The following is a 72,089-nucleotide window of genomic DNA, read 5'->3' as shown; positions in this document are numbered from 1 at the left end:
ACCACGCCGGAGAGCGGATATAATATACATCATGTTAGCGTATAACGTCTTTGATATACAATAATTGAACATATTAAGATACGTAACAATTTATGGATAAACAACTTCTGAACTTATTAATATACGACAGTTCACTGGGGATACTCTCGCTTGTATTGTCCAGTAATTCGGATAGAACGAAAACCGGATTTCCCGTGTACACGTTGCAATTCACGTAAAAGAACCCCTGACAGTTGGAATTCGATAAAGAGTAGGCGAACCACACCACAGTTGGCGATGACTATTTTCATTTATCCCGGTTGGGGCAGAAAAGTAGGACGTTTTAAAGCCAATCTTATTTCAGATCAGTAATTGTTTATGCATAAACATCGTATCTTGTACTTTAACCCCGTCGAATTATAAATGGCAGAACAGTGAGACGTTAAACCCCATTTCATTTGGTTTTGTATCTTGCTATGTACTAAGTTGGAATAGGGAGAGATTTACTTAATGTCGGCCTTGAAAATAGAGATATTTAATGGAGGCCGACCTTGAAGATATGCCTGACCTATCATTTACATTTAGTTTACGTATGCGTTTTTTACCGCGTGGTTGGCTTTTATACTAATACACATTTCACGGGTCACATAACATACGAATTCTTTGGTTTTATCGACCAAGCTAGTTATTGGACATATCGTGTCAAACACATTGCTGAAGAAAACAACACACATACACAAAATGTAGGCTATAAGTTTCTAATATAGCCTCATTTAAAGATATGCGCCACTCTCCGCGAATTATTTAAAATTACAATTAAACAATTAGCCTAGTTCTGAGCAGAACAGAAAGGTGTTAAACCCTATTTCGTCTCATTTCATTTTTGTTAAAATAGGCCAGCATGTTATGTGAAGTTTTCTAAGACGAAGTTAGCAACCGCAATATCCCCATAAGTATAATAGAAATATAAATAGTCTATTCATACATTTATATGATACGTGAAGTTCTCTAAGGCGAAGTTAGCACCCGCAATATCCCCATAAGTATAATAGAAATATATAAATAGTCTATTCATACATTTATATGATACGTGAAGTTCTCTAAGGCGAAGTTAGCACCCGCAATATCCCCATAAGTATAATAGAAATATATAAATAGTCTATTCATACATTTATATGATACGTTTAATCTTCAACACCTAACACTGGGCCACGGTGGGTCAACAGCTATAACCAAACCCTTCCTGGTTTAATCCCGGCGTTGGCCGAGAAAGTACCTCGGAATTTCTGAAGGCGGTTTCCCCTTGTCTGTGTTGCAGTGGCTGGTAAGGAAATACATCTAGTCGTCTGGATGGAACGAAAAGTAGGCTGAAACGTGGCTGCCCTCGCAACATTTCACTGATATAACACAAGGCATGGTATAAGCCCATCTTCATTATCCCGCTTTGTGCAGAACACTAGGACGTTAAACCCCATTTTACGTTATGCACTATTAAAACTAGATTATAGTCTTATCTTGTAGAAAACAACTGTTGACATAGTAAAAGAACATGAATTTAAGCGGTAAAGTTGCTTTAGTTACGGGTGCAGCTCAGGGTCTGGGTAAAGCATTTGCCGAATCTTTGTTGTCAAAGGGCGTAAAGGTATGTGTTGGTGTTCTCATTTTAGTGATAAATTGAATATTTCATTTTTCATTTTCATTAAAAGTTATTGATTCAGTCGCTTATCGCAATGACTAAACATGAAACAAAGCTCTTTCGAGAAAGTTTCTCCAGCTTGAGTAGATAGGTTACAATAATTCTATGGAATACAATTACTTGTTATTACTGAGCGACGTTTCGACATGGAATACAATTACTTGTTATTACTGAGCGACGTTTCGACTAGGCTTCTCTAGTCATTATACTCCAGTTCAATTACTAAATGCCATTGAAACAATTTGTCTGCTTGAGTAGACGTTGAAACCCCATTCCCCTTTATTAGCCTGGCAAGGAAATGCATCTAATCCAGATCCGGTGTAGACCATTCAACATTCCATGACAATTGAATTGGAATCGAAAGTAACGTAGGCCGTAGCACGGCTGTTTCGGCAAGGGTTTCAGAAATGTTGGATGCCAAATCCCCTTTCATTCCTTGTTACGATGGCCATGTCGATATTTTGAACTTACTGGAGGATAATGACGAAGATTGTCTAGTTCCATTGAGATTACCTTTGTTTTTAAAGGTGTGTTTAACTGATGTAAATGCTGAAGTTGGACAAGCAACACTAGAAGGCTTTCAGAAAACATATGGAAAGGACAACGCCATCTTCAGCAGATGTAATGTCGTTAATGAAGCAGATTTTACAGGTAGGCCGAATTACCATTTTATATGAATAAATAAAAAAAACCCTAAATGAATAAATAATTGAATAAATATATAATTAAATGAATAAATGAATAAGTAATTGAATAAAGAAATTAAATATAAATTGCATTGAACAAATCTATTGAATAAAGAAATTGAATAAATCTATTGAATAAATAATTGAATAAATATATTGAACAAATTAAATGAATTCTCTCTCTCTCTCTCTCTCTCTCTCTCTCTCTCTCAAATATTTCTGTATTTTCTGTATGGCGTCTCTTATGGTCTGCATGTTAGATGACTTTAGGATAAGTACGTTAGACGGATACGATAAGTACATTAGACCAGTTTAGACCCTATGATACAGCGCGGCCCCTGATTACGAACATGTGTGTCAGACTAATTTTGTTTTAGTCACATAAGTCGCTACCATCTTCATAATTCCGACTTGTGCAGATAAGTAACATTTTAATCCCCATCTTATTTGTTTTGCTACAAAAACTTCAAGTCCGGCCCTGTATTTTCCATGTTTTGAACCAAGCAAGATTTTTTTCCCTATCAGGTGTTTTTGAAAGTATCAAAAGTAAATATGGTAAAGTTGACATTTTGGTAAATAATGCTGGTATCATTGAAGAGAAGAACTGGAGAAGAACTATAGATGTTAATTTGGTAAGGTGGTTTTATTAGACAACATCGGTAATACTGGACCCTTCTTCTGCATGTTGGAACCACTGTTCACTAAGGAACAAGAGCACAAAGAAAATTAATATTAGCACAGATTTTGATTCTCAGATACCACTATATTACTTAGGAATGAAATGACATGGGGGTTGACGACCTTATGGTCTGCTCCGAATGGGCTAATGAAGACTAGCTTACGCCATACAATGTGCTATGAGGGCATTTTGCGCTGACAGTGGCACTATGACCTACACGGATATCAAATTCCAACTGCTAAGGGATTTTTTTTAAGGCGCATGCTAATGTATACACGGGACTGGGGAAACCACGTCGGAAAATCTCGATGAACATTCTCGGTCAATGCATGGATCGAACACGCGACCTCCAGGCTAGCGAGCCAGCGTGTTACCCACTTAGCCACCATTACTTAGTACCGCGTGACTGTTTTTGTTTGTCAATACATGATCATGAGAGGTAGGATATTCTAAAACAACAGCAAAGTTAAATTTTGCGCACTTGCTCTTGTCATACACTAACTACTAAAATTTAGAGGAAATATGCTGTTCAAGCTAAAAACTATATACTTCTTTAATTCTGGTGTCACACCCGCTTTTGTACCCTTACCCCACCCCACCAACCGGAACACATACACACACCCCTATCCTTCACGCCACAGTAATATTAAACACGTACCTCTTATGCACACCACTTGTCGGTAATTTTAAGCTCTTACATATATATACACAACCTTGTCTTTAACCCTTTATGCAAACCCCAGACTTTAACCCTTACACACGCACCAGTTTTGTTTTTACGTAAACAGTAAACACCTGTTTTAATTGTTATATTCACTCACATATTATGTTTTCTAGGTTGGTATGATGCAAGGGACCTACCTTGGTATAGAGAATATGAGCAAAGAACATGGTGGGGATGGGGGAGTTATTATAAACGTTGCTTCATCAGCAGGTAAGATCAATGGTATATTAGATATAAATAAAATTAAATGGGATTTAACGTCCTAGTTTTCTGCTCCGACTGGGCTAATGAAGACTGGCGTAGACCATACAGTCTGTTGTGAAGGAAAATTTGCCCGGACAGCCCGCTACAGCCTATTCTCGCCAGGGGTTCTTTACGTGCACGCCAATCTGTACACGGTTTTTCGTTCAACCCGCTCAATGAATCTGATTCATACCGGATCACCGTCTACATTAGAGCCTTATCAGTTTCCCCAGTGATATCGTTCCATTTTACTCCACTAATCCTTTGGTCGATTCATGGGGGACACACATAGTCAGGTTATTCGCCCTTAATAATTATCCTATTTTTATTGACCAATCAAAACGTTCGCGAGTGGGCAAAGGGAAGTAACTTGCCCGAAACGATGCCATTGGGGTTACTGAGGTTGACATTAGCTCAATTGATGCAATTAAGTAAAATATTTAACCCCGTTTTATTCCACATCGGTTCACTGCACACGTCTCGGTTCAGATCAATTTGAAGCCTGTGATTATCATAATATTTCCGTTAACGACCAATTAAAATATATAATTAATTGGAGAAATCCGCTAAAAATCGAAGATGGAAATAAGGATACAAATAAATCTACTTTTTGTTGTTTTTTCTTAAAGGTCTACAGCCGGTATTTTTTAGTCCAGCTTATTGTGCTTCTAAATTTGGTATAATTGGTTTTACTAGAAGCTGGGCAGTAAGTAGAACTATATTGAAATATCTTATTGTCTGAAAGGTTGCAGACTGACCATAAAAGAAAGAAGTGAGAGGTTCTGCTGATTGAGTATAGTTATTAACATTTCAAGAGTTCAAATCAGTTCAGGACGAAGCATCTTAAGTATCTCGTACACATCGTACTAATGTATCTTTAAGATCTTGTAAAATTTCTCAATTTTAACATCCATAATTGTTTGTGAATGTTCATATTTTAAATCTAAAAAAATAAACCATCGAAAAATGATATTTGACTTTTATCGATCAGGTGAACTAAAGAGTTAAAAAAAAAACTATCGAAAGGACGCCAGTGTTGAAATATATTCCTAGGACAGACGGTTACTTCCCTTGATTTCCCCTCCGTGATGTCCATAACATGGGACTATTTAAAATACATTAATAAGTCCATTGGGAATTCATCAAACATGTGATAATACAATTAATCCTCCATATACAATCACACACGGTATTGGACAGACATGGTCTCTTACTAGGGGTGGTGTCTTAATGAAATATACCAAATAACACAGAACTGAAATTATATTATAGATTTATTTATTATAACAACAACAAAGCGTATTTATATTCGTTACAGTAATAACACAACATAGGCATAGTCATTATATCAATAACACAGCATATGCACGAAAACAGTAACAAGGCATATTCATTATATTAATAACACAGCATATGCACGAAAACAGTAACAAAGCATATTCATTATAGTAATTACGCAGCATATTAATAATAACAAAGCGTATTCATTATCACCGCTATGTGCATGCATTATAGTAAGAACAAAGCACATACATATTCCTTTAGTAATGACAGCCCATACATATTCATTATAGCAATAACAAAATATAAACATATTCATGATGGTAATAATGAAGTATAATATACGTCATTATTAATAGCTTTAACACGGTATAAGCATATTCGTGATAGTAATTACAATGCATACTATACATAATAACAAAGCATAAGAATATAGCATACTATACATATTTATTATTGCAATAACACAGTATAAGCATATTTATTATAGCTATAACAAAGCGTAAGAATATTCATTCCGCTGGACTATTGTATTTTGACCTCCTGTTAGGATCGGTGGTACACGATTTTTATTAAATATTATACATTTCTACTCTATTGATCAGGATAATCCAAGTAATGCTCACAATGGTTTAAGATTTTGTTGTCTGTGTCCAGCTTTTACGGAGACTAATATGATGAACATTAGTGAGAATTCTACTTTATCAATAGAAGCAACAAAGAAATTTATAGAATATGTTGGTGTAAATAAGTAAGTAAAAAAGATCCAACTCCGATCTGATTAAAATACATATCTATATTTCGTTTCGTTTTGTTTTATATTTTCGATTGCCTCCACTACATGAAGATCTGGCCGGTTGCGTCATGGGTCATACGAGCAATTTTTGACGCTATGACGTCAGACATTTGATTAACCATTCAATGTTGATGTTTCTAGTGGAATATACCCACACCTCGCCGCAACAGACCGTCTCATTGGCTAAACCCTCAAATCAACCAGAATGCGGGTTATATAAAAACTCTTCCATATCCTATAGTGTGGTGTAGACAAGTAAAACGAAATTTTGAACTATAAAAAACGAAACGAGATAGATCTGTATTTTAATCAGATTGATCCAACTCAGACATTTCAATCTGACGGACGACCGATTACCAAGTTTTAGACCCACACACGCTGGTTTATGTTTGCAAACGTCTACTGTCGGTGTGGATTCTTATCTAACAGTACCTTCGTACGTCTATATATAATCCAATACATCTATGTTATGTCCTGTACGTCTGTGTAATCCCGTACGTCTATGTATAATCCAGTACGTCTGTTTTATGTCAAGTACGTCTGTGTAACCCAAAACAACAATGTATAACCTGGTACGTCTGTGTAATCTAGTCTATGTATAACCCAGTACGGCTATAAATAAACCAGCACGTCATGGTAGATTTTAGGACATATGTCTGTATTTTAATTTTTTTAAAAAAATAATCTAGGAAAAAAGTTAATAATGCGAGCTAATTAACCTGCATAGACGCAATCCCTCTCAGTGATTGTAGCGGCCTAACGAATATTCACCTCTGATCATATGCTATGCTATCTTATTTTTCCAGAATTTCAACGGTGGCAGAAGGTTTTATGGATCTCCTAACAGATGAAACAAATAACGGTGCCGTGATGGCTGTTACAGCTCGCGAAGGAATTCAATATAAAATACGAAAATAAATAAATATGTCTTTAATTTTCGAAACATTGACAAGTATAACAGAAATCGTTCAAATAGAAATTAAATAAATTGTTCATTATGTCATTTAATTTTTACCTTTTGGTGTTATAGGGATGAGCATTAATGACGATAACTATTGTTTTCGAAATAAATAACACCGAGTTAAGAATTTCATTTAATAAATTCAATAACCAAAATCTTAGTTTTTCAGTATTTTTGTCTGTACACAGAATAAATATTTACATTGTATAATTATTATTGAGTAATTGTAATAATGTAATAATTATAATGCTTGTAATAGTAAGAACTTATGATAGTAGCCAGTAACAGTAACGTATAATAGTATGTTAAGTGGTATAATGACAATACTAGTTGACGGATATAAAGATGCCTTATGTAAGAGTTAGATAAAGCTGATCCGTCTTGCTGTAATAGATCAAAAATAGATAACGAAAGCTGAATATATTAAAAAATCTCAATTAAATTCCTTTATTTGGGCCGATCTTATGACTGTTTGAAAATGTAGTGTAGATTGTTTATTATCTCGGTTTTATCGTTAAATCTTGAAATCTCCCGATTGTTTTAATCCGTTGAAATATCGATCATTCAATGGTCTAGCGAGTTGATTATAGGCTTGACATGTGCACAGATGTCTAAATAATACTTTATAAAACATTCGAAGCCATAATAAATACCTGCAAAGGGTAACTTTAGCTCCTACCTAATTCGTCTTTACGAATAGTTAGTTACTAAATGTTAGAAACGAACATTGACTTATTTGTTTTGTATGTTTTTGTTAAACATCAGAGCTGCGTCGAAAAGATAAGTCAAATCAAGTAAAAGAAGAAAACCGCATTCACAGCAGAATATAATTATTCCAATATACCCTATAGATGTTGCTGAAGGTCTTGGATCTGGTGCAGAGGTTTTCTTTCTAATGGTTGCGGAGAGCAACGCCTTTTCAACAGTCAAATTTTTCACCCTCTGGGCCATCTCCTCCTTAATGTCCTCAATTCTTACTATCCTAACTTGGCCTGTGACATCTTTGCAAATAAATTGGTTTTCCTCAAGTTGTAATTCAATGAAACCATGCGCGAGTCGTTTCCAAGTTGTGTTTTTGGTTATTTCAGAGTCCTTTGGTTGTGTCACGGAGTAGCTATTGTTATTGTCGATAACAAACGCTTGTGTGTTGCTAGGTGACGTCACACTGTCGCTAGCAGACGCGCGTATGTTGCTAGATGATGTCATACTGTCGATAACTGATACGTGTGTGTTGCTATGTGGTGACATACTACCGCTTAAAGATACCGGAATGTTAGTAAGCGATGATAATGTTTCAGTAACAGACACTTGTATACTGCTAGACTGTCCCGTGCTATCGCCAAAGGATGTCCGTGTCTCGCTTAGTGTGGCCAGTATATTGCTAGGTGATGTCATACCGCCAATAAAAAATGCTGTTGATGTCACACTGTCGCTAGCTGACGCGTATGTGTTGCTAGGTGATGTCATACTGTCGCTAACTGGCGCGTGTGTGTTTCTAGGTGAGGTCATACTGCCACTAACTGACATGTCCGTGTTGCTATCTGGTGACATACTACCACTTAAAGATACCGGAATGTTAGTAAGCGATGTTAATATTTCGGTCACAGACACTCGTATGTTGTTAGACTGTGTCATGCTATCGCCAAGGGATACCGGTGTGTCGCTAAGTGTGGTCGGTATGTTGCTAGGTGATGTCATACTGACAATGAAAGATGCCCGTATGTCGCTAAAAGACGTCGATATATTGCTAGTTGTTGTCATACTGCCACTGTAAAATGCCTGTATGTCGCTAAAAGATGTCGGTTTGTCGCTAACAGATGTCGCTATGTTACTAGGTGACCCAATGATGTCAACAAAAGATGTCGAAGTCTCGCTTAAAAATGCATGAGTGTTGATAGGTGCTGTCATACTTTCACTAATAGTCGATTGGTTGTTGCTAGGTGATGGCATAATGTTGGTAAAAGGTGTCGGTGTATTACCAGTTGATAATATATTAATATTTGAAGTTGACGATAGGCCTATATGATAACTGACCGTAGTAGTAGCTTGAGACGTTATCTGTGTTTCAGACCTTAGAGACGTTGACGATAGGCCTATATGATAACCGATTGTAGTAGTACCTTGTGACGATCCTTGTGTTTCAGACCTTAGAGGCGTTGACGATAGGCCTTTATGATAACCGACTGTAGTAGTAGCTTGTGACGTTATCTGTGTTTCAGACTTTAGAGACGTTGACGATAGGCCTATATGATAACCGATCGTAGTAGTAGCATTAAAAGTTTTCTGTGTTTCAGGACTTGGGGACGTTGACGATATACCTTTATGATAACCGACAGTAGTAGTGGCTTTAGAAGTTCTCTGTGTTCCAGACCTTAGAGACGTTGACGATAGGCCTATATGATAACCGACTGTAGTAGTATCTTGTGACGTTCCCTGTGTTTCAAGACTTGCAAACGTTGACGAAGGGCTTATGTGACCAGTAGTAGAAGGGGTAGATGGCGTTGTCGTTGTTTCAAGACCTGTAGAAATTAAAACGATCTCTAATTAATGTGACAATTTAGAATATCATTTAAAAACACAGGCTATTACTTTTCATGTTTATTTATTTTTTCATATTTCATTGCATTAACGATGGTTTATTGTGGGTTCTTTTTATTATGATGTGTTTGTCGAGTGTGTGCCAAACAGACTGAGGCAGACGGACATACCCCATTTTCCTAAGAGGGAAACGTTGCGAAGTTTCTGACAGCTCTTTGTGGATTTCCGATTGCTAAGGGTTCTTTTACAGTTTTTGTTCCACCTGAACGTCTTCAATACAGACAAAGGTACAACTCTCCACGGCCTACTCATATTTCGAATTCGATCTGTCGAGGTTTTTTCTCAAATCCGAATTACTAGTCGCTGGGCCTGCGCCACTGACAAGGGGCAACCCCGCCGGAACATTCCAATCAACTTTTTCGGGCCACATCAGAATCGAACCGGAGACAGTAAAATCAAGGCAAGTGTTCCCATCTTACCTGGATATGGTATATCATCCCATGTTGCTTGTATGTCTAATATGGCTGGATGAACAAAAGCAGCTGAAGATAGAGTACAAGTTTAAATATTAAAGTTTAAAGATTTTCTTTTAAGCCTATAACATTTCTTTGATTTGATCTATGCCACATTACCTTACATTGTTCATTTTTAAAGGAGATGCCCCGCCTACTTCTTTGTTCTATTAAAAGGTAGTAAATGACGTTAGCCACTTTAAATCAGACAATTTTAGTCGTTATTTTCTACTCTTACCAATTGATAATTTTCAGTTATGGTTTGCGCGGAATGCCGAGACATTGGTATGAATCAACCTTTGCTTGTATTAGACCAAACGCAAATCACAGCTATATTGATCCAAATCAAAATACCGACTGTGTTGATCCAAATTCAAATTACGATTGTATTGATCCAAATCAAAATACCAACTGTATTTTTGATCTAAATGCAAATATCGTATTCAGTATTTACAAAAAAGATTGGATGTTTCGGTACTCAACGCTGGACAAAACAGAATTACTTTGGTTGATTAAGCTATGGTTATTAGACATGTCTGGTAAGGAAACGACATTACTTTTGTCGATTGAGCTATACCCCCCCCCCCCCCACAAAAAAACCTAACATTTTTTTTAAAAAATACGTCACTTACATTTTACACCCATTAAAGTAGTGGAATAAACTTTAATGTCCGATTTATAACATGGTGACGTCAATTGTAGACAGCCCAGTCGGATAACATCTTTAAAATCGATTGTTAGTATTCCTCCAGTTGGTGGTTCAACTTGAATATCCTTTAAATTATAATAACAAAATTCATTCTAATAATTAATAATACATTTCATGTATTAATAATCACTGGATTAAATTACACAGACCCATTTCATAGAAGATGCTGGGAGGGGGGTAACTTGTCCGAAAGTGCAAGAACGTCCCAAGAACAACGAGTTTGCCCATAAAGTTCGTGCTCAGTTTCCAAATTGGGATACCACCAGAAAACGACTGCGTCCATTAGCTAGTGACACCCCAGGGAACCATAAAGCAATAACGCTTACTAGCGAATATAGTCCATAATGAAGAGCGAGAATTATTCTTGGCCACGGTTAGCTCGTTCTTTATGGCCTTGACTAACTTAGGAGGTTCTCGATTCGATCTATCCCGGTGTTGGTCGGCGAAAGGTCCTCGGGATTTGCTAGTCTGATTTTCCCTTTTCAGTGATGCAAAACGCCGAAAAAATCCCGCGTATACCTTGGGTAACACTACGACAGTAAACAATAGAAATCTTCCACATGGCACCCTAAATTACGTATGTGTGCCTTCATTGGCCGGGTTGTCCAGAAAATTACGAAGCAAACTTTATAGGCTTGTAGATTAAATGCATAAAAGTATATGTTTCCAACCTAAAATTCCTTCTAGATAAGCATTTCCTTTTACTTGTGACTCTTTGCTTTTTATTTTTGATTTTCTACTTTGTAGAAAACAACAATACCCCGAAATTTCCGAAATAATGTTCCTGTCAGGTTTCACACAGTTGTCCACACAATTTTAAAGTTTCTTTAGCTTAATTTACCGATCTAGTTTTGTTTCGTTCTTTATACTGTAGATATATATAGCTTAGATCTGGGCAATTGGTTTAGAAGGTCATAGCTGGTGACGATATTAGCTTTATTGACTGAATGGCGTACATCTTAGATTTAAATTTTATTTGTACTTGCGCGCTCAACATGTCACCCACAATTCCGTTTAAACTGAAAACAGTTTTTTCAAATCATTACAAATAAAGCAAAATTTAAAGTATTAAATGTAATAAGGAAATAGGACCAGGGCCCTGTTTCACGAAATTTTAACTAAAGATAAAATCCAAATTTTAGTAGATATTTCAATTTTGATTGGCTAAGCACCAAAATCAATCGAATATTATCCAATCAAATTACTAAAATTTGGATTTTATCTTAGTTCAAATTTCGTGAAACAAGCCACTGGATTTTAAATCAAATTGAGGTTTTATTTATCTAGGTAGGAACTGAAGGGGGTTTTTTTTTTTGGGGGGGGGGGGTAGGGTGATGGGGTGGGACGAGTAATATATTTCAATAAAAACAGAAAAGATATGAAAATTACTCACAACTTGATAGGTACTGGAGGGATTGGCGACACCACAGCTGTCAAAAGGGAAATATTGGTAATTCCAGTTGCATGATATGGTCGGCAAGAAACTCGTGTTTAATTTAAGTGATGTCACAAACAGAACCGTGTTGTCATTTGAAGGTTGTATCTTTAATTAAAGTAAATACTTTATTTTACTATTGATTACATAAGATAAGTTAAAATTGTATCGTATCATTACATCTATTATGAACAGTATACAGGGTTTGAACAAATTAGCATTGATAATACAATTATGAAATATACATCTAGGACAGTGGTTCTCAACCTTTTTGGCCAACGCCACACATTGGCGGCACACCTGTCGAAATATATATGAAAAATATTTGAATTTTGCAAAATAAAAACATGGTAAGTCAGACGGCATACAACTGTAGACAGACACATAGAAAGACTCAAACTAAATAAAGAAAAACACAGCTATGAACTTATCAGTAGATACCAGTCGATACTCAGTTGGGATCACGTGGTTTTTCGCATTTTCTTAGTGTGCCGTTCAAAATTTCGCGGCACACTAAGAAAGATCTCGCGGCACATCTGTGAGCCGCGGAACACTGGTTGAGAATCGCTGATCTAGGATGATCATTGAAGCCTTTAAAATGTATTAAAGATATTATCGAAACAACGTAAGCTATATCTTCACCGATAATTAACATCACGTCTATGAAATTTATTATATGGGTCCGTAATAATGCAAAGAGGATGTCTATCACTTTTTGGTTTTGGCGACAATCCGATACTCTTTCACCAATAAACGACAGGCTACAAGCAATAGTATTCGTGGATTGTTTTCAATCTAACGATGCCTTTACTCTCGATCAAAAAAGGCGACTTTTTGGCATTCGGCCGTTTTAGATAATTTGGCTAAAGGCACAGGACACACCACTTCAAATCTTTTTAAAAATGCTGTCGATTTTACGTAAATCAGCCATGTCGTTAGATTGTACAAGTTCAAATTAGATCGTATGTAAGAAATCTGCCCGGGGGTCATGGTGACTAAGTTGGTAAGACACTGGCTCGCTAGCCTGGAGGTCGAGTGTTCGATCCCTGCATTGGCCTAGGAAGTTCATCCAGATTTTCCGGTGTGGTTCCTCCTTGTCAGTGATGCAGGAAGGAGGGCCTGACAAAGACAGCTGTCTAGTCGTTCGAATGGGACGAAAAACCGAAGTCGCTGTACAGATTGGCGTGCACACGATTATCCAGTCCCTATCATTGCTAGTCAAAACGTTGCTTAAAAAATACTGAAGGAGCATGGTCGAAACGTCGCTCGGTATAAAAGAGTAAATAATTACTAAATAATTGCCTTTGGAACAATTGCTACATTAAATGTATATACATACCAATATTTGATCACTGTTAGATGATGCTGTATATCCGGTAACGGGTTCTATCTTATCATTCTTAGCTACTTCTTCCATAACCTCTTTTTACAAAGAAAGAAAACAAATACCACGGTTAGAACATATTAATGTTACCTGCCTGTTGGGAAAGGTAGGGGGCGACAACCAAGGTAGTCCCTTGTATCTAAAGATTGGGTGAAAATACCGCTGTTTAGACAAAATTCTCCAATATACCTTGAATTGTTCAACTAGTCATATAGATATAAATTAGCATGTGTCTGTCTCAATATGTTATGGATACGTTAAACCCCACTCGACTCTATTAAATTTATATTATATCTTTCAGTTAAAACATCAAAGACCCTTAATGCTATAGAAATCCATCTTTCGATCTGATAAATTTTAAAATTTAAACTCATTCTAGCGCTATAGGAGTCACTTACAAACTACAATATATTGGAAGGTGAATCCCTAAACGGAATATCAGTCCAGAATGGTCATATCCAAACTCCATGAGCATAGACACCGTTTCTCAAGTTTGAGTATACGGTCTGATTAGTCTAGTATTTGATCCAGTAAGATATTCGACACGATCGCGTTTAGGAATTTGACAAGATCTCGAGTAAGAATTTTAAAAGATTACATGTAAGAATTTTAAATATCGCGAGTAAGAATTTCAGTATAAACATCGCCAGTGGACTATACCTCTTAATTCATGTGCGAAAACTCACCTTCCATCCTTTTTAGTTCGAAGAGAAACATGCAGTAGCCTAATGACTTATCTTTGCAATCTGAGTATTTATCACACTCGCTTTCTTTGTCTATCATGTTTTCTTTAATGTCATCGGACAAATAACACCGACAAAATTTATAATCGGTATGCCACATTCTTTCATCCATCTGAAGTAAATGATACACTATAACATTCAACAAATAATCTACTGTTGGGTAATTTAAAAAGACATGGGAAATGATACAGTTCCACGTGTATTTATGTTTGTATTCTATTATTCCTTACATCCGCAGTATCCAAAGTGGTCTCATTCCGTTTCACTCCGCTATATCCTGGGTGCATCAATGGGGTATTCACGTATTAAAATTATCTGCCCTTTATCGTAGCTTGATTCTACGAACCAATCAAAAACAGTTTTTAAACTAGTCTTAGTCTCATTGTTTAACGAAATATTTTTATTGGACGATAAAAAATAGCACGAACATCAAGGGCAGATAATGTGAATACGTGTCCCCCATAGATTAACCCAGGGGCTAGTGGAGTAGAACGGAATAAGATTTAGATTAAGAGAAAGCCGTTCTAGCTATATAGTTTAAAAATAGGTAATGAAAAGTGAATATATATTGAACATTTCAGTCAAATTACTTTATTATGAGGGAAATTATCAGTGTTTGAAGTTTTGATAACAATAGCGTAGTCTCGAATTTCATTGCTACCATTGTTATCATAATAAACAATGTTATATTTTTAACAACATTTTTACCAGCCGGTGTAAAATTCCCTCTCCCTTGTCTCGATTATCTATTTTCAAATCAATTTATTAAATTGTAATCGGGTTTGAATCCATTAACAATTGGAGACATCCGATGCTCTAGAGAAGTGGTTCTCAACCTTTTCTTGCCAACAGCACACTTTGAAACACATGAAAAAATAGCGGCACACCTGGCTAAATATATATGAAAAATATTTGAATTTTGCAAAATAAAAACATGGCAAGTAAGACGGCATACAACCGTAAAAAGAGACTAGTCACAGAAACATAGAATGTCTTAAACTAAAAAAAGAAAAACACATCTATGAACTTATCAGCGAATACTCAGTTGGGATCATGAAGTTTTTCGCATTTTCTTAGTTTGCCTTTCAAAATTCCGTGACACACTGGTTGAGAATCGCTCTAGAGAATTGATTATGGGCTTTCAATGTAAATAAATGTCTAATTAATAATGTATATAATATTGGAAGACAAAAGACCTGCAATAGGCAGATTTAGCTCTTACACTAAGCAGCTTTAGCTTATACGCTATGTATTTAATGGAGCATGAGTTCTATGGTTTGAGCTTCTCATGTGGCACGATATGAGGTTAAATGCTGGAATTGTAGACAGTGGGGGTTTTCGCCATCTTGCTAATTGTTCTTTCGATACATTTATAAATTGAAATATTACATGCAATATCACTTGCGTTTTTAACTGCTCGGAGTTAATGGTCAATGTTTGAGTGGTGTCAACCAATATTATATATGTGATAGACTCGGTTGAGCACATCCCAAAGATGAAAATCGACTATGTATCTGGAATCTTTCTCAACTGCAATAGTAAAGATAACTCCTGTTTTCCCCTTTGCGTCACTTATTCAAATCTTTGTAATGGATGAACCTTAGCAATGATCTCTGTGTTAGAATAACATTTGGAATGTGTTTAACCAGGTCTATCACATATGTAATATTGACTGACGCCAACATTGTCATTTGACACAGGAAATGAAAATGTATGCTTTTTAAGAAATTGTGTCTTACCTTAACTAATGCATACCGCATACCATGTTCAATACAGCATGCAAAGCAATCAATGTAGGATACCGTGTTATAACACTGGCTATCCAATTCATTAAATTCTAACTTAGAGTCTGGAAAACACGATTTCACTTCGTTGGATACTAGAAAAAAAATGACACAATTGAGTATTGCACTGGTTATCTATAGAGGATAGGATAAGTTTCAAAATTCACACATTTGTGTACATGTGTCAACATGATCTTTCTTTATGTTATATCACGGACCTCATGCAATCATATCAACCAAATCGATCAATTCTCATTCAAAATATACCAGCTGATAGATTCTGAGAATTTTTTAGATGTGCCAGGTTACACCAATTTGGTTTTCATTTCCTCGGGAACACCTGTATATATTTCACTTCTTATTTCTTCAGTGAAAATACTTATATAAACCCCAAAGTACTTGGTTGTACGGTTCAAGAGCTTTTAGTTAAAACTATTTCTGTTTTCAAGTTTTAAACGAACATCTTTAAGGAAGAAATGAAATTCCGATTGGTATTGCCTAACTGCGATCTTTCATCGTCATCACGCAAGGGACTTTTAATTAAAATTACATATTAACATAATCGACAAATTCGCTCACCAAATGCACTCTCATTGCATGGGCTGAAAGTTAAACTGGAATACCTATGTGGAAGTGGGGTCCACAGTGGCTTAGTGAGCATTGCACGGACTCACTTACAAGGACAGCACGGGATCGTTCCTGGTGCTTGGTGAAAATTGCACAGGTCTGTGATTTTCCAGCCCTGTTTCCCGTTGTCAGTAATTCAGCCAAATTCTGGAACAATCTTGTAAACATTAGACAATCAAATTCGTATCACATACATGTAAACGTAAACTGAAAACTCATCTTTTCGAACAGTGTTATGATTTTTGAAGCGCTTAGAAACATTTTGATATGTAATGTAGCGCTATATAAATAAAACGATAGTAATAATGATGGAAAGACGGCCTGGCAAGAAACAACAGCTAGTCGTTCGGTGGGACAAAGAAAAACAAGGTCCCGTGCACATACATACAAGAAACCATCCCATTTTCGTTGGGGCAGAAAAGCAGAATCGTAATCCCTATGCATACTTGTTATTGCCTCTTTCTCTTGGTTAGCTAGTCCATTATACCAGATGTTATTGTAATGAATCAAGGCAAACTGTACGTGACCTCTAGTATGCTCCCGTATCTTTTCGTCGTGGATGATCGACTCTTCATAAATGGCAGATAATCCAAATATCCTGAAAATACAAAAAAAAACCGCAATGAACATGTTGGATTATCAAACATAGATGAAAATACACCGACTATGTGAACAAACTGTTCAAGGGATGGTTTCAGATGGAACAATATTGAGAAACAGAGGTCGGGAACTGATTTCAAAATGTCAAGCTTGTCTTTAATATAGTATTTCATGAGCCCATATTTTAATATTAAGGAAACAACAACAATACTGATTGAACAGAACCAGAAATAGATAGATTTAATTCACACAAACATTATAATACAATCATACAATTATAAAATTACATTTCATTACCTATGTACAGATACATCGTACGTTGAACCAAGAGTGGGACTAGAAGACGACTTTACAGAAGCTGACTCAAACCAAGATACCGCATCAGTTGGACTGACTATATTATTCTCCAGTACAGCGTAATACATCAGTTCCTCTCTTGAATTTCTAAATGCTAGACTAATCTACAATACAAAAACAAAACTCTACATAACTTATTAATCTAGAAACCATATACAATAACACCAATCACAATGAGAATATAAGTTTTTATTGCACAATTAAACCACCTTCGACCACAACCATACCATTTTTAATTGGTAGCATCCGAAACACAAGAATCTGGAAAACGTGTTTGCAAATGTTAGATTCGTATCTATGCTGTTGATATATGGGGTAGTATGGGGTGCAGTAACGTTAATACAATATTTAGGTAGATAGAAAACTGGCCTTCTATCGCTGCGACTAAGCGGACATTGGCCGTATAACAGAAAGGACCATCTGGTGAAATGTCAGTTGCATCAAGTTATTATATTATCGTGGTAGACAATCAGCACTACTGAGGGGGATAACGATATTAAAATCCGAATTACTATTCGTGTATTTAGGGTGGTAGAGACATTTCACACGTACATTGATTTGTTGAAAATCAGTTTGTTGGTTTTAAATTAAAAAGCGGGACCCAGAAAAACTACCTTTTTGGTAGTTAGGATGTAGGAGATTCGCTTGATCTGATATGTGCGTTTGCTGTTTGTAGTGCCTGTATAATGTTTCCTGTCCGTAGGTTTGTCTTGGGTATTTGTTTTGTAAGATCAGGCTTGATTATAGGTTAAATATTGTATTGTACCTGTTTTGGTGGGTAAGTTGTCCAGTTAGAAATGATTTCTCCGACACAATATCCAGATGATACTAGATTAGTTAATGTATTACAAACAGGATGGGTCGATACAGATGGTGTATTATTCAACAAATTCCACCCGTCCTGGTGAGTTCCATTCCGGATACGTAACAGCGGCGTCCAAGCTGTAGTACGAAATTTAAAAGTAAATTGTTATAGGTTTAGACTAATTATTTAATGTACGTAACTGTGCCCCGCCCCCCTCTCCATGCTGAAATACTACATTTAAATACGAAAGTAAAACATAAGTCATTATTTGAGCAGAATACGTATTTAACACAAGTAATTTCCATATTTTTACATAGAGCTAAATACCTCCATTTTATAATTTAGATGTGTGTTATTGGTCATTTAAATCTTCAGAGGCTCGCGCCTATAGTAGAAAATGAGATCGCGCATCTAATAGACGATTTAAGTATAAGCGAAAATAAGATCACGCCTCTAATAAAATATTGAAGTACGTACCAGAAAATAAGATCGCGCCGCTAATGTAAAATTTAAGCACAAAGACAATGATATCGCGCCTCTAATGATATATCTAATCATCATAATGTAAGCTATATATAAAATATTTTTTAATGTCTTGCCAGGTAGGCCTCATGGGGGCTGGCTGAATAGTTCTAAGCCTGAAAAGGACATGTCAATCGGACTGAAACGAACGTTTGCCTGAATGAATCAGAGACATAAGAACTGCAACAGTAGTTTTATTGTTGTCTTCGTACCAGGTCATCTTGTGAACCTACCCATTGGGCAGTTATCAAGTACCTGCTACTGAATGACTAGCCCTATCACAGATACATGGTCTCCACTCTAGGGAATGGCGCCCCTTCTTTTTCCAGGTTGAAGAAGTGGGCTGCGGCATTTAAGCTTGACAGAGAGAGCTGTACTCAGATTGAGTACTTTTCAACATTTAATTAAATCAAAATACCAACCTTTGATGATGTCCCGGATTCAAAATGATTTATAACAAGCCTGCCAAAATAGGCGAGCATAATATACAGCGATGAAGTATTGAACGGAAGTGAACCAGTTTTGGACTGATACTCCTATTATTGATTCATATTTCAACATATTCCTCGAGACTTGACGGTATGCGGGTTTTGTTCTAGAAGGCACACTAATGAAGTCTAATGAATTGTATACAAACCAGTTGCTGCTAATCTCAAACACTGTAGTAGAACCAACAGTAGCTCCTTATGTTGAAACTTGACCATATTCACAGCCAGTCCACAGATGCACTTAAAAAATGGAACTGGGCTTTAATAAAAAAAATATATTTCACGACTCTTCTCTACCCTATAAATAAAAGACAAGTTATAAATAACTATACGTAAAATTAAAACTATGACTTTGAAGCGCACGCATCAAATGAAATGAAATGAGTCTTAACGCCCTCCTTGTTCAGCACCAACTACGCTGACGGCAAAAGCGTTAAACTTAATAAAAAGAGCTATGGGATAAATCCCCTAAAAAGCACTATTTAGCGGGAAAACGAACAAGACCGCCTTTCAAAACCTGCATTTAAAAACAATGTAAATATATTCTAATGATGATTTCCTTTAAAATAGAAATTCAATGTTATATAACTAATTAATATGTCTGATAGAAATATTTAGATCGCGTCTGAAGAATTAAAATTTTGCGCAAAGAAAATTATTTTAATTCCTTATTTCAATCGGTGTATATCAAAAGTCATCTTAAAATTGGTAAAAACACGAAATAAACGAGTCCTTGTATATCAAAAAGTCACTTTAAAACACACTTATAAAATCGCTGTCGCGAGAAGAGAGGGCGGGTCATCTTCTCCCTTTGTCGTAATAAAAAAACAGGTTAAAACAGGAGGAGGTCCAACTGACTGATGTTTGGCGTCATCAGTGTAGATAGAAAATCAACCCGTATGTGGAAAGGCGAAGTGCTCGCAGTAAAACAAAACACATAGCTGGACACGTTATTTATTTACAATCCAACTGTCGACGTTTCTTATACGTATAGTCCGTAGCGTACACAGATGAGGTTTGTTTGCCGTCTAATCCAAAAGATTTGGCACATTGTCCTTCTCCGCCCGTAGGCACTGGCTTCTTTAATCTTAGGGTTCTTCACGACCCATGCCGGTATGCGCATCGAACCCCCCTCCCCGCACCCCGGCCGAAAGTACTATTCTGTGTTACTTGTTACAAAGATGTGGCATTAGCAATAAATGTGACGAAAGTGTATCCATCAAAATAATATATCAAAATATAATAAAATAATGACACAGATTCTGAAATATACTTAAACATACCAAAAACCAAAAATAATCCGGGGTGAAACTTGTGTCTAACTAAACTCGTTTTATATGTCTTGCCTGAAAATCAAATCTGAAAGACGAGTCATGGTGGTGAATCATCGATTTATTTATATAACAAGCTTAAAGGAATAACTTGTTTAAATTTTCAAAAATCGATTCCCTTTTCGTGCAGTGCACATGTAACGAAAATTGTCGTATTTTAGTCTCAAAATAACCAATTCCACCAGTAAGGTAACCTGTCTGATCGTTCACTGTCAACAAAATACTCCGGTCATTTTGATAATAACATACGGTTATTTTCCCACGGTCAGGTTACAATGCCAGGCCAGGGGAAAACGTTTGCGCAGGCAGCGGTGTTGCCCCTAACCATTTCATCGAATTTCAACTGTCGGGGTGTCTTATACGTGTGTCTTTTATAATTTTAGAAAATAAAATAATATATTAGTGACAATCTTTCTTAGATTCACGGCGTCGCCTTCGCACTTAGTTAACGCGAAGGCAAAAAGGGGGCTTCTACATGTATACTTTCCAGATCAAAGCGGTGTGACATCAAATCATTGAGAGAGCGACCTTTTTTTAATTCGAAATTTGACTGTAAAGGAATCATTAACAAGCTGCCAATGTTATGCAATGATAGTCCCATCTGAACGACTGGACATTCCTCCTTACCGGGTCACTCTTCCTGCACAACCGACCAGACCACATGGAACCCGAGACTAGATGTTCCTGCTTACCAGTCACCCTTCCTGTGCCATCGACCAGGCAACATGGAAGCCAATACCTCGACACCCCTTGTTACCAGGTCACCCTCCCTGCACCAACGACAAGAATCCACGATGACAAATTCCGTGGAACTTGCTTGGATCACACCGGGATTGAAAAGTGCCAAAAACTCACAGAGTCAAGTAATGTGATAGTCAAATGTCTAAAAACTTATTCAAGATGGCGCCTAGCTGGCTGCACATGTAATGGCTCTCTGAGTTTTTGGATAATATATCATAAAGTTGATTAATTTGTGGATTAATACTCGGCATACTGTTGTATTACACTATAGAGCTTTGTTTGTGTCTATTCCCATGAAATTTGGATATATAACTTTGGATATATTTAAAGATTTATGTCTTACATTAAGAATTTTATTGTGAATTTTACTTTCTGTGTTATTTTCCTGAACCTTACTCAGAACTCTACTCATTATAGTGACTACAACTTGCAAATTAATCACTGGCCAGACTCATTTAATCACACCTTGACTGAACATTTAATGATCTCTTACTCACCTGCTGATCTGCCGACTTGCAGGGACATATCAAAAAGTGTTAAACTATCCAGTGAACTGCTTTCTCACATGAAATCTTTAGATATTTTAAAGAGTTTTCGTGGAAAACGTGGTGGCTCAAAAAATAAAACAAATGTAAAACCTGTACCCTACGATCACGAGGAAAAGGACTTACATACCAAGAAAGAAACCAAGTTTAAACCCAAACTACACGTTGCCCTTCTAAATACACGATCTTGTCGCAATAAAGTTTTTGACATTGCTGATTTAATTATTGATGACAAAATAGATGTTTTGTTTTTGACAGAGACATGGCTAAAAGCCGAAGGTGACGACTCCAGAATATCTGAACTTACACCTACCGGATATTCCTTTATTAATGCACATAGATCAACTGGTACCGGTGGTGGTATCGGAGTTCTATTTCAATCTTCTCTTTGCATTGAAAGACTACCTAATTACCAAACTTTTAAAACTTTCGAAAGCCTTAACCTAAAAATCAGCTCTTACAACACATGCGTTCATGCGATTTGTTTGTATCACCCACCCTCATCTAGTAAAAACAGATACAAAATGTCTGACTTTGAAGAAGAATTATCTGTTCTTTTATCAACAACATCAAAAACCAATTCTGTTAGTTTAGGTGACTTTAATATTCACTATGACAAACCAGATTGCGCTAGCAGTAGGAGGGTAGTCAAGATCTTAGCCTCGCACAACTATAGTCAACACATTCAGCATACCACACACAAATCGGGTCACATTCTTGACTGGATTCTGACCCCAGAGCCATGTACTCTCATTCAAAGTGCATCAGTTACTGATATTCAAATATCAGATCAATATCTCGTTTCAACCCTATGGAATTTTGAAAAACCGAAGTTGCAGCCAGTTACCATTTCGTTTAGGAAGATTAAATCATTAGACAGGGAAGCTTTCAGCAACGACCTGAAGTCTTCAGATCTCCTGTCAAATACACCTATAGAGCTTAACGAACTGTGCGGTAAATTTAATAGCACTTTACTTGCCCTACTTGATAAGCATGCCCCTATTGTGACTAAGAAGATATATCTCCGGCCATGCAGGTCTTGGTACAATAAAGATGTTCTCATAGCAAAAGAAGATCGTCGTAAAGCGGAACGAAAATATCGCCATTCTCTGCTAGAAGTCCATCGTCAAATCTACCGAAAACTAGGAGGTGCATACTCAAAGACAATCAAAGATGCAAAATCCGCATACTGCGTCCAAAAGCTAACGGATGAATTTAAGTCTCCCAATCAGTGTCATAATTTTATGAAATCACTACTTGGTACTACAACTGAGATAATTCTACCAAAATCTGACGATGATGACAATCTTGCAAACTCTTTCTGTCAATTCTTTTCATCCAAGATAAATCAAATACGTGAACAATTAGATCACTCCAGTGAAAATGAAGAAGCTGAAGGCATTACACCTTTTTCAGCCACATGTGGAGATTATCTAACATATTTTGAGTCATTCTCTAACGATGAAATTGAAAAACTTATCAAATCATCTAAGAAGACAACTTGTCAACTAGATCCTCTTCCAACAAATATCCTTGCTGATTATCTTGATCTGCTTCTTCCAGTCATTACTCAGATTGTGAACACAAGTCTTATTACAGGAGTATTTCCTTTAATATATAAAGATGCCGTTGTAAGACCCCTTATTAAGAAAACTTCTCTTGACCGGAATGTGCTTAAGAATTACAGACCCGTCTCAAATTTGTCATTCCTCTCCAAAATCATTGAAAAGGCAATAAACAATCGACTACAGTCCTTCGTAGTTTCTCGAAATCTTTTAGACAAATTTCAATCTGCTTACAGACCACATCATAGCACTGAGACAACTATCATTTGTGTGCTAAATGATCTGCTGCGCTCCGTAGATAAGGGTAAACTTGTGTCCTTGACCCTGTTAGATTTGTCTGCCGCATTCGATACTGTCGATCATGAAATTCTCTTAAGAAGACTTTATCAAACTTTTCACATAACTGGTACGGCCTTACAATGGATTAAATCTTATCTTACTGACAGAAGACAGAAGATCATTATAAACAAATCTCATTCCTAGTTTGCAAACCTTAATTGTGGAGTGCCTCAAGGATCTGTTCTTGGACCGGTATTGTTTATACTGTACACACGATGTCTGGGGGATGTTATAGACCAGTTTGATATAAGCCATTTCTCCTACGCTGATGATATAAGCCATTTCTCCTACGCTGATGATACACAGTTAATCAGTAAGTTTAAACAAGACAATGCTCATGATTCCTTTGAAAATACCACTCGCTGCTCCAAAGCTGTTAAATCCTGGATGAATAATAATAAATTGAAGTTAAACGATGAAAAAACAGAAGCAATACTTGTTGGAACACCACAGCGTCTCGCATCAACTCCTGATTCTCGTCTTGTAATTTGCGACTCTAGTATTGAATTTGCAACAAGGGTTAAAAATCTAGGTGTTATATTTGATCCGTCTTTAACAATGGAAAAACAGGTTGATCAGTTATGCCGTGTTTGTAATTTTCATCTCCGTAGTATAGGAAACATTCGTCATCTATTGACTACTGCTGCTTGTCATCTTTTGGTGCGGTCTCTTTTTTTTTCAAGATTGGACTGTGCCAGTATCATCACAAGAACATCAAAACGTCAACATATAACATCTGTCCTTAAATCGCTTCACTGGTTACCAATAGAGGCTCGTATAAACTTTAAAATCTTAACATTGGTCTACAAGTCTCAGCATGATTCAGCTCCATCCTATATCACAGATCTTATGCAGCCTTATGTACCAAACCGACCACTCCGTTCACAGAATAATCTATCACTTGTTGTACCTTCAACTAAATTAAAATCTTTTAGTGATAAAGACTTCAGTGTATATGGTCCACGACTATGGAATGACTTACCTGACAAAATAAAGTGTTCAGAAACAGTTGCTCAATTTCGATCTAGACTTAAGACGCATATGTTCACGATGTATTATCCACAGATGCCATTAACTTACAGCGCTTAGAGCATGCTCATGGATGGATTAAGCGCTATATAAATGTACATTATTATTAAAATATGACGCTGAAGTAATTACACCAAGCGGAATTTTTTACTCAACTTTACATTTCATTTTGAAGAGATGGTTTAATTTTATTTCAATAATTCGCTTGCGCGTGGGGGTCTTTAGCAGTGGGAGGAAACCGGAGGACCCGGAGAAAACCCACGAGGCTGGACAGGCGACCCTACTCCTTGTCACGTACAACCGGGGATTCGAAACCACGCCAGTTGACTCAATTCATTTTGAAATGTATGTACATACTTGAAGGAATACCCCAAAACATGTCTGAACTACGAAGGACGTGTAAACAACAAGTATTGAAACAGACTTGGATTTATTTATCTTTTGTCTGTGCCATACAAAGAGTAATATTTTTTTCTGTTTCAGGGAACAAAATCTTTTTTGATGTCAAATAGTGTCGTGAAGAGGTGCTAACTCCTTGACTGTGTGCCCCAAGTCTCAAATACTGGACCTAGTATAATTCATATTAATTCGCAAATCTTGTACAACGATGTCAATAGCGATAATTTCAAATTAAAAAGAAAATAAGGACGCATTATTTATACACCAAATCTGCCCTTTGGATCCAAATGTTCTAAATAAATATATGAACTATTACCTTGATATTTATTTATTTACATAAATTCAACGATAAAATAATCGAGGATATGTCTCGGTTGTCAAGAACCGTTGCTATATACTATTATGAAAGATCTAAGCTGCATGTTCAAACATTTAAATATTTAAACGAAATGAAATGAAATGAAATGAAATGGGGTTTAACGTCCTACTGTTCTGCTCCTATACTGGTCTAATGAAGACGGGCATACGCCATACAGTGTGCTATGAGGGAAATTTTCCCCGGGCAGCGGCACTATCGCCTACTCTTATATCGAATTCCAACTGCCAAGGGATCTTTTACGTGCATTCCAATGTATACACGGGACCTCGGTTTTTCGTCTCATCCGAAGGACTAGACAGCTGTCCTTGTCAGGCACTCCGTTCTGCACCACTGACAAGGGGAAACCACGTCGGAAAATCCATATGAACTTTCTCGACCAATGCTGTGATCGAACACCCGACCTCCAGGCTAGCGAGCTAGCGTCTTATCCACCCAGCCACCATGGCTCCCAAAAATTTAAACAGCAAAAACTTCGCTCAGAATAAAGGAATACGACTGGAAGCTTTAAAATATCTAGTTTTGAACTATTATAGCAAGAACGTACAACTCTTTATCTAAATCTTACATAATATAGCTTTATTTTAATTTCATTTGTAAATTTCACGAAATCCCCCCCCCCCCGCCTCCCATCCCGCTTTGCACTGCAATGTTTTAAACAGATATGATGTTGAATCTATGTAGGTATAACTTATTGTTCTATAAATGGATAGAGTGTTATCACAATGAATAGCGGGAGACCACTTTCAATAACCGCGAACAGCACTTAATAATACAAAATAATAGTAATGTCATTTATATAGCGCTAGTCCACGCAGAGTATTCTCATAGCGCTTGTGATTCAGTTCTGTACCATAAAAGTTCAATACCAAGGCACCACTAAACGTAACGTTTAAATAAAAATATGTCTTCAATAAGGTTTTGAATGTCGATAAGGATGGGCATTTTTTGAGGTGGATAGTGAAAGTGTTCTAGTATATTGCAACAGATTTCAAGTTGTAATTGGGAATCGTTTGAAGAAATTTATCTTTGATCGAAGGTTTCTAGATGAAGAATGGTGATGGATAAACGCTTGCAGGTATAAAGGTGCTGTTCCATTCACTGATTGGTACGTCAGGCACAGCAATTTGAATTTAATCCGCTCATTTATCCGAAACCAATGTAAAAAGTCAATACGGGAGAAATGTGTTCACGTGTGTTCGTTTTAATATATTCTGACGGCTTTCTTTTGTATTCTTTGTAAACGTTGAGATTGTTCATTTGTTATACCAATTAAAATACTGTTGCAGTAAGCAAGTCGGGATATGACCAAACAACGAACCAGTGTTGACGCAGCATCTTCGGTGATCAGATGGCGTGTTGATCCAATATTCATGAGATGGTTTTACACAGAGAACTAATATGTGATTCCATAGAAAGATTATAATTGATTGTTCAATATATAGATGGTGGATTACACATTTTTTCCAATCTGCGAGCTGGACCTACAACTAGGTTTCCAGTCTCATCAATATTTAGTTTCAACATGTTGGTGTCCATCTAGGATTTCACATTTTTGATACAGCTTTCATATGGGAGAAGGTTAGGTTTTGACTGACATGGCCTGGTTTAAAAACGTCGATGATCTAGGAAATATCTGCGTAAAAGTGATGGTTCTTTGTCATGCCGACATCAGAGATTTCCATGTGGTTTGCGAACATACAAAATAATATAGGACCAAGCACTGACCCTTGAGGTACACCACAGTACAAGGATGCTGATTTAGAGAACGACTTCCTGACATAGAAGAACAAAATGCTACAAAATGAAACACGCAATCGTGTCAGGGGTCATACGAGTGGCTTTTGACCCTATGACGTCAGACATTGATTAATCAATCAGAGTTGACGTTTCTAGTGGTTTACCCACAGTTCCGTGCATCGCACGCCAAGAAGGTTTCATCGGCTAATCCCTCACGTCACCCAGAACGCGGTTATATAACAACCCTTCCAGATCCTAGTGTAGTACAGACAAATAAAAAGAAATTTTGAACTATAAAAAACCCGAAACGAAATAGGATCTGTGTTTTAACCAGATTGTGAAACACGTGGATCTATACTCAGTACTTTCACATTTAACACGTTTAAGCATTCAAAATCGATGATTATACAAAAGAAGGGTGATTTTGTTTACATAAATGTCAAGTAGACGAAGACATTGTGAAACCAGAAAAAAACCAAGCCAAGCACCTTTTGTTACGGAGAATCGTACACGAACAGCGTGTTTGTTAATATGCTGCATCAATAGCCCTCAAATAATGAAATATCGTTTTGATGTAAATAATACAAAATTGAATAGATCGAATTCATTCACTAACGAACTTTCCATTCAGTTTATTTCCCAACTGATCACCAGTAAATTTTCGCTCGACGGCAACTATTACTGGCAGGAATGAAACAGGGCAAAGTTAATAGGACGTAAGCAAACATAAATCGTAATTGCTCTAATTCGTATAAAAAGTACGAGCAAATTTTAATGTAATACGTAAGCATACCTTTTTTTGCGTTCATGTGAGAGGGAAGGAGAGAGAGAGAATTGGAGTTTAACGTCCACTCGACACAAACTAGGTCATTTCTTGTTCAATTTTATTTCAATAATTCGCTTGCGCGTAGGGGTCTTTAGCAGTGGGAGGAAACCGGGGGACTCGGAGAAAACCCACAGGTTGGACAGTCGACCCTATTCCTTGTCACGTACAACCGGGGAATCGAAACCACACCAGTTGACTCAATGACAGACCTAATGATACAGTGCGCACGTGGCAACCATTCGGCCATCCAACAACACCCCCTTACGTTCCTGTACTTATATTTGTATTTTATGGATTTATCGGTGGTTTTAAATAGTTATAGGGATGTTCTAATACCGTGTGTAATAACATAAGAAGTGACATCAACCCATGTACAATAGGCTTTGGCTGGGGGAATAAGGAAAGAAAATAAAGTTTTAAAACGCCGAGTTGAATATTGGGGGAGAATGTGACTTATGCGTATACGTTGAGAGATAAACATCTCAGATGCTGTTCATAATCTACTGGAAACGACATTTATACAAAATAACAGTCACTATGAATACCATTCTCGGTATCCCCTGTGGCTCTATTTCGTTCTGTCATTGAGTCAACTGGCGTGGTTTCGAATCCCCGGTTGTACGTGACAAGGAGTAGGGTCGCCTGTCCAATCTCTCTGCTCCGAACTGGGCTAATGAAGACGGGCATACGCCGTACAGTGTGCTATGAGGGAAATTTTGCCTGGACAGCGGCACTACGACCTACTCTTATATCGAATTCCAACTGTCATTACGTGACAAGGAGTAGAGTCGCCTGTCCAACCTCGGGGGTTTTCTCCGGGTCCTCCGGTTTCCTCCCTCTGCTAAAGACCCCCCTGCGCAAGCGAATTATTGAAATAAAATTAAACCACATGTTAGTCCCGAAATGACCTAGTTTGTGTCGAGTGGACGTTAAACCCCATTTCTCTCTCTTAGTTTGTTATGCTGTTAATAATTACACCACTGTAATCGTCTGTTGTTTACCAGGTGAAAAGATGTTTTACCCAATCCAATTGGCTGATCTCAGAGTTCAAAGGGAACAGTTGGTAGATCTTAATTTAGTGTAGCCCATGAAATTATTCAAATTGAAACATAATGAACAATATATGAAAAACGCAACATAATGTTAACTTACCATCCAAGGGAAACATATTGTTAACTGAAATTCAAAATAACAAATAAAAGTTTAAAGCTGATAGAATTTGACAGATTGTCGTAAAATATTGCTTAGCCACAATTGCTTGTGTGAAGTGAAATTTCCGTTGTTATATTTTTCGTCCTGCATTACTGACAAGGGGGAACCACGTCGGAAGCGTCTAATATAAGAAGCCGGATATTATATTCATCATGTTGGCGTATAACGTCTTTGATATACAATAATTGAACATATTAAGATACGTAACAATTTATGGATAAACAACTTCTGAACTTATTAATATACGACAGTTCACTGGGGATACTCTCGCTTGTATTGTCCAGTCATTCGGATAGAACGAAAACCAGATTTCCCGTGTACACGTTGCAATTCACGTAATAGAACCCCTGACAGTTGGAATTCGATAAAGAGTAGGCGAACCACACCACAGTTGGCGATGTCTATCTTTATTTTTCCCGGTTGGTGCAGAAAAGTAGGACGTTAAACCCCATCTTTTTTCAGATCAGTAATTGTATACGCATAAACCTCGTATCTTGTATTTAAATCCCGTCGAATTATAAATGGCAGAACAGTAGGACGGTAAACCCCGTTTCATTTGGTTTTGTATCTTGCTATGTACTAAGTTGGAATAGGGAGAGATTTACTTAATGTCCGCCTTGAATATAGAGATATTTAATGGAGGCCGACCTTGAAGATATGCATGATCTATCATTTACATGTAGTTTACTTGTATGTGTTTTTACCGCATGGTTGACGTTTATACTAATACACATTTCACGGGTCACATAACATACGAATTCTTTGGTTTTATCGACCAAGCTAGTTATTGAACATATCGTGTCAAACACATTGCTGAAGAAAACAACACACACACACAAAATATAGGCTATAAGTTTCTAAAATAGCCTCATTTAAAGATATGCGCCACTCTCCGCGAATTATTTAAAATTACAATTAAACAATTAGCCTAGTTCTGAGCAGAACAGAAAGATGTTAAACCCTATTTCGTCTCATTTCATTTTTGTTAAAATAGGCCAGTATGTTATGTGAAGTTTTCTAAGGCGAAGTTAGCACCCGCAATATCCCCATAAGTATAATAGAAATATAAATAGTCTATTCATACATTTATATGATAGGTATAATCTTCAACACCTAACACTGGGCCACGGTGGGTCAACAGCTATAACCAAACCCTTCCTGGTTTAATCCCGGCGTTGGCCGAGAAAGTACCTCGGAATTTCTGAAGGCGGCTTCTCCTTGTCTGTGTTGCAGTGGCTGGTAAGGAAATACATCTAGTCGTCTGGATGGAACGAAAAGTAGGCTGAAACGTGGCTGCCATCGCAACATTTCACTGATATAACACAATGCATGGTATATGCCCGTCTTCATGTTCCCGCTTTGTGTAGAACACTAGGACGTTAAACCCCATTTTACGTTATGCACTATTAATACTAGATTATAGTCTTATCTTGTAGAAAACAACAGTTGACATAGTAAAAGAACATGAATTTAAGCGGTAAAGTTGCTTTAGTTACGGGTGCAGCTCAGGGTCTGGGTAAAGCATTTGCCGAATCTTTGTTGTCAAAGGGCGTAAAGGTATGTGTTGATGTTCTCATTTTATTGATAAATTGGCTATTTCATTTTTCATTTTCAGTGAAAGTTATTGATTCAGTCGCTTATCGCAATGTCTAAACATGTGTAGACCATTAAACAATCCAATACAATTCAAATGGAATCGAAAATAGCCGAGGCCGTAGCAGGGCTGTTTCGACAAGGATTTCAGAAATGTTGGATGTCAAATCCCTTTCCATTCCTTGTTGCGATGGTCATGTTTTTTGAAACTCAATGGACGATAATGACGAAGATTGAGCAGTTCCATTCAGATTAACATTGTTTTTTAAAGGTGTGTTTAACTGATGTAAATGCTGAAGTTGGACAAGCAACACTAGACGGGTTCCAGAAAACATATGGAAAGGACAACGCCATTTTCAGCAAATGTAATGTCGTCAATGAAGCAGATTTTATAGGTGGACCAAATTACCATTTTATATGAATAAATAAAAAAAATAATAAATGAATTGTATAAATGTATAATTAAATGAATAAATAAATGATTGAATAAAGAAATTGAATATAAATTGAAATTGAACAAATCTATTAAATAAATAATTGAAAAAATATATTTAATAAATATTATATTAAATAAATTAAATGAAAACTCTCTCTCTCTCTCTCTCTCTCTCTCTCTCTCTCTAATATTTCTGTATGACGTCTCTTATTGTCTGCATGTTAGACGACTTCAGGATAAGTACGTGAGACAGGTACGATAAGATTCGCCCCCCCCCCCTCCGGCCCCTGATTACGAACATGTGTGTCAGACTAATTTCATTTTAGTGACATAAGTCACTACCGTCTTCATAATTCCGACTTGTGCAGATAAGTAACATGTTAATCCCTATTGCAAAATTTTTTTTCATCTTATTTGTTTTGCTACATAAACTTTAAGTCCACGCCCTGTATTTTGAATGTTTTGCTCCAAGCAAGTTTTACCATCCTGAAACTTTTTTTCCTATTAGGTGTTTTTGAAACTATCAAAAATAAGTATGGTAAAGTTGACATTCTGGTAAATAATGCTGGCATCATTGAAGAGAAGAACTGGAGAAGAACTATAGATGTTAATTTGGTAAGGTGGTTTTATTAGACAACATCGGCAATACTGGACCCTTCTTCTGCATGTTGGAACCACTGTTCCACTAAGGAACGAGAGCACAAAGAAAATTAATAATAGCAACTGCAAGGTTACATTTTGCGCACTTGCTAATGTCAAGCACTAACTACTAAAATTTAGAGGGAATATGCTATTCGAACTAACAAAATATATACTTCTTTAATTCTGGCGTCACACCCGCTTTTGTACCCTTACCCCACCCCACCAACCGGAACACATACACACATCCCCACCCCCTCACGCCACAGTAATATTAAATACGTACCTTTTATGCACACCACTTGTCGGTAATTCTAAGCCCTTACATATATACACAACTTGGTCTTTAAACCTGTTTAAACTTGTTATATTCACTCTCATATTTGATATATTTTGTTTTCTAGGTTGGTATGATGCAAGGGACCTACCTTGGTATAGAGAATATGAGCAAAGAACATGGTGGGGATGGGGGGGTTATTATAAACGTTGCTTCATCAGCAGGTAAGATCAATGGTATATTAGATATAAATAAACTGGAGTTTAACGTCCTAGTTTTCTGCTCATACTGGACTAATGAAGACGGGCATACGCCATGCAGTCTGATTGGTTCTTATAATGAACCTGGGCCCTACGTGTCCAAGAAACAACGAAGGGCAGATAATTTGAATTTGTGAAAATCCCGTTATTGGGCCCAGGGGGTAGTGGAAAAGAACGATACGATGCCACTGTGGATGCCGAGGGTGACATTAACTCGGTTGATGCACTAAAGTAAAACATTTAACCCCGTTTCATTTCACACCGGTTCAATGCATAAGTCTCGGTTCAGATCCATTTGAAGCTTGTGATTATCAAAATATTTCTGTTAATGTCCAATTAAAATATAAAATTAATTGGAGAAATAGGCTAAAAATCGAAGATGGAAACAAGGATACTAATAAACCTACTTTTGTTGTTTTTCTTAAAGGTCTACAGCCGGTAATTTTTAGTCCAGCTTATTGTGCTTCTAAATTTGGTATAATTGGTTTTACTAGAAGCTGGGCAGTAAGTAGAACTATATTGAAATATCTTATTGTCTGAAAAGTTGCGGGTTTACAATAAAAGAAAGAAGTGAGAGGTTCTGCTGATTGAGTATAGTTATTAACATATCAAGAGTTCAAATCAGTTCAGGACGAAGCATCTTTAGAATCTCGTACACATATCGTATTAAAGATAAAGTCATATCTTTATGATTTATTTTAAATTTCTGAAATTTAAGATCCATAATTGTTTGTGAATGTTAATATTTTAAATCTAAAATAATAAACCATCAAAAAATGATATTCGACTTTTATCGATTAGGTGAACTAAAGTGTTAAAAAAAATTGTTGGAAAGGCGGCAGTTACTTTCCTTGACGCTCCCCCCACCCCCGTGATGTTCATAACATGGGACTATTCACATTACATCAGTACGTTCATCGGGAATTCACCAAACATGCGATAATACAATTAATCCTCCAAATACAATCACACACGGTATTGGACAGACATGGTCTCTTACTAGGGTTGGTATCTTAATGAAACATACCAAATAACACAGAACTGAAATTATATTATAGATTTATTTTTTATAACAATAACAAAGCTTTTTTATATTCGTTACAGTAATAACACAGCATAGGCATATTCATTATATTAATAACACAGCATATGCACGAAAACAGTAACAAAGCATATTCATTATAGTAATAACGCAGCATATTAATAATAACAAAGCGTATTCATTATCACCGCTATGTGCATGCATTATAGTAAGAACAAAGCACATACATATTCCTTTAGTAATGACAGCCCATACATATTCATTATAGCAATAACAAAATATAAACATATTCATGATGGTAATAATGAAGTATAATATACGTCATTATTAATAGCTTTAACACGGTATAAGCATATTCGTGATAGTAATTACAATGCATACTATACATAATAACAAAGTATAAGAATATAGCATACTATACATAGTCATTATTGCAATACGTAACACAGTATAAGCATATCTTTTATAGCTCTAATAAAACGTAAAAATATTCATGATGGTAATAACAAAGCATAAGCATTATAAGCATATTCATCCGCTGGACTATTGTATTTTGACCCCCTGTTAGGATCGGTGGTACACGATTTTCATTAAGTATTTTTATTTAACGAAGTAATTAATATTACATATTTCTACTCTATTTATCAGGATAATCCAAGTAATGCTCAGAATGGTTTAAGATTTTGTTGTCTGTGTCCAGCTTTTACAGAGACTAATATGATGAACATTAGTGAGAATTCTACTTTATCAATAGAAGCAACAAAGAAATTTATAGAATATGTTGGTGTAAATAAGTAAGTAAAAAAGATTAAAATACAACCCAGTGCGTTCATGCTATGTTCAGTCCTTGTTTTTTTTATGTCTTGTTAGATTTATGTGTAATCCAGCACATCTATATTGTGTCCAGTAGGTCTGTGTAATCCCGCACGTCTGTCTATATTAAAAATAATCTAGTATAAGATGACTGACCTATCCAAGTGAAATGTCTTCTACGCGTGCATTGTGCATTGTTTACAAACGTAAACTGATCCGGGCAGAATGATGCCTTTTGCTCATTTTATATACCCAGTTACACTAAATAGGTAATATATTATATCCGGATGTTTTTTAAACCCCTTTATCAATTTTTTCAATACTTCAAGGAGAAAAAAAGTTAATAATGAGAGCTAATCAACCCGCATAGATGCAATCTCTCTCAGTGATTGTAGCGGCCTAACGAATATTAACTGCGGATCAGTGCAATATATGATATCTTATATTTCTAGAATTTCAACGGTTGCAGAAGGTTTTATGGATCTCCTAACAGATGAAACAAATAACGGTGCCGTGATGGCTGTTACAGCTCGCGAAGGAATTCAATATAAAATACGAAAATAAATAAATATGTCTTTAATTTTCGAAATATTGACAAGTATAACAAAAATCGTTCAAATAGAAATTAAATAACTTATTCATTATGTCATTTAATTTTTACCTTTTGGTGTTATAGGAATGAGCATTCATGACGATAACTATTGTTTTCGAAATAAATAACACCGATTTAAGAATTTCATTTAATAAATTCAATAACCAAAATCTTAGTTTTTCAGTATTTTTGTCTGTACACAGAATAAATATTTACATTGTATAATTATTATTGAGTAATTGTAATAATGTAATAATTATAATGCTTGTAATAGTAAGAACTTATGATAGTAGCCAGTAACAATAACGTATAATAGTATGTTAAGTGGTATAATGACAATAATAGTTGACGGATATAAATATGCAAAAGGTAAGATTTGGATAAAGCTGATCCGTCTCGCTATAATAGTTCAAAAATAGATAATGAAAAATGGATATATTAAAAATTTCAATTAAATTACTTTATTTTGAGCGATCTTATGACTGAAGACGTAGTGTAGATTGTTTATTAGCGTAGCAACTACACTGAAAAAAAACTTGTGTTGAAACAACACAAACTTGTGTTATTTAGCGTAGCAACTATATATATATATATAAGTTTGATGAAAACGTATCCATCAAAAAAATATATCAAAATATAATAAAATGATGTCACAGGTTCTGAAATATATCCATAGCAAAAAAAAAAAAAAAAAAAAAAAAAAAAACATAAACATACCATATATTATAAACCAGGGTGAAACTTTTGTCTAACTAAACTCGGTGTATGTCTTGCCTGAAAACCACAACTGAAAGACGATTCATTGTGGTGAATCATCGATTTATTTATATAACACGTTTAAAGGAATGTCTTGTTTAAATTTTCAAAAATCGATTACCCTTTCGTACAGTGCACGTGTAACGAAAATTATCGTATTTTAGTCTCAAAATTGTGTTGACTAGACGGCAAATCCCCTTTCATTCCATTCCGCCAGGAAGGTAACCTGTCTAATTGTTCACTGTCAACTTACATAATTAATATGGAAGTCGATAAGTGCGCCTTCGCTCCTCCTTGCCTTCGCTGCGAAAGGAAGCCAAGAAGCTGCTAAAGATTTTCCTGCGAAGTTAAAACGGCGCGACAAATGTTCCTAGTCTCGCAGCTTCGCTATGAATTAACAGCGCGAAGTCAAAAAGCCACGACAAATTATCCTGTTCTCGCAGCTTCGCTATGGGTTAAAAGCGTGAAGTGAAAGGGACAAGAACTCATTTCTTAGCTTCGCGATGTTCATATCTTGACTTCGTACTGTTGACTCATAGCGAAACGAGGCAGAGACTGAGGGAGATTACGACAATTGTCGCGGATTCATGGCGTCGCCTTCGCACTTAGTTCACTCGAAGGCAAAAAGGGGCGAAGGGGTACTTATCGTCTTCCATACTTCCCAGATGAATGAGGTGCGGCATCAAATCAATGAAAGAGTAGCCTTCTCTTAATTGGATTTTCGACGGTAAACGAGCTGCAACGTTAGTCCTACCCGAACGACTAGACGTTTTTTCCTTGTCAAACCCTCGGTCCTGCACCACTGACAATAGAAACAAGTCTGGGATGTTTTCAGCCGACATCGACATGAAAATCGGAGCCATCCGACGACATAGAGAATTCCATAGAGCGTTGTCATGTTTATTAATGTCAAATTAATAATTTATCTAACAAGTAAGGCATAAAGAAAAACCTACAATAGACAGATTTAGATATTTCATAATGCCGCTTTAACAAGGACTTTCAAATAACAAGTATTATAACAAAATGGGATTTATTTATCTTTTGTCTGTACCATACAAAGGGTAATATTTTTTTCTATTTTTCTGTTCCAGAGGACATAATCTTCTCTGATGTCAACTAGTGACGTGTGGAGGTTTGATGATGCCCGGGCCAACTCTTTGACTGTGTGCCCCCAGGACTTAAGAGAATTGGACCTAGTATAATTCACATTAATTCAGACATCTTGTACAAAGAAGTCAATTTCAAATTAAAAAAGAAATTAAAGACGCATTATTTAAGAGCTAAATCTGCCTATCGCTGGTCTTCCGTTTTGCTCTAAATATTAAATTATTATTTAGATATTTATTTATTAACGTGAGAAGCATATAATAAACTCAGAACATTGGATGGCCAAGATTTAAATGGATTTAAACATCCGCGAGATTTAAAAATTCAACGATAAAGCGGACAATCGAGGCTAAGTCTCGGTTGTCAAGTACCGTTGCTATGATAATGAACGATCTACGCTATTTCTCCGAATAGTCATAAATTCGCTCAGAATAAAGTAATTTGAATGAAATTTTCAATATATTCCTTTTTCATTATCTATTTAAACTATTATAGCAAGAACGGGCAATTCTTCATTTCAATCTTACATAATGTATCTTTACTTTAATCTTACTCGTTAATTTCACCCCACCCCACCCTACCCCGCCTCAACCCTACCCCCTGCTCTACACACCACTGATTTCCACAGGTAGGATGCAGAATGTGTGTAGGTATAAATCATAGATATAGCGTAATTATCAAAATGAAAAGTTGATAGCGGGCGACTATTTTAAATAACAACAAACAATACTTACAAAGAAGGGAGTAAATGCCAAAAAAAAAAGGAGACACGTGGATCTATATCTCCCCTTTACTCAGTGCTTGTATAACACGTTTTACACATCTAAAATCGATGATTATACAAAAGAAAGGTGATTCTGTGTACATAAATGTCAAATAGACGACGACATTAAGAAACCAGAATAAACCAAGCCAAACACCCTTTGTTACAGAGAATCGTACACACACGAACAGCGTGTTTGTTAATATGCTGCATCAATAGCGCTCAAATAATGAAATATCGTTTTGATGTAAATAATACAAAATTGTATTGATCAAATTCATTCATTAACGAATTTCCTGTTCCAGCGTGTTTGATGGGCGCGAGTCTAAATCTCGATTATTTCCGGTCATTTCGGGACTAACACGTACTTCAATTTTATTTCAATAATTCGCTTGCGCATAGGGGTCTTTAGCAGTGCAAGGAAACCGAAGGACCCGGAGAAAACCCACGAGATTGGACATGCGACCCAACTCCTTGTCAGGTACAACAGGGGATTCAATATTTCTTTAAAAATAGTATTATTATTAATACTAACGAACAAACATGCTTTCTCGTTTAACGAAACGTAAACAAAACAAATACTTGAAAATTTCGCTGTGAAAAAAAAAATGTGCGTGTCGAATGGAAGACCGAATTATACTTGAAGGAACATTATCTTTTCTCTTTTTTTCCCTAATAATTGGTTACTTATCTCGATAATGGATATGTTAACAATCCCTCGCAATCAAACCATCTGGAACAATTAGCATTATACTTAATTAACAAATCACTTTATTGGGTAAAGAACAGAAAAATGGTAATGTTTTACTTTCGACTGGCTGCAAACAAAGCGGTTTAATAAACAGGAAGGTAAGTAATAAATAGAGTCAACCCTTCCCTACGCGTACAAATAAGTAAATATAATTCTTTGGTATAGGTTTAATTTTACTGAACATGATCACATTACGGCGTAGTGATACATCATTTTTTGACAACAGGTCACCCGTTGCAAAGTCCTGTATATTGACCCAGTGCTGAGGAATATTGTAATTGTTTATGGTAATTGAGAACTTTTCTGCAACAATATTACTGGATACAAAAAGTAGTTCCCTTTTAATAAAAAAATGATCAATCAAATTCATGTAATCAAATTCCTTAGGAGATATCGCTCAGTAGATTATGAAAGTTATCACACAAGCAATAGTTTTGACTACAGCGATAGCGGGAAACTATTCTTAGTCTGTTAAATATAAAACATGGGTATGTAGAAGTTACAACTTAGTCATAAAAATATTACAACAGATAACAAAGACAACTGTGGGTCATTTTACTGGGAAATATAAGATGCAAACAAAATAACAAAATAAGCTTTGGTTTTGTGTGAATGCTAAAATTCAGAACATAACCGAGGTTAACAGCTTTTTCATATACAAAATTATGAGACGTAAACCGTAAAGAACATTTTGTACAAAATGATCCATAAATCCTGATGAATGACTTAATAAGCTTCCATTTTGACATTTCCAGATGTCCAAGTTGGTGATTTGTCTTATTTTTCAAGAGAGGGTTTTGTTTTTTTTGTGTTGGTAAATTTAATTGTTCAACTGATTTTTATTTAACCGAGGGTGATCTTAAATACATGGTAAGTTTTTAATAATATAAGCATTGTGTAGTTTGTTCATACGCAGCTCACAGCATAGAGATTCTTTTGAGCAGGTCAGCAATATTCTTTTATAAGATGATTGTGACATGCTTGACTTTGTGTGGTTATAAAGACTATGATCATTTGATCGTCGTGGATTTAACATTGAATTCACTGCGTAGAGAATTACTAGTCTTAAGCCATTACGGTCAGAACAGAGTTCTTCCCCCTGTAACAAAAATTTGTCGGAAAAGAATAGTTATCCAGTCCTTTGTTCATATGTTACTTTTCAAGCGCTTAAAAATACTCAAAAAACTAGTCTACAACAGACGCCATATTGTAAGCGTGTCTCGGTTTGAAGCGAAACTTGTGCCATATTGCTTTATAAAAATTAAAGACACAGCTGTACTTCCACAATGCAAGGAAGAATGAAGGACGAGCCTGGGTATGGACAGATTCTTATAAATATAGTCACGCTCCGAAATAATTCTTGGTTGTTTTGTTTTTGATTAATTTAGCCGTATCTTTTTCCCACTCCAAAAATGGGTTGTTTGTTCCATCGTTCACATTGCAACTTTCAGTATAATCTTCTTATATTACCTCCAGCCGGTCTCTTTATATTAGTATTATGCTTTTACATACTGTTTAATTGGTGTCGTTTGCTAATGAAGATAAAAATACAAATAAATTGTGGGGATGAAATGAGTGCTCCAAAGCTATAAATATACATTATTGTTCATTGTTCATTTCGACCGTTCCTGAACATCCCTATATTAAAGGCTCAATACCACTCTTGTTGTGACTGAATAATATGTCTGAATCTTTATTCTGGTCAACAAATTGTACTATTTTAGAATATTTCAATTAATTGATGATACAAATTTCATCTTAACACACCTTATTTAAAATTTTTGAAAAATTCAACATAATGGTTTGAAACGTCTAATGTAAACCTTTTCAAATGAAACTTCGATTTAAAAATATTTTCGAACCCTCTGGACAAGTAAAATAGGATGTAATGGATAATTTACACAACAGGTAGGACACTTAAACATCTAGTACTTAGATAGAGATATTATTTATTTTCTGGAGCTTTCAAGCCAGCAAGAGTGTTATTGTCCCTTTAAAGCTGCAATATGAAAATACCTCTCTACCCCACCTCTCTCCTAAAGCTATTTTATAGCCCTTTCCTGATATTTTTCACCATAATTCTTCTTTGTCGTCAAAAGGGATTAAGCCTATTTCTCGTCACACCTGACAAACATTTCCAATAATTGTACACTTTTTTTCAAGTAGAAATTTGTGATTCAGTCTGGACCAATTCAGACATAATTATTTTGTTTATGATATGATGCCTATATTTTACTTGCAAATTTCTGCTTGAAATACATGTATATTGTTAGTTTATGAACTTGTGTCAGATGTGGCGAGAATTGATTCCTTTTGACGAAAAGACAGATTCTGGTAAAAAAAAAAATAGAAAGTAGACCCCAAATTTGCTGTGTAGAACAGACGTGAGGTGAGGTAGGGTAGAGAGCCATTTTCGTATTGCAGCTTAATATTTATCTGAGGGAGACGGTTTCCCCGCAAGACACTATCAATATTATTATTTGGATACAAAGCAGCACATTGTTTTCAGTTCATTAAATCTAATCAATTTTTCAAACTAGGTAACACCAATCAATAATTCCATGCAATGAACTGTTTATTATGCAGTTATCCATATAATAAATGTGACAAGTGCTGGCATAATGAGTCACAATATCAATAAGGAAATTTTGAAAATTGAGTTATTGTTCTTTTCACATTGTCCAATTCATTACCTTCAAAATGATTTATGGTTGGTTTGATTCCGGCAAAAAAAATTGACTGAGTTGTGTCCGTTTCAAGCAGCCCAAGTCAGGAAAGTAAGTTTTGAGAAGAAGCAAGTTAAAGATGTTGGTATGTTCCCCCCAAAAATCACATAGCAACCAGGCAATTTATATGCTATTTTATCGTTTAATAAAAACATTTCCTATGACATAGACAGTGTTACAATTTAGAACAAATGAGAATACTCCATACAGTACTTTAGTAATCCATGTTTTGTATATTATAACATTTATGAGAATAACTTCTGTTAATCTCATTTAATTAGCACCTTTAAGTGGTCAAGAGATTAAAACTGTTTATTAGGTAATCAAGTTTAGTTTATTGGGTAATCAGGTTTAGTTTATAAGTTTAGTTTATTGGGTAATCAATTTTAGTTTTTTGGGTAATCAAATTTAATTTCTTGACCATAAAAGAAGCCGCCACACCTATACTATGTGTTCTGCTATTTTCGTCACACGACTGAACTCAACTAAGGTTTTGCGTGTACATGTTATTTTCAGGTATCGTAGAGGAATCAGAATCTGAATCACTGATAGAATGATAGAAAATTCAATTTTATTTGTAAGCGATGTTGTTCACTTTAGGGCCTTTTGATATAGTGAAACAAACGTCGGAGAATTTTCTCATTCGAGATTCGTTGCTTTTCGTGTCATTCATTGTTCTAATGTTTCCGAAGCTTGTTGATAATAAAATTTGAAACAGTAATATCCAATTAGGCATGCTTGTACATTTTGTATGCCGTATGAAACCTTAGTAAACAAAATTTAACTATTAATATAAATTTATAATTTTTTTTTTAAAGACAAAACAAAATGTCAGATAATAACCACTTGTTTGTATTAATTATTCTGGGTAAATAATCACTTGGGGACAGGTTTCATATTTATCATTGACAATTATCAATCAACGACTCATTAATCCATGACGATTAGTATTTTTCGATGACAAGTTTCAGGTTTAACCTAGTTGATTAATTTATGATATGCCAAGTATTACGCAAGGGGATTATCTGATCGTCCCACAGCAAGCGAAGAAAAATAACTAATTCGCTGAGAATTTTAAGAAAAAAAGATTTATGAATACGGTACTTGCAAAAATTCCAAATAAAGGGGTTTCAAAATGTTTTATTGCTATTTTGATCTTTTAGGTTGATAGATAGTATATTAATAGACTTTTTTTGTGAAAATCTCAATTTCGACCAAAATCAATATTTTCACTTGTTTTGTCTGTGGCTCAATTGATTACATTTTGTGCATTCCGACTCATTTAGCCATAACAGGTCATAAATGTTTACTATTTAGACATTTTTATGGTTAAATGTTACTAGACCTACTAACCTAGGCTAATCTGTTTCAGGAAAGTGTTCGTCGGGGGATTAAGCTGGAATACAGATCAAGACATGTTAAAGTCTTATTTTTCTACATTTGGTGATGTTGTTGACTGTGTTGTTATGAAGAACCCACAAACTGGCAAATCTCGTGGATTTGGATTTGTGACTTTTGGAAATCCTGCCATCAGCGAAGTTGTATTGACTGGCCCAGATCACATGATTGATGGACGTAAAGTAAGAAAGTTTTGAAACTTATATTAAGGGCTATTTAAACCTCACTGAATACAACAATATTGTTTTAGTAGAATTTGGTTTGTAGAGAAATTTGTATGTTTTCCCATAACCAGTTCATTGTGTTTCATCTTTCTCACCTAAAAGTTACATACAACTAGTACAGCATTTTTGTCCCCATCACTCTAGATGCACTAAGAATGCAACTAAAATGCGCTTTAAAAGTAATACCCAGCCCTGATTGTTGATGCGAGTTGATTATTGCTATAATAGTTCAAAAATACATACTTTGTTTTGGGCAAAATAATGATTGTTTAAAGATGTAGCGTAGAGATCGTTTATTAGCGTAGCAACGGTACTTGACAAATGAGACTTGACCTTGATTATTCATTTTATCATTAAATCTTTTGATGTCACTGGTGTACAAATCCATTTCGATCTCCGCCATCTGATGTGCTAGAGAGTTGATTAAGTGTTTGTCATGTGAATAAATGTCTAAATATTAGCATTAATTACATAATACATCTTTAGGAAGAGAGTTGGTTGATGTAAATATTGAACTTGTTTATGTTTCAGGTGGATTGTAAAGCATGTAATGCTCGATCAATGAATCAAGGAGGAGGAGGTGGTGGTGGTGGTCCTGGAGGTCCCGGTGGTCCAGGGGGACCAAGAAATAGAATTCAGGTATGATAAGAATGAAATAGGATGTCTTTGGAAATGGCATAGATCTATATAAATAGTTCAACTCTTATTTTTGTCGTTGATGGATTATATTTACTGTAAGCTGTAAAAATCGTTGCTTAGCATCGACACCCGGTTGTAACACAGGCGTTAAGATGTAATTGTTATTTTTCCCTTGTGACTCGTTTTTTCCCGCCCAAAAGAAAGTTCTATTTAGGGATGTAAAAGCAATGAGAACGCATGTACAAGAGCCATTTCAGCCAGGAAGCAGTCAATTAAATGGAGAAAAATCAAATTGATGTTTATTAGCTTGAGTTGGATTGGTGAAATTGTGGGATATTTAACAGTTTATTTTTCTATATCACTAGTTTAATTCACAAACTATAAAAAATCTGCAGGGATCCACATTGGGTAAGTGGGTAAGACACTTGCTCGCTAGCCTGGAGGTCGCATGTTCGATCCCTGCATTGGCCAAGAAAATTCATCAGCTGTTCCCAAAGTGTGTTTCCCTTGTCAGGGGTCCTGACAAGAACAGCTGTAACAAAAAGCCGATGTCTCGTGTATACATTGGTCACTGCCCTGGTAAAAATTCCCTCTTAGCACCCTGTATGGTGTAGGCTCATCTTCATTAGCCCAGTCGGAGTAGGACGTTAAACCCCATTTCATTTTTAAAAAAAAATCAGCAGTGAAAGGGCAGTAGTAGGGACTAGTACGGCTGAATAGGTCACTAGCCAGTAAGTTATTTTTGGTACCCCCCGGGCATCGGAGCTAGTGGATTTTTACAATCAGGGACGCACTAATCAGTTTGTGCCTTCTGCTTATGATAAATGCAACTGCCGTGGTTTCGAATACCTGGTTGTACGTGACAAGGAGTAATGTCGCCTGTCCAACCTTGTGTGTTTTCTCCGGGTCCTCCGGTTTCCTCCTACTGCTAAAGACCTCTTCGCACAAGCGAATTATTGAAATAAAATTAAAAACCATGTTAGTCTCGAAATGACTTAGTTTGTGTCAAGTGGATGTTAAACCCTATTTCTCTCTCTCTCTCTCTCTCTCTCTCTCTCTCTCTCATGAGAAATGGATATTAACTACTTAAGCCATTTGCTTTGACACAATGTTTCTAGAAACCATGTTGACTCCTATGATTAAACAATTGAATGATAATTTTGGTTTAATGTTATTTTTAGTCTCTGGGTAGAGGAGGTCCAAGAGGTGGTGGAGGCGGACCAGGGCCAGGACAAGTTAGTAAGATTTTCATGGGAGGAATACCAGGTGATGCCAATGAGGAGGTCTTAAGAGAAGTATTTGGACAATATGGACCTGTAAGTTCCTACATGTATTTTTTTTTTCTTTTTTCAGAATTTTGCTAAGTACAGGAACCTGCAAAGAATTTATGTACTTGTAGCAAAATACCTTGGTAATGTTCATTACAAAAATGAAAATAGATTTTTATTTCATTATTAATTGACTTAACAAGTTGTGTTGCTGTAATTTTAACTTCTGAAAGTGTAAACATATACTTGGTGTTGGGATATGGAATGGACTCAAAGTCCTTCTTTTACTTCCCTCAGTACAATTAGTACAATTTCTTTGTTTTCATACAAGACTCATGCGAGAGCCCTTTATGTAACGAGTAGTGCTGTAACTTATTTCCTATGTAGTGCATTTTCTAACATTGCTCCATATTGACTAAATGTTTTCAGTCTCACAAATGTCATTGTAATGATGAAATTTCATAACCTTTATTAAATTATTAATAGTCGTAAAATAACACCAACTGGTGTTATGTGTGAGTTTTCAGAGTAAACAGCCAACTAGGCGATTTCTGTTCTCCATCCGTCCATTAACACATTAAAAGCACACATAATTATCTGATTCTAGAATATATACTTAATCCAATCTTTTAAATTTTATTAGGTAGCTGAAATTGTAATTATGTATGACCAAGAAAAGAACCGTTCTAGAGGTAAGCTAATACTTCAGTTCATCCATATTAAATTGATGACACTATAATACACGTGTATATATATTCCTTACAATAAGAATAAAGTTTTACTGTACATATAACTTATGACACAAGAGTAACATCTTGGGCCTGTCTTAACTGGCACATTGTAATTAAGGCACTTAACATTGAATGGAAATTCTGTAATGATTAGTGATTTAACTATAAGTCCATTAGAAGAAATTTAAAATCAAGCCATATTTGTGGACAACAAAGATTATCTAATGGGAACTAACTGGTTGTTATATTTTTATTAGAAATATCCTGGTCGTATAATTTAAGTTTTTTTGTACCTTTTTAGATTGAAAACACTTATATTGTGCATGTGTTTTACCTGTTAATATAAGAGAAAATATGATTACATTGAAATTTCCTTAAATGGTTTAAAGATATATTTATGAATAAACTTCTATTTAAGTTTTGATATTTAATTATGATTAATTTAGATTTGTTGCGAGGTTATCTTGTGAAACAATTAAAAGAAGCTAGATTTTATTTTGGTTAGATTAGTATTTAAACACTAAGATTAATATAGTTGATATTTTCATAAATAATTTGAAATGAAAATTTAGGACTAATTATGTTTCGGGATTCGAAAATTTTAGGATTAATTATGTTTTGGGACTCCTATTTAAGAAATATATTATTAATAGTAATAGCATTTAAGATGCAGATAATAAATTTGTTTTTGTTGTCAAGCTTTAAAAACATAATTTATTTCCAATATATGTTAATTTTTAACATAGATGTAGTTGAATTAAGCTATATTTTTTTTTTGAAAGGTGATTTAAACCTAAATTATTCCAGCCAGGCAACTTATTCAACTGTGTTGAAAAATGAATGCAGCTTTATGAATTAAATTTAATTGAATTGAATTTAATCATGTATTTATATTTAATATATGCTTTTGTATACTTTCAGATCAATTATTGATTACTAGTTTTATTTACATGTTTAACTCTGTCTATAATAGTCTGATAGGCCTCCATTTCAAAACACAAAAAAATACCGACAAGGCTTATATTTCTAATGGAGTTTTGACTTTTTAAATGAGAATGAGTTGTAATCATTCAAAATAAGAAACCAAATTTTTTTTTTTTTATGTGTGGGCGTATAATTCAATTGCTTTGTCTGTCTACACTTGCCTCCCTGCTCTCTATAGAAGCAGCAATTTTAGACAAATCTTTTTCAAACACAAAGACAAATGTATAGTCATGTACGCATTGTCATGCTTGTAAAGGAACCCCGGACAATTGGAATTCGAAAGAGTAGGACATAGTGCCGCTGTTCGGGCAAAATTTTCTCTAATAGCACACTGCATGGCATATGCCCGTCTTTATTAGCCCCGTAGGAGCAGAACATTAGGACATTAAACCCATTTGATTACATTTTTTTCAAACGTTAGGATGTTTGTTCTTATGAGTCGATGACAAATGTGATTGCATTTGTGCTTAATTTTTTTTTCTTTTTTTCGTTGTGGAGTTCTGCTTTGCTCTTTAGAGGCCACAATTTTTGACAAATCTTTTTCAAACCTTAGGAAAATGGTTTTTATGAGTAGACAACAATTGGAATTGAATTTGAGCACAATCATTGCATTCCCTTTTTGATAAATCTTTTTTGACCCATAGGATAATGATTCTTATGTGTAGACAACAATTGGCATTGAGCACAATCAAAAGCCACGATTTTTAATAAATCTTTGTGAAACTTTAGGAATGATTATGAGAGGATGACAGTTGGGACTCAATTTGAGGACAATGGAATTTTGTCTAGGAGTAATGGCACTTTAGTTAACACAATATTGCTTCTGAACTTGCAAGAAACCACACGTTTTATATGCCCACACATATTATGAATGTATAATGCTATTGCCCTGTCAGTCGTCCCCACTTGTCTGCTTTCTAGACACCGCAGTTTTTGACATTCTTTTTCAACCTTTCGGATAATGATTCTTATTAGATGGTGTTTAGGACTGCATTTCAGCATGATCACATTTCTCGTTCCGAAGTTATGGCAATCATGCTTGTGCTCTCTTTAGCTGCTGTGTGGCTACCTTTTTTTAATTGTCAGTAATTGAAAGAAAAGTCGAAAAATGTAAAATGTGCTAATCCTGATATCACAGGGACTGCATTGGTTGAAGAATGAATCCACAAAATGCATTTTTTCAGATTTGTTATGTATTAACTCGAGTATTTGGCAAAGCTGCTGATCATGCATATTGTGGACAATATCTAATTTTTCATAGCTTAATCCATGTTAAAATGCATTAGAGTTAATCCAACTTTTAATCCAGAAGCCTATCAAAAGATTTTACCCGACACTTGTAAGAGGATGACAAATGTTGCAAAATCTTCAATTCATTTTATCTATGTAATTTTTTAACGGAATTGAACCATTTTAGGATAATTTCTAAGAAATTTAACCGTTTAGAGATTTTCAGGGATTTAGCATTCCCCAAATGACTGATTAGTGGCCTACAAAATGTTAGATACACAAGAGAATTTGTTTATTAAATTTTATTAATCCAAAGAGGAACTTACATGTGTCCTTGTGAATGTCTAATTTATCTATGTGAATTTCATTGAAATCTAAATTTAGACAGGACGTTCAAAATTTTATGTTGCCATTAATTTTCCTGTCAGCTGATGCATTATAAAAAAGCACTGACAATATTGTTATTGTCTGTCTTTTGCATTTACATGTAGTTATGGTTGCATTGTATCCAACTTGGCTAATTGTTTTGAATTGGTGAAATCATTGCTTGAAAAGCAGAAACTATTTATACTCTTCCAAAAAAGTAGGGGATATTCAGAAACACTACAAAACTGCGGAAATGCACTGCTGTTTTTATTAGAGGTAGCCAGTGTATGTTAATAACAGGCCAATTGCCTACACATGAACATTAACAGTTCATATGGGCGGCTTATGTGACGACCCTATTTCACTCGCAAAGAGATACACTATCAAAAGTGAAAATGGAAGTTTTTGAATTTTGTCTTAATAATGAGTAATTGCTCCACCAATCCTCAGACGTTCAGCAATTCGTTGCGGCATGCTCCTAATCAACCGTCCAATTACGATTTGGGCTAATCTGACGCACTCCTCTTGCAGTGCTACGGCGAATTCTTGCAGTGTTGTTCGTTGAGGTCGACGAACACTTCTACCGGTCAAATTAAACGTAACACACTAAAGCAAAGATACGTTCAGTAAATCTTATGCAAGAACCGATAGGAAAGCAAACATGGATAGGATAAACCAGCAAGCGGCAGTTTTCATCAACCCTTCCTTGAAGTGTCAAATTTGACAATGAACACTTCCCAGGTGTATGGCGCTATTGCGTGTCACACATCAGCTCAGTGGTTCTGTTGGGGCGATAAGTTCTTCATCTGTGAACATACTCTCAAAGCATGTCAAGTGTCCATGAATATTTATCATATCACAACCTGCATAGGTATTTGCATTTCAATATCCCCTACTTTTTTTTTGAAGAGTATAGTTTGATTGTGCACTTTAGATCATCAATCATTTAAAAGGCGGCTGGTGCAATCTTAAAACCAAATGGTATGACATCATTTCTATCAACTTGATCTCAATGCATTCTAATAACTAATGATTGTTAGACACCATTCTTTATTATTATCAGTGCAGATTGGATTACTTCAATATCCAGGAAAACAGCAGTCTTCAGCAGAAGGATATTCCCACAACAGAATGTTCTTTTTTTTTTTTTTATTAAGGGTGCCACCTCTACAATTACACTAGACCTTACTATAATGCTGATATTGGGGTAACATCTGCTTTGCATTGACACACTTATGTCAGACATGGATTGTACTATTATAATACTGTTGGAGCCATACATACATAGTTGTATAGCAGACCACATTATAGTGAGGTCCATGTGTAGTTATTTTTATGGTATTGGTGTTGTTTATTTTGATGAATTATTAAATTATGAATATTATGATGACCCTTAGGATTTGGATTTCTGACGTTCGAAAGTGAAGATAGCGTGGACAGAGTTTGTCAAGAACATTATATAGATGTACATGGAAAGAAGGTTAATTAGAGCATTTATCATTTTGGTTGTTTACGAAGCAAGAGTTTCTTTGATATTCCTTAATATAATTAGATTTTATGCAACTACATATATTATTTGCATATATATCTTGTATATCCATTACATGTATATTCCATACAGCAATTTTACATGTTTTGTAATATTCAGAGGATCTCTTGTGATGTAATGCCTTACCATTTAAGGAGGTTTTCCACAGTTTAATATTAAAATTTGTAATTATAGATAGCCCACACGATACCATCATATTACCAGTGATATTTTTCATTGAATAGTCATTATCATCATCATTTTTTTTTATAATAATAATAATAACAAGTCATCATCATAGCTAAGTTCAGAACAGCTTAATGGCAAGAAAACAGTATTTCTGAATAATTTGTGCTAAGTAGTCTCCTGTTTCGTCTTCATTTATGACTAATTACTTATCGTAAGCCATGTGGGTGAATTTCAGATTAAAGTCTCTTGTACCTCATCTGTTTTTTTACCCCAGACAATATATAATTTTTCACGGCTTAATCCATGCTGAAATGTACTCTAATAGATTAAACATTTAATTAAGAAAACAAAACTATTTAACATTTAATTAAGAAAATCAAACTAATCTATGATCCCCAGAATGAAAAGATGCCCATGAAGTTATTTTACCAAAGATTATATCGTCCACTGTGGATGTCAAATGTTGACACATTTTCAATTAATCATCTTTGTAAATACTGAATGGAATTTGAATCAATTTTGGACTGATGTTCCTTTTCTAGATTCACCGTCTTCATTAGCCCAGTCGGAGCAGAACAGTAGGACGTTAAACTCCATTTCATTTTGATAGATTCAACTTTCAAAGATAATGTTTGTAAGGGATAAAAAAAAAACCCACTAATGAGGGCCAGAGACTTTAAGAAATCTTTATTTTAATTTTAATGGAAAACCTCCACATATGAATAGGAATGTATTATATTTATGCATGTTAAGAGTTTTATATTGGTATAAATTGTCAGATATTTGTATATTTTTTATGAATCAATAATTTTAAGTTTTATCTGGTAAAAAAAAAAATTATTGAAATATAGCAAGAGTACAATTCTGAAATTCTGCTTTGACCATATTTTTAGCTTCTTTTTTGTTGTTGAAAATAATATTTTCCACATAGTTTGACTGAATGTTTCGTTGTTGATGCAGAAATGGATGTATTTCTTTACATTAATGTTGATTTCATTTGTTTTGAGTATAAACTTTAGATATATGGAATTCTGGTTAATTTGAATGTACTGTAATATCGTAATTGCCAATGTATGAATTCTTAGTTTTAAGAGATCATTTGGAACAAGTTGGCTTGCATCACATACACTGCAAAGATTTAATCTTTTGTCACACAATTTGTCACATCATTAGGGGATTGTGGTAGCCTGAACTGGCCCAGGTTCGAAACACGATGAGGGTCGAAAGGAACCTCTGGGATTGTCCAATCCCGGCCTTGCCTTGTATGGGATTGTGCCTGCACTTCAGACAACTAATCAGCCTAATAGGATGGGATAAAATATAACAAACATTCACCTGCGTACGAGGTTGCCATGCACATAAAAGAACCATTGACGGTTGGAAATCAAAGAGTCGACAGAAACACGGCTGTCTACACACAATTATCCTACCCCGTATTGCACCTGTAGCCATGGAAATAAAAATTACCATAATTCAGCAGATCAAGGAAATCCAGGGTTAAGCTACATTATGTGTTGCTGTAGATTTGGTCATGTAATTTGTTTAATTACCAATACAATGTTAATGATTCCTCGATTACATGAATTAAGGGATCAGTTTTTGAATTGTCATAAATTTAACTATTTTGTGTTAACTTCTAGTTATTTCTCAACTAACATATTTTTATATGGTCAAAGCAGAATGAATAGTACAAGAATTACTTGGAAGTTTCTAAGTTTTGCTGTTCCTTGCTTACCCAATCCTTTTTTGTTAACAACCCCCCCCCCCCCAAAAAAAAATCAAAACTCAAAAAATATACCAGAACCTTTTGTCATTAGAAACTATAGATTTTTTAAAAGATTAATATTCATGTTATTTTAAAACTTAAAAAAAAAACCACAGACTGTAAGTTTATGACTTTTAGGGTAATAGAACTGATGGATACCCAAGCCATGGTAGACAATCATAACTAGTTTAAAACTAAAGCATGGAGCCTTTTCATTAAAGATTTACATAATTATTTTCCTAATGTGCCGCTAGGAGACCAATATAGTAACACGATCCTTGCAAGTTTATAACTCCAAAACTAAGATCAAACCTCTTAAGTATCTGGCACATGATTCTCTACCTGACTTAAAGCCGTGGATATTCTAGAAATTGATTTGACATCACCCTCTATTTTATAAGCCTGTTAATGACATTTCTTCACTTAAGTATATTTTAAGCTTAAATATCTGCCAATAGCTGGCTATGAAAGTGATGGTAATGCCAAACTTTCAGACTTTTAATATGAAATAACATGGTACAGTATTTAGTGTTTGATGATGCCCAATCACATAAATGAAACCTGGAAAGATACAATTGATTGACTGGTGACCTTTTTTTACTCTTAGGTTGAATGTAAGCGTGCTCAGAATCGTCAGAAAGAGGGACCTGGTGGACAAGGCCCCCCTATGATGGGAGGGGGAGGTAGAGGAAGAGGTATGGGAGGCAGAGGTGGACACAGAGGTCCCCCAGGACATGGTGGTCCTCCTGGACATGGCCCCCCTGGTCATGGCCCTCCAGGTCATGGACCTCATCATGGTCATGGTGGTCATCATGGGCCACCAGGACATGGTGGTCCCCCAGGAGGACATGGAGGTCCTCCACCTCATTTCCAACCCCCACATGGCGATGGAGGATGGGGTAATGAGGGTGGGCCACAAGGCCCTGGTGGGTGGGGTGGTGGACCACCTCCTAATGGAGCAGGCTTTCCTCCACAAGGAAATAACTTCCAACCTCCACCACAGCAGCCAACACCAGGCTATGGACAACAACCAGCGTACAGTCAGTCTAGTTATGCTCAGCAGCCAGCCTATGGTACTCCACCATCTCAAGGTAATTTTGAAGTTACTATGTCATTATCTTTTTCATTTGTTTTGCATAATACATGATTTAAAACATGAAACTATATGGGCCTGCTCGATTTGTCCGCCGAGAGGCGAGCCAGTTTGTACCACAGCATAAGACTATCAGGTGACCATATCGAACCAAATCAAGTGACCCGACTGATAAACAATATAGGGTCTGATGTAATATAATATTAAACCAGTTACAAGACATGTTTTATCAAAAACAGTATTCTTGTAAGTAATGACTATCAGTAATTGAATGCAAAATAAGCAGAAAATTATTATTGGTAATATTACTGAGGACAATGAAATGATATGAAATGAGTTTAACATCCTAATGTTCTGCACGGACTGTGCTAATGAACACTGTTGTAAGGTTGAGACTCAAATGTAATAGTCTTATTTAATCTGTATTTTATTTTAGCTTATGGAGCACCACCACAGCAAGCGGGATTCCAGTCCCCGGGAGCCCCTCCACCTGTAGCAGCCACTGCACAAGCTCCAGGAGCCCCACAAGCTTTTAATTCTTGGGGAGCACCTCCAGCAGCACAACCTCCAGCTCAGACAAGTTATGCTGGTTACACACAACCTCCAGCAACAGCTGCAGCTGGGTATGGTGCACAACCTGCAACTCCTGCAGCTGTAGCACCAACACAAACTTATTCCCCTTATGGTAAGTTTTCTTTTGCTCTGGTTTTTATGGAGGTGGGGTGTGAGCTTGATGAACCCTATTGATTTTCAGTTGCTTGTCAAAAAGGTTTGTAGTTATTGCCTTTTAAGCAGAGTTGGGAGTCCTAATATTTTCTTTTTAAGAGATTCTGGAGAAATTATTTTCCAAACTTGAACAACATTGGCAACAAGCTTTTTGAAAAGACCGGACGTCTAAGTTATGTTTCTTCATTACCTTGCAATCTGTTTCATTTTTCAGCCCAGCCTCCAGCTGCTGCTCCAGCACCGCAGTATGCTGGTTACCCAGCACCTGCAGCAGATCCTTATGCCCAAGGTAAGTCTAGTTCCATCAGGAAATCAATTCTCCAATTCAAGTGTCTTAGAAGACACAAATTGTATATCTTAATAACCAAACTGAATGTGATACTGCTCATGTAGAATCATTCCGCTAAAAATATATATGATTTTTGTATTTTAGTTGTTATAGTTAATTGAACAACTTTTTCAGTTAAGACCAAACCAATATAGTTTTTATTTCTGAAGAATTATTTTGGGTTTTTTTATGTATAAAATTAGGGCTAAAAGCTTTTGAGCAGAGTAACCAAGTAACTTCTGTCTCTACAAATAGGAAGTAATCGATATTTGCCTATAGTAATTTAAACTGTATACTTGTTTTATATTTACAGCAGGCTATGCTACCATACCAGCCGTAGCACCAACAGTTCCAGCAGCTGATCCAAATGCTTTACAAGCTGGTTATAGTTATGGTTAGTACTTTCCTGGGTAACAAATCTGACTGAATGTTGGCCTTGAATAATTTAATTAAGTTTATTAAAAGCCTGTTAATTGTTGTCAAGAAGCCTTTTAATTTTTGTCTGGTTTGTGAACATCAAATAAATATAGAAATAGTTTACTAGTTTTCTTTGCTTGTCGAGTGTGACTGTGATGAAAAAATAAGCTATTTCTGTTAACTTGAAATATTATGCTTTTACAAAAAGGAAAATAACTTTAATATTTATTGTGGATCAACATTCAGTAGCAGTCAGATATAATGAGTGTATTAGGGATTATTGGATTTCATAGTTTTTACCTCAACTAAAAAAATCTAAATATTGGATGAGATAGCTTTTACCTCGACTGAATGAAATCTAAATATTGGATTTGATAGCTTTTACTCACCTAAATATTGGATTTTGATCTTAAGCTGTGTGAATTCCTCATTCTGTCAGCAGGTCAGTATCCACAGGAAGCTAGTAGTTACGGTCCGAGTAGAAGCTTTAGTCAGAGTCCACCATCTGGAGCTCAGTCCGGTTACAGTCAACAAGTTTATACCGCCCCACAAGCTCAAGGTATACCCTTTATGTAATCCAATGCGGTCTCTGTATATATATATATGTGACAGTATTGATGCATTACCCAGAAGAGTTTAAAGCCTAGTAATGCAACAAAACTGTTACATTTATGGATCCCACATAAATGTATCAAGTCTGGATTTCTTAAAACAACATACAGCAGGAACTTTTACCATGACTTTTTTTTTTAAATCATGTACAGAAGAGTCTTATAAACATGTATGCCATTTGAAAACATACAGTTACATGTAACATCAAATACAGTACATAACCTAGTATTCAGCAATAAATGATGGAACGACAATGGTGACTTATAAGCATTAATTGATAGCTGACTTATCACTTTCTATAAAATTTAGACATTCTGAATTGTTTTTTTTACCTAATTAATACCAGTTCCCAATGATAATAAACTAATTGCTATGGTAACGTTTTAGATACATGCTGAATTTTGTTTGGTTTTGAACTGTGGTTGAAAGAAATCTTTGAATTACCTTGGTCAGCTGGATAGCTGAAAATTTCCTTTGTAATGTATAAATAAAATAATTATAAAAGACTAAGCATCAGCTTCCTGAAAAGTAGATTACGGTTTATTTGTGTTATTCTGCTGAACATTTCCTTCCCAGCAGTTCATTGGCAAGAAATAAGACAAACCAAGCTTGTCTCTTTAGGTGTATGTTTTGTATAATTTCAGGTGCTTACGCAGATCCAGCTGGCTATGGGGCTGCAGGTGCCCCTCCAGTACAAGCATATGGTGGACAAGAAGCACAAGCATATGCTGGATACAGCCAGCCTCGTGCTCCACCATCTGCAGGTGGTGCACAGCCTTACCATCCATACAGACGATGATGTATGGATATAATCATCAACTATTTTAACAAGTATTTTACTCCTCTGATGCAGGCGAAGTGTAATGTTCCATGCTCTAGTTTGATCTGAAAACAAAAGGACATCCATATATTCCACAATACAGACATCTTGAATGAGTGTTATTGAGTATAATAATAGTGTTTAAAACACTTGTTTTCAGACATATTTCATATGTAAGTTCCATGAACTTGTACATTTGTTTGTTTTCTTTTTAACGTCCATGTTATGTAAATGTCTATCCTTGTAATTTATGTATGTATCTCCTGGGTGCGAGAAGCTTAAAATAACAATTTTAAGGATAAGTATTTTAAATGATTGAACATTGTCAATTAAATTAATTTAAAACTAACAAAATACAGTGATTGTTTAAAAGTGTATTCATGTTTACTGATTATAAGGTTTGATAATGTTTATCTGTCGGGAGGTTACAGAGGAAAGCAAGAGACTAGTTTGGATTTATTGTTGTTGTAGGACCAGATGATTCAGAATGGTGAATATAGCTTAACATTATCCTCTGATTCTAGCAAGACTACTATAAAAATACAGGTCCCTGCATTAGAATCCATCATTTCATTTCTTGTATATAATTCATGATTCATTCATATTGTACTGAATACAGAAATAAATTATCATCCCTTATCTTGGTTTGTGTTGTTGTAAAGGGTGGGAGCAACTTGTATATAAACTTTTTGAACAATAGACGTTCACATAAGCAATGCTTGTACTTGTAGATAGATGTTCATGTATGAGTGATTTATTGAGTTTGATGAATCTAATGATATAAAAAAGAAAAGTAATTTTCAAATCTCGCCCCCCCAAAAAACGATGTTAGCCTCCCTTTTAATGGGATGAATGCAAAATTGTGTCTCATTAATTGGATTTACCGTTTTACGATATTTAAAGTGGCTACTGGACCTGACCCAGTAAAGGACCCCCATTGACAATTCGTTTGGAATAAATAACCTTTAAATGGTTCTTTCTAGAGTGTATCCTGTTGTTTCTTGCCCGTGCACAAAATTAGCGTGCGGCAATCTTAAGAATTCATCAAAACGACGTAAATTAAAAACTAGAAATGGCCCTCAAAATAAAAAAAAGGCTATCGAACTACGTGATTCACATCGTTGGGGGGATCAGGGCCTACCCCACCCAAAGGCTCCTTAGTCCATACCTGGAACAAGCCACACTTAGCCAAATCCTATGATGTCGAATGACACTTCCCGGCCAATAAAGACGCGTGATTTGAACCAGGTCTTGAGAAAACGAAGTCGAAAGGAAACCCCAAAACGCATATTAAAGAATCGTAGTGTCATAAACCAAATAATTTGAGGTAATTATTGAATAAGCATATTAATTTAGAAATTCCAACAGTTAAAGCCCTGGTACTTGCATTCTTGAATAATGTCTATCGTTGATCTTTTTATAATTTTGCTTACTGTAAACTATGAAAACCTGTTTTTGTCACAATTTATCGCTCTTTCATCACGACTGGTAGGACGTTAAACCCCATTTCATTTAACTGACTGCTTGCTTGGGTTTGAAAATCTCGACTTCCCGCTCCTGACATCGCCGCAACAGGCTTCCATAGTACCACTGTAAACAGACATTATTTTGGTTGCTCACCAATTTAAGAATTAAGAGTTTTCAAACGTACTTAAGAAATGAGATGGTTTGTCAAAATAAATACGTTTGCATATGACCATAATGTAGGAGGTTTTAACTCAGACCAGAACTTGTTGGGTTATGGCCACTGCCCTTTACGCAAAACGTGAAATACGCACAAAGTTGCTAGACAATCCAGTGGATCAGACTTTCCGTTCTGGAGTTATGTCCCCTTTTCCCAGAACGTCCCGAATTGACAGAATTGCAATCTAATAACACAGAATTCAGATCTGTCATCCCGACAATGGAAGTGGAGTGGGACGTATCGTCAATTAAACACATCGAATATGTTTCAGCTGTAATGGTATGTTGAGATATTTACTTAACCCTTGTGGGTTCACGTTGTGAGAATCACATAGCAGGTATCAAGGGGTCCATATGGACCCCAGTTATAATTCAAAGTATTTACGTACAGATATATTTGAATTAAAAGGCAGTGGTTTAGTTTTTATTTGCATTCATATTTATCAACTGAAAAACAACTAAATTATTATACAAAAACATTTTAGTGACATTTGGAAAAGATTTAGTAATTTTAACAAAATTGCTAGTTTGTGTACTATGTGATAAAGAGGTTAAATGGCAATTCACGCTTGATACACAAACTATTGAATATTTGGAATTCATCATTTAATTTTTGGTATTTGTAACATGCAGATGTTAAAAGAGAGAATACTCTGGCATACCCAATATGGTATCCGGCAGAAAACACATTAGCAAATTCCCTTCAAGCGTTGGATCTTATTTGCATGTAACATAACTGCATGTGGGAAGCAGATGGATATCGAACTCTTCGCTACGTGCAAAAATGTATAGGAGACAAAGTCACTAAATTTCAGAAAGCAGTACCCAGTAGTTATTGCAAAACACAATAAAACGCGCATGGGGTCCACGGAGACAAGGCTTAAGCAGTCGGCGCATGCATTGTAGTCCAAAATCACCAATTTATTCGATTGTCACATGTTTGGATTGATAGCTCTGAGAAAATGTCAACCAGGAATAATAATCTAATTTTTGACTTTTGAGAAAGCAAATGTTAAGTTTTGTTTTTATGGTTACGTCAAATGCATGTTAGGAGAATTTTAGCTAGCCAGCGGCGTTTTCTCGTACTCTTTTCTAATTTCTAACTGTCAATGTGTTATAACTTATGATTTTTATCCTAGCTGTTCGTGGCTTTCCTGCCTGTCCAACCTCGCGGGTTTTCTCCGGATCCTCCGGTTTCTTCCCACTGCTAAAGACCCCTACGCGCCAGCGAATTATTGAAATAAAATTAAAACCATATGTTAGTCCCGAAATGACCTTGTTTGTGTCGAGTGGACGTTAAACCCACGAGGCTAGACAGGCGACCTTACTCCTTGTCACGTACAACCGGAGAATCGAAACCACGCCAGTTGAGTCAATGACAGACTTTATGATACAGTGCGCACATGCTAACCATTCAGCCATCCACCCCCACCTGAATTGAAATAGAACACTGTTAAGATCACAGTGTCGTACATCCAGTGAATCGAAACCACGCCAGTTGACTCAATGACAGACAATATGATGCAGCAAGCACACGCTAATCATTCGACCATCCAACCCCCCAATTTCAAACCAAGAGCATATATCCAATATATACTGAAATATAGCTGGGTAGGGAGCTGCGGTCAATGTATTTAAAGCTTAACATTAATATGAATGTGGTGGCAGAATTATAAATACTACTGTCAAAATAAGTGGTCATGGGGTGAGTCTGAGGTTTCATCCTATTCCAACGACTAGACGCATTTACATGTCAGACCCCCCGTCCTTCAGCAGCCGGGAAAGCAAGCTGGGAAATTCAGAGTAATTTTCCCGACCAACACAGTGATCGAACCTTGGACCCCCTGATTACTCAACCAGCGTTATACCAACAAGAGATTGACTACACCCTCGGATAAGAAAATGAAAAAGCAGACAAAATATAACAGATATTTTAAAAAATCAAAATGGATTGTTATGCTTTTTATTTCCCTTATTAACTTATTAAAGTACATATTCCTTCATTTTTCATATTTAGTCATTGCGCTTTATAAGCTTTTTTAAGTATTTCATTAGTTTCTTACCAACTGAATAGTACCAAGGCCCATCAAGCGCTACAATAACACAAATCTCAACAATATAAAGGGTAACCCCAAGTGTCGCCACAACTTTAACAGACGGCCTTTGATCATCAGCGCTGGTTTTTTTCCGTATGAATGAACTTAATAAATGTTTATCAACTGTAAGATTAGCTATTAAGTCCCTCAAAGTTTCCGCCAGTAAATCGTTTCCAATATCGAGTGTCGTTCCACAGCGACAAATGTACGTAGTGTTTGAAATGCTGACGGATGACGCCATGCTGATTGGTGTTGTTTCGGACGCCGTGTTAAATGGTGTTGTTTCGGATGGTGTTGTTTTGGACGCCATTTTGAATGGTGTTGTTTCGGATGGTGTTGTTTCGGGTGGTGTTGTTTCGGACGCCATGTTAAATGGTGTTGTTTCGCTGACCTGTGTTTCCGATATCATAGATTCAGTTGTTTCTGTGGAGTAATGAGTAGTTCCGTCGACACTTTCTGTTACGCCTTCTGTTGTGACGTTTATATGCACAGATGGTGAAGTAGATGGTATGTTGAAAGCTGAAAAAGACGTGTCAAGGAGTTAGCCAAAGCCGGATAACCTTGGGGGGGGGGGGAGAGACCGAATTGAGGAAAAAAAGCAAAGTCCCGGCGGGGAGAACGGGGGACCTCCTTCAAACCATTTTAAAAGATTCCATTTGGCGCATATTCTGAGGTATATTCTGGGCGAGTTACACAAGTTAAATAAAATCAAATCAAATCAAATCATTGAACTGTTTTTGGCAGTCAGTCCTTTTTTAAAAACAAGCATTCACTAATTAAAGGCTATGTGACACAAACATTTCGACCAAATTACAAACCCCCGTCAATCGTATCAATTCAGAGCCTTTTTATGGTGTGAAAGGGGTCCTACCAAATGCAAGTTAAAAAGGGGTCCCTCATATGAGGGCCCAGAGAATGACCTTCATATTTTCAATTCTAATTTAGAATCTCTCGGGCATCAAATGGCCGCGGGTGTACGGGCCAGTTATCCCATTTTGCCCCACCCCCATCCCCGCTAGACACGCTACTGGATTCAGCATTGAGATAAAGAGTCCCCCACTATTTTGTTATATATGCGGAAATCTAATTTCTGTGATTTTAAGGAACATGCATTCATCTGTCGGTGAATATTTTTTAAAAATGTTTATAGAACATTATTATCCTAACGGACTGTGGGGCTCCGGGAAAAAACGAAACCCCAGGTCCATCATTTACTATCGGCAAAATAAATAAAATCTACCAAGCTACAATACTATACATCGGCCATTCTGGGACAAATAGATGGTTATTTCCTTTTCCATGCAATGGGAGGTAAGAGAATTATGCCGTCTACTATTTCCTGATTTCTAACTGTAAATGGTTATTTTACGTCCATCCATTTCAAACCACCAACGTCGGGTTGCTAAACTGGAACATTCTAATGGAGGTTCCAGTACCTTGACTGCTAACACTACCACCATAGCGGAAAGAATAAGTGAACAAGAACTTACTGTTATTTGTGGAACAAAGTCCGTAATACGAAATTTCACTACATACATGATTCTCCCAGTTATACTTTGGATCTGAATATGGTAACAGCCGTGCACATAGCTTACTGGGATCATCCAGCGTTATACCCTCCTGCCAATAGGTCCACGTGATAGGAACATTATCCCATGTGGCCCACGTATTGGGATCAACCTTGCTGTTAACACCGAAATATATTTCATTATATGCGCTAAAATAAAAACAAAAGTTTTGATTAGACTTTTCCATGGCAGATTTACAGTTTTAATTTGGCTGTATCGCCCTTGCGTCCAGTAAAACCTAGTTTTATCTGAGCTAACTGTGACTGTCGAGGACCAGGAAACACAGATCAGTCGGATCAACCTGGACCGACAGTTCTTTCTTTTGTAGTTTACAAATAGATAGTGAAAAATGAATATATTGAACATTTTATTCAAATCACTATTTTCTAAGCAAAGTCATGAGTGTTGGAATGTTTAACAAGATCTAGCACAGACTGTTCTTTAATCGTAGAAACGGTACTTGACGTCTCGATTATCCATGTTATCGTTAATGTTTTAAAGCTCGTAGCCAATCAATAGTCTAGCGAGTTCATTATAGACTTGGTATGTAAATACATATCTCAGTAATAGTTTTTATATAAGATTTGAAGCCAAAACAAAAGGCCCCGAGTTCACAAAGCATTCTCAAGCTTACTTTAAGAATTTACTCAACTTCTGTTTATGAGAAATATCTTTGATTCAGAAACACAAAAAATTGCACATAGTTTCTTATGCATTTGATACATTAAAATAACAGAAGTTTTATAAAGGGCCTTTTTTTAGTTAAAATAAGGTGAAAAATTTAAAGTAAATTCTTAACTTAAAGACACATTAGTTGAGAGTTGGCCATTCTTGCTATAATAATTCAAAAATAAATGATAAAAAAAAAAGAAAATGTTAAAAATTTCAGTCAAATTACTTTGTTCTGAACGGAATTGTCACTGTCACTGTGTCTGCACCGTCTATGAGAATTGGCGATCGTTTGATTGACAGACGATAACTCCACCCACATATTCTCGATTATCAAGTAACATGCTCAATGACTATGGTAGCCTCGCTTGACAGGCTTTTCATCACCAGTTTCTGATAGTGACATCAGCGACTAACGGTAAACGTTAGCTTGGTCCGCCATTTATTGGTTTAATTTTAAATGGACGAATGTTTAAATCAAAGCTGTATCCAAGCCATCCGTGGGTCTACAGAGTTGATTTTGAGCTTGTCGTATAAATAAAGGTCTAATTAATACTTTCTATAACATCTGAAGCCTAAATAAAGACTTGCAATAGGCAGATTTAGCTCTTGCATAATGTATGTTTAAGTCTGAAAATGCTTTGTAAACTCTTACATAATGCATCTTTAATAAAGATCTCCAATTTGAATAAAACATGTGTAACATTAATGAGGAAAACGTTCATGTTACTAACCTTAGTGCAAACCTATAGAAAATATCTAGCTCATCTATTACAGCCTGACTTGGAATGGAGGCCAACATACCGCCATCTTGAACACATTCTTGATTTAAAGCGTCTGTATTACCTGTATTCACCGTTAACCAGTAACATATATCACCACGAACTAATGCACCTTTACATGTATTGGGTTCTGTAAATAAAACAAAAACCCCAACATATTCACGATTAACCAGTAACATATATCACCGCTATGATGCATCTTTACACCATATAAGCAAAACATGCCCAACATATTCACGGTTGACCAATAAGATTTAGCTCCAGTAAGCAATACACCTTTACATATACAATGTATTAGTAGGTTCTGTAAGCCCAAAAAACCCAAACATATTCACGACTAACCGGTAACATTTATCACCGTTAACTAATGCACCGTTACATAATGGTACTGTCTACACTGTAACAAAAATTTCCGTGAAAAAACGTAAAAAATTCCGGAAACAAAAATTACCAGGAAAATTTTATCCGTATTTGTTTTTCCTGTAATTTACAGAAATTCCTTCAATTAACATAAATTCCATTTTCAAATACAGAAAAAAAAAATCCTGGTAAATTTTGTTTCCTGACCATGAAGGTGATAAAAATTTCATTGAATTAACCATTGACTTTATACGCGTGCGTGAAATAGCTTTATTTAACGTCCGCTTCCACCGAAGTGATATCGCAAACAATTTTTAAACGTAACCTCTTTTCGCTATTATAAGAATCGAGAGCAAGGTATCACAAACCACTACTCGTCAGTGGTTGGAGGCTTTCAGATGTAAGTTTGCGGTATTATCAATTCGCAGGTATGCAGACTCTGCCATAGACACAAACCGACTTACACTGGCCAACCGGTTGTACTATCCGGACTTTAGCGTGCTTGATTACCAGATATTACAACCTTAACACCCGCAGCATTAAAACATACTTTTACATATTTATGAAAATACTTACAATCTGATTACTGTATGATGAATAACAATACACTTTATAGATCTTATAAATAATGGAAATTAGATATACATGTCAATTAATATACCAAACGTTACAAAATATGATTCTTCATATTATGGTTAATAAATTGAAATGAATACTATAACATGATGATTATTAGGAATGATTATATATGTATACGATTACTTATCGTTGCACCGTTTATCCCGTAAAACAACAGAATTAAGTCCATTACAGAACGGAATAAAACATTTTATCCCTAAATTTCACGGAACTTCCTTGTCATTCCACCGTTTATTCCGTAAAATAACAGAATTAAGTCCGTTATAGAAGGGAATAAAACATTTTATCCCTAAATTTCACGGAAATTTCCTGTTTAATACTGAATATTCCACAGAAATACATAAAACACGTAATTTGAAGAAATAATTCAGACAATTAACACAATTTCTCCAAAAAATCCATCGATTAACAGAAAAAAAGGTGTTAAATTACGGAATTCGGCCACATAAAAAATGGATATTTTTTACAGTGTACTCTTCTTCGAATTTTAACTGCCCCGCTTTCTTTTGTATAGATATTATTGTATACACAGGTGGAACTCGCTTTTTGTCCCATCCGAACAACTAGTAATGACAACACTTTAGTTGTCAGCCCCGCAGGCTTTACAACTGACATGGTGTGTATCGGGCTTGAGAAATTCCCATATTCGTCCTGGCCCACACCGGGATTCTCGAACCAGCGACATTCTAGTCGAGAGTCATATGCCCTTACCACTCGATTACCCAGTCATTTCCGCGCTCAATATTTAGTTAAATACCCAGGTTTACTAGCAAGTAGAAACTCTAAGTCGCGGGAGCGAGCAAAGGTGCAGAACTCGGTGTATGTAAAGCGGGCCCATTAAGCTGGATATCTGTAGAATTACCAGTCAGTGGTGCAGGACAGAAGGTCGGGCAAGGACATCCATCGTGTCGATGGGATGGAACTGAAAACCCTGTAATCATTGGCGCGCACGTAAAATACCTGGGTTTATGAAACGTCATCGATTCTACCAGTGGTACTTGTGGGTTTCTTACTATCATGGTTTCTATTACTTGATTCCAGTATCTGAAAGTCCAAAGTCCAGTGTACTTACACCACGATTACCATGGTGCGCTAGCCATGATGGAAAAATATAAGAATAAATTGATTCATTACGTACCGTTGTCATTTCTAGAACAGAGACCATAATATGACATTTCAGTCGATGTAGGCCCACATTCTTTCAGATGCCATTTGAAGCGCTCCACATCAGCAGTTAGAGAAATGTCCATTCTCCCACAATTATGTGTAGTACCAGCATTATGATGGGTGGATTTCCAGTTCGTCCAACTAACAGCTTGGCCATTCCACTCAGTGTACGTACTCTCGTTTCGCAAGTCATTTATACCAATAAACACTTCATCTGTAGCTCTAATAACAAAATGAAATGAAATGGGGTTTAACGTCCTTATACTGTTCTGCTTCGGATGAGCTAATGAAGACGAGCATGAGGGACATTGTGTCCGGACAGAGGCACTACGGCCTACTCTTATTTCGAATTCCAACTATCAAGTGATCTTTTACGTGCACGCCGATGTACACACGAAACCTCATCCGAATTACTATATGTTATCCCTTACCAGGCCCTCCGTAGTTCTAATAGCAAATATAACCATATTCAAATCTTATTCTAAATCATGTTAAAAGATGACCCCCTTCTAGATTAAAGATGGGTTCCCAGAAAAGTATTTATCGTGTGGTTACTTCCAATAAAAGTATGATAATTTTGGTATATATGGAAAGTAGAGATATCCAATCTTACTAGAAAAATACTGGATTCCCCGAAAAACACGGATGGAGCGCGATACAGGACAAAAATGTAAGGGTTCCCCTAATCAACAGTCCGACGATTAGGAATTTCTGCACGCGTGATGTCAAAGGTCACACGCGAACATTGAGCGCTTGATGTACAAGTTGATAAACTTTATGAAGAGTTAGACGTACAGCACTTTCTGAGATAAAAATGACGGAAAAAGACGCGGGTAGTGGATAATCCGACAATTTAATTAGGATTCGATATTTGTAATAAATAGTAAGCGATTAAAGACAACATCGTCTTATGTATGCAATGAATTTTCCTCTGACTTCCAAGAGAGGTAAGTCACGTGACGTAAACATGACCTGGTTTGATCGAATTTTTATAGCAAGGCATTCCTTCGCAATTACAATGTTTGAGAAGGATTTGAAGCAAAGTTATGACAAATTAATTAGTTTGAATATGTTTTTAGTCCATATATACCATTAAATCACCCAGTTTGTACGCGGGAACCCATCTTTAAATCTAATTTGTAATGCAAGTTAAATGGAATGAAATGTAATGGGTTTAATGTCTCTTCAACACAATTCTTCGGTCATTTTGAGCATAGATAATACCGTATGATTGCCGACTGATCTTTAGTCCTTTACGTGACTATGCGTTCTGGTTCGTGCACATATTTTCTTTGCGCTGAGTGGTGTTTACTTCCGGTCTAGCTTTCGACAGTACGTACGCGAAATTGACGTTTTTCTAAAATAAAAACAACAATAAAAATAATACCCCCCCCCCCCAATAAATAATAAATAAAATATAAATAAATAAACAGACACATAAAATAAAATAAAACGAAAATAATAATAGATCCCACCCCCTCCCTCCCCCAAAAATAAATAATAAAAAAATATAAAATAGAATAATTTAGTAATATATCGGTATTGTAATATTTATCAAATATCCCCCTCCTCCCCACAAGATACATAGAAGTAAATAAATATATAATACATAAAATATACTAAAATAAGAAGTAATAAATATAACATAAAATATAATAAAATTATTTATGAATATATCGGTATCATAATATTTATTGAAGTAACTAATTACTAAATAAATCAACATGAAATATATTTACTTCACAAGCTGGCACTCCCCTAGGCCCCTAGGTAGCAAACAAAGGGAAGGTCTACCATAGTACTGTGGAAAATACAAAAGATTTTTAAAAACTATAGAGCGATGTTTTTTGTCTACTAATCGACAGGCCATGCGTGATGTGGCATATCGCCATTGTACTCGGGTCATATTCATGTATGTCTGGATGTGGTAAAATATATTTGAACATTAGTATGCCACTTTCAAGGGAAAAAAGTTTGCCACTTTCTGTATTACTCACTTAAACATACATTATGCAAGAGCAAAATCGGCCTATTGTGGGTCTATTTTAGGCCTGAAATGTTATAAAAACTATTAATTAGACATTAATTAACTTATCCAGACCATAATCAGCTCTCGATGTCAAGGCTTGCCTGATATATTTGTTGGATTACAGTCCGATTTGCTGCAAAACTTTCCTTCGTGATTATCGATTAACTGGATAATCAAGACTATTAGTTTTGTCTTATCGACTTCAGTAATGATGATCGAGGCTAAGCGGAACTTTCATTCGCTTAGTTCTCGGTTCATAGTGGATCAATTTGACTGAAATTTTCAGCAAGTTGCCTTTACATTATGTAGTTTTTAACTATTATACTGAGAACTGTCAACTCGTTATCTAATCTCCCATAATGTATCTTTAATTAATTGATGTGGACAATTATTTCATTAGGTCCTTTACCAGGTTTTAATAAATATGGAATTCTTACCCCAAGGTAGTCCCGTAATCTGTAATGAGAAAATCTAAGGTTGCTTGATCTGGGATGGAGGCTAAAGTTCCTTGACTCTTCACACAGAGGTCGTTGGCTTTAAAAGCTGAAAGTTCTTTAGTATCCGTCATCCAGTAACACACTGAACCACTTGATACGCCACTGCACGTGCTGTTACCTAGAAAACACTTGTGTATCTTATTTTCAGGATCCTAAAAGGAAGGTTCTTGTTATCATATATTCTACATTTAAGCCGCTGCTGTTTATTTAAACAAAACTTCGTCGAGTATTAATAAAAAAAAAAAAAAAAAAATGAAAATAATAATACCCCCCCCCCCCCAAAAAAAAAATAAAAAATAAAAAAAATAAAAATAGATAAAATAAATAAACAGATACATAAAATAAAGTAAAATGATAATAATAATACCCCCACCCCCCGCCATTTTTTTTTATTAAAATGAAATATTCGCACTTAAAATGTACTCAAATTGATTATTTAACATTTAATTTTAGAGACCAAAAACGATATAATAGCGGTAGACATACATTATAGAACAAGATTGTGCTTTTGTTCTGTAGTAGTGTGACGTACATGATTGTGTATTAGTTTTACAGGGATGTACATGCACGTATTATTATTCTTTTGTGCCAATAACCAAAGACCATGTTATTAACGTCTACAAACTGATGTAATGTGTAGCGCTAATTTGGATTCTTTGTGCTGTGATGTGTAGTGCTATGTATTTTGGATTCCTTTGTGCTGTAATGTGTAGTGCTATTTTGGATTCCTCTGTGCTGTAGACAGTGGGCGAAATTCTTCACCATTTCTTTTTTTATTATTTTATTTTATTTGTCGCTTGTTATTTATAGGTATTTTGTTTTATAACTGTCGCCCATTTCATATAGTTGCGTGATAGTTTACATTGTTACATTGCGTGATAATAAGGAAAGTTTTAGCCTTTTAGGTATTTATTTTGTATTTGTACTTTTAATTATTATTCATGTTTATAATTCTCATATTTGTCATATCCAATATCATAATGCAACTTAAAATAAGGTTTTAGAACATTAATGGTCTGACATCAAAAATTAATAACCCAAAAAATTTATCTGACTTGCAAAGATCTGTTTCACATTTAGACATTATATGTTTCCTTGAGATTTGGACCTCGTGTGAACAGGAACATCTAAGAAATTTTAAAGAGGCAATGAGCGGTTACCATGGCTAAATTTTCAGTAGAAAGGTGGGGGGGGGGGGGAGAGAGTCGCGTTAGACATGTTCAAAGGGGTGGGTGCGCAATTTATGTTAAGGAAGAAGGAAATTTGGGATAAGTATTCTTGATATACAAGATGGGGACAAAATATGGTTCTAATTAAAAAAAAAATCGTCTTTAGACTCTCTTCTGATATGTTGATTCTGTTTACATATCTCCAAAAAAACTCTCCTATTTGGCATAAAAAGGATTATAACTCCTTTGAGCTAGAAAAAGACATACTTATGTATAGAAACCTTGGGGATATTCTTTTAGGCAGTGACTTTAATGCTCGTACAAACAAACTAAATGATATATTTTCCTGTCCAGAAATAAATGCAGACATGTCTTTCCCTTGCTATAAAAGCCATAAGTCAAATAATGTTTTTCTTTGGTTCAGAAACAAAGACGCTAAAGTAAATTCATGGAGTAAAGACCTAATCAAGCTGTGTAATGCCAGCGATATTTGCATTGTTAATGGCAGATCTGTCGGAAATAATTGGTAACTATACATGTATTAACCATAGGATGTAGCACTGTTGATTATATACTAACTAATATAGCTCTGTTTGATAAATTAATATCATTTAAAGTTTCACCCCTAACACACCTCTCAGATCACTGTTTTATATTCACAGAAGTAAATGTTTCAGCTGCCCAAACTAGTACTAACCCTGGTTCTAACTCCAACCGCAATACTAATGAGTCCATTTGTCATAATACTGTTGCCCCCGTGACCTCTCACCCCTATCTCACGGTGTTAATGTCAACCAGCAAAAGAATAAAAAAAAAGCCCTAAAATTTATTTGGAAACCGCAATCGGATTTAGTTTTTTTCGATGAACTTAGAAAACCAGCTATGCGTTTACAAGCTGATCAGTTTATGATGAAACACTATGACCAGAGTCCGTCCGATATACAAAATGCAACGACCGACCTGAGGGATATTCTGTTAAATGCTGCCAAGTCTTCTGTCAAACTTGCTAAACCAAAACGTAATGAAAGAAAAAAACAAATGGTTCGACTGGGATAGTAATAGACTTGGATCGGATATGCTGTCTGCTCAACGTGTTTCAATAAAAAAAACATTCGACGCCCATCTTCGTCAGGTATATTACGCAAGGAAATTCAAAAGTCGCCAAGTCAAAAGTACAATTTTAGCAAAACTCAATTATTTGGAATCAAATAACCCCAAAGAATATTGAAATCTAATCTCTACTTTACGACGATAAGAAAAATAAAAGTGGTGATATTCCAGTAGATACTTGGCAACAGCCTTTTACTTCTTTATTCAAAAATAAAAATGACCCGGATGCTAGAGATAAAGATATTGACAACCTAATCAATAATCTCCACCCTACTTCAACAATAAATGACAAACTAAATGGGGAAATCATGACCCAAGAAGTGCGCGAAGCCTTTAAGAAACTCAAGAAAAATAAATCTAATGGCCCCGATCTTATCCTAAAGGTAATGCTAATTGTATCCCAAGACTTAATGATAGACAATTGCTTAAAACTTTTCAATTTAATTTTATCCACAGGAATATTTCCAACAGTATGGCAAGATTCTTACATAACACCCATATTCAAAAAAAAGGTCCTGTACTGGAACCGGGAAACTATAGGGGTATAGCACTTGCAAGCTGTCTAAGAAAATATTTCCAGTCTATTACAAACGCTCGAATATCTAACTATTTGGAAGAGAATGACATCCCCGTTCAAGCCCAATTTGGATTTCGCCATGACCATAAGACCTCTGATAACATTATGATTCTTAAAACAATCATTAGCAAATTTAAAAACATGAAAAAAAATATTTTCCTTTGCTTTGTTGATTTTGGTAAGGCATTTGATATAATATGGCGAAAGGGACTATTTTTCAAGTTATTAAGGAGTAACATAAATGACAATATATTAAATCTATTAAACTCAATATATGACAAAAATAAATATATTGTTAAAACTCGTGAAGGTCTTTCAGAACCTATCAATTCTTGCATGGGAGTTAAACAGGGAGTTAGCCCAACCCTGTTTAACGTCTATGTCAATGACCGCCAATCATATCTCAAAGTAACTGATGTCTATGCCCCAACAATCCATAATATACTCTTTAAAAAAAAAGTGGGGGATATTCAGAAACAATACAAAACTGCAGAAATGCACTGCTGTTTTTATTAGAGGTAACCAGTGTATGTTAATAACAGGCCAATTACCTACACATGAACATAAACAGTTCATATGGACGGCTTATCTGACGGCCCCATTTCACTCGCAAAGAGATACACTGTCAAAAGTGAAAATGGACGTTTTTGATTTTTGTCTTAATGAGGAATTGCTCCACCAATCCTCAGACATTCAGCAATTCGTCGTGGCATGCTCCCAATCAACCGTCCAATCACGATTTGGGACAATCAGACCCACTCCTCTTGCAGTGCCACGGCCAATTCTCGCAGTGTTGTCGGTTGACGTTGACGTCGACGAACACGTCTCCCGATCAAATTAAACGTAATACACTAAAGCCAAGATACGCTAAACCATAAATCTTATGCAAGAACCGATAGGAAAGCAAACATGGATAGGATAAACCAGCAAGCGGCAGTTTTCATCAATCCTTCCTTGAAATGTCAAATTTGACAATGAACCCCTCCCACGTGTATGGCGCTATTGCTTGTCGCACATGCAGCTCAGTGGTTCTGTTGGGGCGATAAGTTCTTCATCTGTGAACATACTCTCAAAGCATGTCAAGTGTCCATGACTATTTAACATACCACAACCTGCATAGGTATCTGCATTTCAATATCCCCTACTTTTTTTGAGGAGTATATTTATTATTGTACCTCATTTACTTTTTGCTGATGATCTGGTACTTTTATCCACTTCCCCCAATGGAATTCAAAATAGTTTTCAACATCTTGAGACGTTTTGCGATGACTGGAAATTGAATCTTAATACAGATAAATCTAAAATTATGTTGTTTATCAATAACCCTAAGCTAAAGAAAACCATTCCTAAAAAAAACTTTCTCCGTGATTTCAAACTTGAAGTTGTACAGTCTTACCTCTACCTGGGAATCAAGATATGCAATAACTCATACCTCAAACTATCAGTCTCGGATCTTGTAAAAAAAGCTAAACGGGCTTGGTTTAGTTTAAGGAGTAAAGTTTGTCTATATTCTTCTCACCATGTCCCTATTGATGTGTTAATAAAACTGTATGATGCGGTGGTGAAACCGATTAGTATCTTTGGGAGCGATATATGGGGGAGTGAACTTACACATAGTAAAACATTTAATATGTGTAAAGTTGAGCACAATAAACTCACCACAAATGCATGTAAATCTATATTATCACAACCACCAAGAACCACTAATATAGGGTGTCTAGCTGAAGTAGGCTTGTTTCCACCCTGGCTCGACATCTATAAAAGCTGTTCTATTATAAACGACTTCTCACAATTCAAAGCACTATAGACACCACCAACCTCCTTCTCGTTGCAGCTCTTAATTCAAGGGATGTTAGCTGACAGGAACTTTCCTGATGTATATATGTATTTATATATCACTAAATATATTTGAATGTTCTAATATATTCTATATGTATTCGTATATATTCTAGTCATGTTTATTTTCTTTCATATTGTTGTGAGCGTACTTTCTAAGTTACATTATAAGATTGAAT

General features: G+C 35.8%; 2 protein-coding genes across 4 annotated transcripts in view; both read left to right on the top strand.

The window, feature by feature from the left end:
- The window catches only part of LOC126824340 (15-hydroxyprostaglandin dehydrogenase [NAD(+)]), a gene marked incomplete at its 5' end in the record, with an annotated part of 7,623 nt that extends 536 nt beyond the window's left edge, over positions 1–7,087 (top strand). The window contains 6 exons of the mRNA XM_056101766.1: positions 2,203–2,326; positions 2,887–2,993; positions 3,878–3,974; positions 4,637–4,713; positions 5,894–6,039; positions 6,891–7,087. Coding sequence (XP_055957741.1) covers positions 2,203–2,326; positions 2,887–2,993; positions 3,878–3,974; positions 4,637–4,713; positions 5,894–6,039; positions 6,891–7,002 — 663 coding nt within the window. The remainder of the gene's footprint in view (positions 1–2,202; positions 2,327–2,886; positions 2,994–3,877; positions 3,975–4,636; positions 4,714–5,893; positions 6,040–6,890) is intronic.
- Positions 7,088–39,871: 32,784 nt separating this feature from the next.
- Positions 39,872–56,367, top strand: LOC126823484 (DAZ-associated protein 1). Of its 3 annotated transcripts, none has more exons than XM_050552352.1 (12): positions 39,872–39,999; positions 42,783–42,990; positions 43,564–43,671; positions 44,853–44,987; positions 45,583–45,631; positions 49,648–49,730; positions 52,340–52,823; positions 53,262–53,510; positions 53,766–53,840; positions 54,193–54,273; positions 54,739–54,855; positions 55,553–56,367. In XM_050552352.1, exons 1-12 carry the CDS (start codon positions 39,971–39,973, stop codon positions 55,705–55,707), a joined length of 1,773 nt encoding a protein of 590 aa, XP_050408309.1. In that variant the 5' UTR covers positions 39,872–39,970; the 3' UTR covers positions 55,708–56,367. The 3 variants fall into 3 exon arrangements, with proteins under 3 accessions (XP_050408309.1, XP_050408308.1, XP_050408310.1); XM_050552351.1 differs by having other exon boundaries at positions 54,736–54,855; XM_050552353.1 differs by lacking the exon at positions 54,739–54,855.
- Positions 56,368–72,089: the final 15,722 nt, after the last annotated feature.

The sequence above is a fragment of the Patella vulgata genome, chromosome 6 (assembly GCF_932274485.2).
Source record: "Patella vulgata chromosome 6, xgPatVulg1.2, whole genome shotgun sequence".
Taxonomy (NCBI): Eukaryota; Metazoa; Mollusca; class Gastropoda; family Patellidae; genus Patella; species Patella vulgata.
This window is presented reverse-complemented; position numbering and strand designations above follow the sequence as displayed.

Excerpts from the sequence above, each read along its gene's own strand:
- LOC126823484 (XM_050552351.1), top strand. The coding sequence starts at position 39,971 with ATGCAAGGAAGAATGAAGGACGAGCCTGG. Across the intron at positions 44,988-45,582 it reads TATTTGGACAATATGGACCT|GTAGCTGAAATTGTAATTAT; the intron begins GTAAGTTCCTAC and ends AAATTTTATTAG. Across the intron at positions 52,824-53,261 it reads TGGTACTCCACCATCTCAAG|CTTATGGAGCACCACCACAG; the intron begins GTAATTTTGAAG and ends ATTTTATTTTAG.